At 33.6% G+C, this 71372-nt stretch overlaps 8 protein-coding genes across 14 annotated transcripts in view; 6 read left to right on the forward strand and 2 right to left on the reverse strand.

Moving 5' to 3' along the window:
- Positions 1-12704: 12704 nt before the first annotated feature.
- On the forward strand, positions 12705-15420 carry LOC7492233 (IAA-amino acid hydrolase ILR1). The gene is made up of 5 exons (XM_002308416.3): positions 12705-13135; positions 13514-13639; positions 13735-14049; positions 14596-14724; positions 14805-15420. Exons 1-5 carry the CDS (start codon positions 12788-12790, stop codon positions 15207-15209), a joined length of 1323 nt encoding a protein of 440 aa, XP_002308452.1. The 5' UTR covers positions 12705-12787; the 3' UTR covers positions 15210-15420.
- Positions 15421-17012: 1592 nt separating this feature from the next.
- On the forward strand, positions 17013-19598 carry LOC7466014 (IAA-amino acid hydrolase ILR1). Its single transcript, XM_002308417.4, has 5 exons — positions 17013-17540; positions 17798-17923; positions 18022-18336; positions 18797-18925; positions 19018-19598. The coding sequence occupies exons 1-5, from the start codon at positions 17190-17192 to the stop codon at positions 19420-19422; spliced, it is 1326 nt and encodes a 441-aa protein (XP_002308453.3). The 5' UTR covers positions 17013-17189; the 3' UTR covers positions 19423-19598.
- Positions 19599-21370: 1772 nt separating this feature from the next.
- Positions 21371-23549, reverse strand: LOC7466015 (putative pentatricopeptide repeat-containing protein At5g37570). Its single transcript, XM_002309372.4, has one exon. The coding sequence runs from the start codon at positions 23533-23535 to the stop codon at positions 21844-21846; it is 1692 nt and encodes a 563-aa protein (XP_002309408.4). The 5' UTR covers positions 23536-23549; the 3' UTR covers positions 21371-21843.
- A 470-nt stretch (positions 23550-24019) lies between these two features.
- LOC7492234 (uncharacterized) lies at positions 24020-24549 on the forward strand. Its single transcript, XM_002308418.4, has one exon. The coding sequence runs from the start codon at positions 24132-24134 to the stop codon at positions 24315-24317; it is 186 nt and encodes a 61-aa protein (XP_002308454.1). The 5' UTR covers positions 24020-24131; the 3' UTR covers positions 24318-24549.
- A 3179-nt stretch (positions 24550-27728) lies between these two features.
- On the forward strand, positions 27729-30516 carry LOC7466016 (bifunctional nitrilase/nitrile hydratase NIT4B). 2 transcript variants are annotated; one of them, XM_024603493.2, is made up of 5 exons: positions 27729-28386; positions 28500-28673; positions 29048-29341; positions 29550-29819; positions 30044-30516. In XM_024603493.2, exons 1-5 carry the CDS (start codon positions 27948-27950, stop codon positions 30103-30105), a joined length of 1239 nt encoding a protein of 412 aa, XP_024459261.1. In that variant the 5' UTR covers positions 27729-27947; the 3' UTR covers positions 30106-30516. The 2 variants fall into 2 exon arrangements, with proteins under 2 accessions (XP_024459261.1, XP_024459262.1); XM_024603494.2 differs by having other exon boundaries at positions 27734-28386; positions 28503-28673.
- Positions 30517-35365: 4849 nt separating this feature from the next.
- Positions 35366-39208, reverse strand: LOC7466017 (uncharacterized protein At5g41620). The gene is made up of 3 exons (XM_002309373.4): positions 38264-39208; positions 37457-37579; positions 35366-37098 (listed from the first exon to the last, which is right to left on the reverse strand). The coding sequence occupies exons 1-3, from the start codon at positions 38717-38719 to the stop codon at positions 35674-35676; spliced, it is 2004 nt and encodes a 667-aa protein (XP_002309409.2). The 5' UTR covers positions 38720-39208; the 3' UTR covers positions 35366-35673.
- An 11335-nt stretch (positions 39209-50543) lies between these two features.
- LOC7492235 (uncharacterized) lies at positions 50544-55076 on the forward strand. The gene is made up of 10 exons (XM_002308420.4): positions 50544-51088; positions 51356-51545; positions 51748-51881; positions 52190-52302; positions 52403-52526; positions 53146-53301; positions 53738-53893; positions 54034-54113; positions 54211-54260; positions 54673-55076. The coding sequence occupies exons 1-10, from the start codon at positions 50711-50713 to the stop codon at positions 54804-54806; spliced, it is 1515 nt and encodes a 504-aa protein (XP_002308456.3). The 5' UTR covers positions 50544-50710; the 3' UTR covers positions 54807-55076.
- A 12547-nt stretch (positions 55077-67623) lies between these two features.
- Positions 67624-71372, forward strand: part of LOC18100621 (B3 domain-containing protein At2g36080) — a 4762-nt gene continuing 1013 nt past the window's right edge. For 3 of the 6 annotated variants that reach the window (XM_052453632.1, XM_024602951.2, XM_052453633.1), the window contains exons 1-2: positions 67680-68700; positions 69300-69499. In XM_052453632.1, coding sequence (XP_052309592.1) covers positions 67860-68700; positions 69300-69499 — 1041 coding nt within the window. In that variant the 5' untranslated portion in view covers positions 67680-67859. Of the gene's footprint in view, positions 68701-68798; positions 69280-69299; positions 69500-70687; positions 70920-71372 lie in introns of those variants that run through there. The other 3 variants (XR_008059408.1, XM_006381903.3, XM_006381901.3) reach the window with 3 other exon arrangements.

Raw genomic sequence — 71372 nt, forward strand, 5'->3', positions numbered from 1 at the left:
ATTTGATGTGATTTAGAAGAATGTTAATTCATGTGAGTCTCGTTGGATCCCAGTGGGAATTTTGTTTCATGAAATATCTGCAAAACAAATATGCAATGCATGTGAAGTTAAATGATATGCAATGCATCTTACCTTTTGAAATATAGGTCCCCCCTCTTTGATGCTTCATCGTCATAGGGTGGCTTTTTTTGCATTGCAAAGCCTTCTTTGTTTTTCGATGCATTGGCTCATTCATGTGCTAGTCATCCGCTCAGTTATAAATGCAGTGCCCATCTTGGGCTGTCCGCGATGATTACTGCTCTCGCTGTTTATCAAGCTTGACAATGCCCCCAAGTGTAGTGTTGCTTGATTCATCATTAAGAAGCTTAACAAATCGTTCATCTCCTGGATTCTTTCAAGAATTGTTCTCTGATTTATTGTGCGCATCGTGCCAACACCCATCAAGATTGTCAATCAGTTATGAACTCGACTCCAATTGAAACATACCCTTCAAGTATATGCGGTCATCCACTTTCATGGAACTGTCATGTCATTCAGACCTGCATCTCATACTTTGCAGTAAAAAGCTCATCGTTGTATGCTCAGTTTCTTTCTCAATAAGTTCTTCTTAGCTCATCTAACCAGATTGTGAAAAGAAATGCCTCGACCTCATCAATGATGTCGCTTTTATCACCCATATTCATGTGGTGAAGTGCGCATTTGAGCTTCAAATCAGATGGTCCCACGGTCAGTCTAGGTGGGTGTGGTGCATCCTTCCAACATTCATTCAAAAGCAATCATGTGATAACATCTTTCAATAGTCATAGCCATATTGGAGATGATAAACCAAGATGAAGATATGAAGATGTCCTTCAAGTACATCTTTGCTCGTAATTGTTGTCGGGGTTTACTGGATCATAAACTATTCTTGAACATCATTGCCCTTAATTGATCTGAATGTGCTCATTCACTGATTATCTTTCTTTGAACCATATTGTCCTCAGTTCATTGATTCATCATTTGATCATCTCTACCCCCCCCAACTGATTTAAATACTGTTTGTTTTCATTCTCGGAGGTCCATTGTATTGCCCCCAGGAGTGTCGAGAAGAATTGATGTCATTTCTGTCAGGAACTTGCAAACTCCGTCGATGTTCTTCTTATTTGAAAATCTTTCTTATTTTGGAATCAAATCTCACATTTCAAAGGTCATGTCTATTCAAGTCTGATTGTTGAAATGAAATCAGAGAGATGTCAATTTTTGAAAGTATTTTCGAAAATCAAACTTTGTTGGTCAAAGATCCAACACACGCTATTCAATGTAGTCCTTTGATTGTATTGTATTTTTTAGAGAAAAGAAATTGACTCGTTGTAAGATTAAAATGGCTTTTTCCATGGTTCTTTGTATCCTTTTTAAACTCTAATTTTGGGTATATCTTTTGATTGTCTGTAATGAGGTGACCTTTTATGAATTTCAAGAAAAACAAGGTACCCGAGTCAAAACGTTAGGCTTTATCAAGAAAGATTGTTTCTTTTTCTTAGCACCAATTTTATCAGTATGCATAATAATCAGTAGCTTGATTCATGAAGTCACGACCCTTATGAAATAACTCTTCAAGTTTTGAGATCGCCATTTATCTTTTCAGATTGCTTACTTGATTAAAAAGGACTTTCTAAAGCACGTAATGTAGGCTATGGTTCATGGTTATGAAAGAAAGGAATTTCACAAGCTCAAAAGGTGTTTGAGGGTTTCAAGAACCTAGGATCACCATTAATTACTCATCAATCTCTTTTCCTCTCGTTGTCTTTGTAGAGACAGTGACATATAACATTGTTAATCTCAAAGATCAAAATTCGTTTAACATAAGTCATAATACAAATCCAACTTTTCTTTGATGAATAAACAATCTAATCTTTTAAAGATCATAGAGGCTTTATCATAGACACACCAAAAGATATAACGCTCAATTTTTCGTGTTAACTTTTGGCATTTGTTGTGTCTTTATCAATCTTTGGCTTTCTTCTTCTAGCCTTTTCTCAATCATTGGACTTTTGTTTTAAGCCTCCCCTTTATCCATCAACTCTAACATTGTCTTCGTCTTTTCTAGGAAAAGACTCTCATTGCCCCCAGTGTGGGGTGTGAACCTAGTCAGGGTTTTTTTATGAAAGAAATATTCTATCAGCTCAAAATGGGACTGCAAGGGATATAGATTTCAAGAATTGTGAAAGGATGAAAAAAATGGCCTTTTCTCATTTCAAGCAAGGTCGGTTAGAACCGATAAATTTTGACCTCATCTAATGTAATGATTTAGACTTGTAAGAATCATAATTCACAAGTCCATAACTACTGAATCCACTACGTGTCATTATGCATATTGCTAAAACTTAGCTATATGGTGTGTGGTTCAATTTCATGTGTGAGCTCAAAAGTTTCTTGGTCACCTCATGTCATTTCAACAAGCATCGAGTCATTCAAGAAAAATAATTTTAATCTTCAAGATTGACTAATCTTAAACGCATGTTGGAGCTTGATCAAAATATTTTGTCCAAATAACCTTTGAAAGAAACATCTCATGCTTTCAAAACAACAAAGGGACAAAGAAAAGACATGTTTCGTTAAAAGATGAGATGTGATCCCAAAATAAAATGCAGAATGACAAAACTCATAACAAAAAGGATCGACAGTTTAACACTCTTCTTGGATAAGCTTTTTTTTTTGGCGATATCTGTGTTTTGCCAAGTATTTCAATCACTTGTCATTCTAAGGATGTTGCGGTGACAATATAGCCGATGATGTCATTTTCACAAACTCAACTCGATTCTTGAAATTCTTGCAACTTTCAACTGAATGGCACAAAATCCCCCAATGATATTCAAATCTCTTTTCTGGATTATACCACCTAGAAAACGATGGTTGTATGGGATTTGGCGGAGTCAGGGCAATAAATCAGGAGTCTAATAGATGCTGGTAGACAAACTCGAGTGGTTGAGGTATGTCAATCTTGGCAAAGACATTTGAGCAGTTGATGCTACAGTGAGACCTGGTTGGACCACATAATTAAGGCTTCCCATCATCAGAGTCATCTTTTGATTCATCTCTCATTATGGTTCTAAGATCCGTAGTAGAATCTTCAATTATTCCCCTCTTCGTAGCTTGTTCAATTCTTTCGACAATCCTCACAACATCATGTAAATCTTCCAATGTTGTTGTGGTTATTTGTGGATTGGTAGAAACTTTTCAACAGCTAGATAATCTTGGTAGCGCACAGAAACATGCAGCACCACCACTGCCGACGTGTGGAATCACGCGTTGTCTCAACTGGAAGAGAAACTGATGAATCTGAAACCCTTTTGTCTCTTCTTCGATTCCTTACTGGCAGTGCAGCAAACAAACACCTATAGGGGGATTCTGCTGTTAAAGTTCAATGTCTGCTCTTGTTTTTTTTAGACCAGTTATGTCTCTTCTCCCTACTTCTGCTTTTTCATGCTGACATTAGCGGGAGAAAATTATAGCTGATCTGAAACTACTACACCCCTTCTTAGATTCCCCACTGACAGATTCACAAACAGATCTCTATAGAGAGAGCTCTGTTACATTAAAGTTCAATGTTTGCTTTTGTTTTTTAGATCAGCATCCGATGTTGCTGGACCGGAATGATGTTCACAAATAGAGATGTCTGGAAAGAAAGCCAATGCACCAGGAACAGAAAGCTAGCAGCTATTATGTGCTCCTGGAATATGTGAAGGCTTTGAACGACTATCAGTGCAGTTGAACGAGAATAAGGGTTGACATTAGTTGATGACTGAAGGCATTGCTGTCGTTGTTCATGAATAAAAAGGAGAGGTGCAACTTCAATGGAATGTGGACAAGTAGTGTTCCCAGCAAGAGACTGTGCAAACGTTCCCTTTTCATTTTTGAAGCTCAACATTTATTCAAACAGATTTATGAGTCGAGCTACTTCACCTTTACTGCTCTCAACTTCCTTTTGATAATGAGCCTCTAGCTAAACCCTATCTTGATTTTCCATCTTCATCAGTCCATTAGACCTCAGGTAGGGGGAACGTATGTTTCAACTGTGTGCATGCTTGATAAATGAATGAAATGCACAAATGGATGCAAAATGCCATATGTTTTATGCATGCTTGTTATTTGTTTCAAGTTTTCCTTTAGCTTATGACGAGGAACAGACCAGATCAGATTCTCTTAAGAAAGTTCTCACTGAGGACTCCAAACCTACAGGAACTTGAACCGATTTAGGGGAGAAATTTGATGCCATAAATCAGAATCAAAATAAACATTTCTCATAACGAAAAGATGATGAAATTGCCTTTTATTAATTTATAATATTAAAAGTACAACAAGTCAATCTTTCCAAAGCCTTGGACCGTCATATGCTGAGATCTCATTAATTCCATCTCTGATCAACCCAAAAAACTGATGGAATTCATTTCTAGTCATTGGCTCACCATCTGCTATTTGTTGGGCTAGGCCTCTTAATCCTAAAGCATAATTCTTGGCATCATCTGCTTGTACATGATAGCGCATAGCTTCAGAAGCCCAACATTCTGCTTCTCTTTCTGCATTTTCTTTTTCTGATGATAAGGTTTGCTCAATAGAAAGCAAATGGTCCACATGCTCATCTAAATTGGCAATTATTACATCTTGATTTTGATGCTGCTCCTAAAGTGATTCATTTTTCTCTTCCAATTTTAATACCATTTCCTCAACTTTTGATGCTCTTCTAACCCATCTCTTTATCTTGACATCTTGCTTCCTCTTATCTTCTGACAAAAGTACATATTTTTCTTGTAATTGCTGGAACTCAAGTTGTTGATGTTGTAGCTAAGCTGACAAATCATCCTTTTCCTGTTTTATGATAGCCAAAGCTTTTTCTCGAGTGGCTAGATTAGATTCTAACTTTCTTTTTTAGCCCCTAACTCTTCCACTTCAGCATTCAAACTTAGGTTATAAGATTCTTGTTGGACGCGGACTTCTTCATGTATGTCTTCAGCAGACTGAATCAAAGACCTGGGTGGCCCTTCAAAAGGAGGAACTTTATACCCTTTCCCTCTTTTCTTTTGCCATATTGGATATCCTTCAGTTGTTTTTCCTTCTACTCTCTTAGCGGAAGTAACCCTACCAGGATGTTTCCATGTCTTCTTCACTGACTCCAATAATTTCTTCGAGGTCTTGAAATCTTCATAAATGTTGTCAGTTCGGTAGTCCTTGGAATAAACTGCTCATATAAGATCCCACATCGGAAGCGAGCGTCCAGAGCTAGGGCCTTATAAGTGCATACTCATCTTGACTAGTAAGACGCGTTTAAAACCCTGAGGGGGACCTGGGTGGAAGCCCTGGGAATGGGTGGACCGGGGAGCCCAGAAGGGACAGTATCTGACAGGGTGAGTGTGCTGCGCTACTCTGAAAAACGCGTTTTGAGGCCATGCGTGGCTGCCAAAAACAAACCCGTCAAGGGGACCTGAGTGGAAGCCCTGGACATAGGTGGACTGGGAGGCCCAAAGCGGACAATATTTTGCTAGTAAGGTGGGGTGTTATAGCTCAAATCCAAATTGTCATAAAACCATGTTAGGACAATAACTAATACAGTAGCAGGCTACTATCAACGGGACCCATGGATACTCACCACAATATGCCAGATAAGATTTGAAGTAAGAGTATCGACTCCTCCAATGAAATTGAGATTTATTTAGACTTAGAAACATTGATTCCTATGTGGTTCTTGCTACTTCGTGCAAGTGTTTTTCAGCAAAATTCTCTAGCTTAAAGATGTCATGGGGTACCAACCAAACCTGAAATCTTCCCCTCGATCATATGACTCACAGTCCAGACAAACAACAACTGCAAGCAACATCTTAAACGACCCCTTCCAGCTTTTCTACAATAATTCAAGGATGAGAAAGTTTCTGCTGATATTGTTGTAGCATGGTTAATTTTAAGGGTCACCACATTTTTGAATGCATTAACAGCCTCAAAATCGATCATTCCCTCGGCAGATGGGAAAAGAACCAAACCATATATCCCTAAGGCCAAAATTCTCAATCGAATTTCATTGCTTTCATCATGTAATCTCCTCTTGAATATGGCTTCTAGTTCATTCCAAAACCAACCCTGGCTATTTCCTCGTTTAGTTGCATGTGATTTTGCTAGTTGACAGTCTATCTGGGTAATCCAAGCAAAGTTAGAAAGTGCATGCTCTATAGGTGTGTAAAAGTACACCTTTTCTGACTTGGGACAATTTAGCAGGGATTCATACTCCTCGATAGTAGGAGTCATATCCACAGTATCAAAAGTGAAGCACCGATATTCTGGATCCCAAAACCCTATCATGGCCTAAAAACAAGCATGTTGGACCCTAATTTTCAGTAAATGTGATAGATCCCTATATTGTTTCTGAAAAGTGATTTGATCATGAAAGGATAACCTTTCCCAACAGTCTAGCAATTGTCCTGTACCAAGTGGTCTGTCGTCTAATTTAACATGCTTTGGCAATTGAGACTCAAATTCTGATGGCAAACAATCCCCTTCATCATGTTGGTTCAATTCTGATCTGGTCAAAAATTCCTCAATAGTAATGGGTTTTTCCATCTCACACTTCCTGTAAGGATCGATGGAGAGATTTAATGAGAATATGAAATGTATATGAACATTTATGTTAATGCATTGACATTTGTTTGTGTCCTAAAAGGTATATCCTAATTGATAGGATCTAGCTCATAAGATTTGGCTCAGTTTAGTCTAATCTTAAAGATATTCTTTGGTTCTTAGATTGCCCGAATTACCCATGGAGTAATCGGCCTCTTAACCTTATACAACATGAGTATGGGAAAAAATTCCACAATACCCGTTGCATAGGGTGAGTTACAATCTAAGCGAAAGTCCAAATGAGCGTCAGTGGACATAAGTCACACTTGCCACTTGAATCTTTCTTTTCTAATCTTAAAAAGGATGAGCTCGGGTCCAGAGCTTTTATGGGTTCACCGTGAAGTGTGTGAATACACAAATAAATAACATACATGCATGTGGCAATATGGAAAATTGAAAAGAATCACAGTAGATATTGCATAAAATAAATAATGCAAATAAAATAAATGCCCAAAAATAAATAGCAATAAGAAAGAGCAAATGAAAAGCAAACACAAGCAGTTGGCTCAACCCTAATTCCCCAGTGGAATCGCCATTATGTCGATACACGACGTCGGGCGACGGCTCCCACTTTTTGTTTATTTAACAAAAAGGGTTTTTTCTCGATTGAGGGAAATAAAGATTTTATTGGAGTCGCCATCTAGTAATTTGAGGGAACTAGAAATCCCAAATTAGACACTGGTCCCAGAGATTCGGGTACGGGGTTAGTTATGATTAAGGGAAGGTAGACACCACCCTTAAAACATCATTTCAAAAGAAAGGTTACCCTTACTTGTGTGTTTTTTATTTGATTCAAATGCTATTATATTTTGGGCTTATTTGCAATTTTTTTTTTTAATGGTTAACGTCGGTCCCTAATAATAGGAGACACGTTAAAAATGACATCAGTCCCTAAAAATTAGGAGACTTGTCTAAAAAATGACGTTTTAACCCTAAAAAGGAGAGTTACGTCTAAGTTACCAAAAAAAATAATGGATATAATCCATTATATTTTGGGTTTATTGGCAATTTGTTTTTTTAAAAAAATGGTTAACGTCGGTCCCTAAAAATAGGAGACGCGTTAAAAATATTATCAGTCCCTAAAAATTAGGAGACTTGTCTAAAATATGACGTTTTAACCCTAAAAAGGAGAGTTACGTCTAGGTTACCAAAAGAAATAATGTACATGATTCATATTTGGTATTTACATTTTTGACATTGGTCCTTTTAAAAAAAGAGACGTGTCGACTTTGGTTTTTTGTATTTTTTACGACATGCAAGAAAATTTACAAGCATTTATATATATAAAAATATCAAAAATACCAGTAGAAAACCCCAAAAAAAATTACCTGAGTGCCACTGTATAGGTAAAAGACTGAAATACCCTCGGGTTTCTCGAAAAATTACGAAAATGCCACTGGCGGCGCGTGTGGCACACGCGCGGTTACTGTTGGCGGCAGCGAGATTTCTGTCCAACCGATGGTCGATCCTGGTAGATCTGATGTCGAGGATTCTGATGGTGGTGGTATTGACGGTCGTTGATGGCTGATGAGTGAGAATCGACGACTTGAAGCTTCGGTGGCCGACGAAAATCGCGCCCATTTTCCGGCCAGATGGGGAGGTAAAAACGCTGACAACGGCCGGGGTTTTGCTTTGTAGGAGGTTGGCGACCTTTCTGTGGTGGTTCGGAGGCTTCACACGGCCAGAGATGGGAGATCGGAGGAGAGAGAGAGAGTCGCCGGCGAGAGGAGAGAGAGGCTCTGGGTTATACTACGGTGTGAACGCTAGCACGGTACACCGATGCCGCGGAATCCTGTGAGCCGTTGGATCTCTGATGAAAAGATCATGCGGCTGTGATTGGCTCGATCTGCAGGTTGATCGGACGGTCCGGATGAGCAGATTTTTTATCTGGTGTGACGCGGTGTACCGAGAGCTTGGTACACCGGGTGACGTGGCGCCACCGGATCTAAAGGCAAATTGTTTTAAGGGCTGAGATTGATTTGGGTTTTAATTGGGTGTGGTAAGCCCTATTGTATCTTATTAAATCAACAGTTCAGATCTAAACACTATTAGATCTAACGGTTAGGATATTTTTGGTATTTTTCGGATTGTTTTTAATCGACATCAATATTTTACTTGCATGAAGAAATAGTAAAAAAACATGAATAGTGATATAGTCTCTCTATTCTTCTCTCCCCCTTTTCTCTTCCGACTATTTATATCCTTCTCTCCCCCGTTTTCTCTTGCGACTATTTATAGCCAATGAATGGGTACAAGAAGCATCTGCTTTAAATAAAAATTGTATTCATCCAACTACTCCGCATATAATAAATGTAACTGCCCCGCCTTATATGATAATTCTGTATTATTAATTTTGTTATATTATATATAATAATATATATTTATATAGGTAAAATTAAAACTCAAATCAGCATTAAAAAAAGCCCGATGAAACTTATTTTTTATCCTGATCGACATGGTTTGACCCGTATTGACCCGGTGAAATCGGTTTTGATCAAAAATAACGGTTTTGACCCGAAACGGCCCGAAACTCATTTTTTATCCTGGTCGACATGGTTTGACCCGTATTGACCTAGTGAACTTGGTTTTGGTCAAAAATGACGGTTTTGACCCGAAACGGCCCGAAACTCATTTTTTACCCTGATCGACATGGTTTGACCCGTATTGACCTGGTGAACTCGGTTTTGACCAAAAATGACGGTTTTGACCCGAAACGACCCGAAACTCATTTTTTACCCTGGTCGACATGGTTTGACCCGTATTGACCTGGTGAACTCGGTTTTGATGGAAAGATGCGGTTGACTCGAGAAAAATATATTTTTAAACTTTTTTTTCTTAATTGTTTTGGATTTTTATAAATAATAACAGAAATAAAATAACATTCGAGAAAATCTTGGTGGATCCAAAATTGGGTTACAACACGGTAAATAAATAAATAAAAAGTGTACTCTAATTAAAGACCATAGAAAGAAGTTGATTAAATATCTACAATTGCAAATATTTTACTTCATATATTTTTTTTCATATGTTTTCTTTTATTAATTCATTTTAGAGGTTAATTTTGGTGTCTATTACAAATTATTTTATCTTTTTGTAAATGTATCATGTATATACAACTTATCTATCTAATAAATTTCAATAATCTATTTGAAATATTATAAAATTATAGAAACAATTCAAAAAATTAATTAGTACTTTTAAGAAAAATTAAACTAAACAATTTAAAAATTTAGAGAGAAGGTGTTAATTAAATTCTTTTGAAAAAATAATGAAAAGTAAATGTAAGAAGTATAAGATAGATGTGAATGCAAATATTTACTTTGATAATTCTTTTTATTTAATATTTTTTCTTTTATTTATATTAGAGGTTAGTTCTGGTAGTGATTTTTATTTTTATAAATATATCATGCAAATACAACTTATTTATCTAGAATTCAAAAGAAAAAATCTAATGATAAATTATAATAATCTCTTTTAAGTATTATGAAATTATAGAAACAATTCAGAAGATTAATTACTATATAAAAAATAAATTTATACTAAACAATTTAAAAGATGAAAGATACTAAGATAGGGTATTAATTAAGATTTAAATTAATGAAAGTACGAAAGAAAAAGGTCAAGCATTGCAAGGCCAGACAGGTCAAGTCCACACGTCTGACTTAGTTTTTTAATATATAAAAAAATAGATAATGAGTTGTCCACTCTAGTTTTTTTAATGAACGACACGTTGTCTGTTAGAGTATTTTTCAGTTTTTGATGACCAAAAAATATAGGTCTAAGTTTTCATATCCTGAAACCTCATTTTTCAACTTGCTTTCATCTAATCACCTCATAAACATCCTAAAAATCTCAATAAAAAAATTTTCAATACTAAAAAACCATTTAATTGGTCTAAATACATAGAATCAAACAAAATTAAAATAAAATTTATAGAATTCGATCTACCTTTTTTTTTTTTTGCATGTTTAAAGAAAAAAAACAACCACCATTGAACTTCTTTATTTAATACAAACCCTTTGACACCAAGTTTGGCTTTATCTGGTTCGATGAACACTTTATCTCTCTTCCTAACCATCCAAGGATTAAAGCATGATAAAAAATAAAGTTTTGGATCAAAACTTAAAATAACAAGGATCAAAGATGAATACTTTAAAACTTCAAGGAGCAATTTGAATTTTTCACAAATTTTGGATTGTGAAAATTAGAAGGGTATGTTTTTTTTTCTTATGTTAATTTTGGTCCTTATTTTTTTAATATTTCTAGTCATAACCTAAACTTTTATTTCGTAATATTGATAATTTAACATCTGAATGTTTATTAACATGTTGGATATACGAGAGTATGCAAATAGAAATACATTCCAACACATAAAACAATGCCAGCAAAGTTTAAAATAATGAAATTAAAAAGAATAAAATTTAATACTAACATATCAAATACACAATAGCATGCAAATAAAAACAAATCTCAACACATAAAACCATGCCAACATAATTTGAAATGATAAAATTGAAAAAAAATTTATCAAAATGCGAATGATGAAAAAATTCAAAGATCTAAAAGAAAGAAACTGATAGTGAACAAGCATGTAAACAGTAAAATTTGAGTATTAAAATAGCATTTATAAAAGTGTTAAGGATATGTGATGGAGTTACTCAAACATAAAAGAATATTCATAATGGATAACAATTTTTAAATGACATATAAAATCAAGGACGAGTTCCTTTGAACTTAAAGAAACTGAAGCAATAACATTTTTAGAAAAATAAATATTTTTTTAGTTAATTTGATATTTGTCAATTTTTATCTTCCTATTCTATATTATTTTGCTTTAATAGTTTTTTATTTGAAAAAAATAGTTTTTCTAGTTTATCTTTATATTCAGTATTATGAATATTTTCTAGTTAATTTGTTCTATATGAAAAAGTTATAATGGATTTTTTATAAGTAAAAACTATAACAAATAAAAATGAAATATTTTAAAATTCTCTTCATAATTCATAATTATAATGTTTTTAATTTTAAAAACTATAACAAACCTGCTTTTGTGTGTGCATCCCATGGGTTAATTCACTATAATCTTAGGCGCTGTTTATTTGCTGGAAAGTAGTTTTCTTTTGGAAAGTGAATTCCGAGAAAGTGAATTCCGGAAAAGTAAATTATTTTCTGATGTTTGGTAGTGTAATGGAAAATAAGTTGGAAAACACTTTTCCAGTGTTTGGTAATTATGTCATGGAAAATGAGCTGGAAAATAATTTATTAATATTTTATTTTTCTCAAGTTTATTAAAATAATGAGAAACAAATCTTATAAATTAAAAAGTTGAATTAGAATGAAATTAAAAAAATATATAATTTCATAAATTATCTCAAATAAAATAAATAATAATCAAAATATTAGAGATCAAATCTAAAAAATAAAATAAAAATGAAAGATGAAGAAATTAAAATAATAATAATAATTAACATTTCATAAATTATTTCAAATAAAATAAGTAACAATTAAAAGAATGAGAACCAAATTTGATACATAAAAAATTTCAATAAAAAAATGATAAGGGAAAAGTAAATAACAATTATAAAAATGAGGACCAAAGTTAATATAAAAATTAAATTTTAAGAGATGAAATTGAAAAATAAATATTCAAAATAATATATATATATATATATATCAATTAAAAGTTTGAGAACCAAATTTGATATAATCAGCAAATAATATGACATTTCTAAATTTTTCACAACTTCCGGAAAGTGTTTTCCGCCCAAATTTTACAGGAAAACACTTTCCTGGAAACAAAGTCAAAATTTTCTTTGGCTGAAAAATGTGTTTTATTGACCAACTTTTTTAATAGCAAATAAATACAAGAAAGTTTGAAAAATAATTTCTTAAAAAATAAATTTCAAAAATTAAACATAACCTTAATAAGAAAACTACATAGAAAAACTGGTAATTTGTCTCCTAGTGGTTTATGTTAATAAAAGTAAAACCCCCTTATAGTTTTATAAAACCAATGCCACACTGGGCCCCATACGAAATATACAAATTAGATAAATTGCATGCCTTCTTAAAATAATCAACCTAAAAGAAAGACTCCAAAATCCTTCCATCAAGCCACAAAATCAACAACCGGCCTGCATTTCCAATGGGGTTAAGCACCTGGTTAGTCCTCTCAATCTTCCTATGCCAACAATCTTTGGCTTTCCAAACTGGTCAGGAACTGGGTCTTCAGTTTCTGACTCGTGAGCTGTTAGCAGCAGCAAGAGAAGCAGACTTCTTTGAATGGGTGAGAGGAATCCGAAGGAGAATTCACGAGTATCCAGAGCTAGGGTTTGAAGAGTACAGAACAAGTGAGATCATCAGGTCTGAGCTTGAATTGCTTGGAATCGACTACAAATGGCCTGTTGCCAAGACTGGAGTGGTAGCTACCATTGGTTCTGGTCAAAAGCCAGTTTTTGGTCTCAGAGCTGACATGGATGCCCTTCCTATACAGGTCCTCGCTCCCTCTTTTCTCTCATAGGTCTATGATTCCCTCATCCTCAACACACACAAAACGCACATAAATATATGGAACTAGTCCCTTCACAATTGATTACTGTTGGTCTATGCAGCAACTTGTACCAAGGATATCTTTTTTTATCACTATTTTGAGTTGTTAAAAAAATTTCATACCTTGAGATTGACATCATCTACCAATAGCTATCGCCCTTAAGACACCCAAAAGACACAAAAATATGGACCAAATCTGGAATATGCTGTAAGTTAACAACTGCAGCAACTTATACCAAGTAAATTGGGTTTTTCTTTTCACTCACTGTCTTGAGCTGTTAATAAATTCGCATACCTTGAAATTGACATCTTCGGTTCGAAGGAAGAGGTAGAGTGGGAGCACAAGAGCAAGATTGATGGGAAGATGCATGCCTGCGGTCATGATTCTCATGTAGCAATGCTGCTTGGAGCAGCCAAGTTACTTCAAGCCAAGAGAGACACACTGAAGGTAGATTGAAACTAATCATAAGAGACAACAATGAAAATTCGAAGTTCAAATTTTGTTATCCTTCTATTGGTTCTAAATTATTTTCTTTTATGAAGGGAACTGTAAAGCTTGTTTTCCAGCCTGGAGAAGAAGGTTACTGTGGTGCTTACCATATGTTACAAGATGGCTGTCTTGATGATATTGATGCCATCTTAAGCATACATGTTATCCCATCAGTACCAACTGGCGCCATTGCTTCAAGACCCGGTCCATTGCTTGCTGGTACGGGGCTTTTTGAAGCTAAAATCCATGGAAGAGGCGCACACGCTTCATCCCCACATTTGGCTAGGGACCCGATTCTTGTGGCTTCATCCACTATCGTTGCCCTCCAACAGATTGTGTCTCGAGAGACAGATCCTCTTGAAGCTGCGGTATTTCTTTCCCACTTCCCTTGAAATCATTCTTGAATGGGTCCATGTAGTTCCTCAAGGCACATGCAATTGCCAGTGAATTGCATTCACGTCTAATCTGGCTATATAGACAATCTGCCTGATAATATGGACGGTTTAATTCACCGAGTCAAATCAATACTGGCTCTTATCAATCCACTGTTAGGTTTGAAGATTGAATGGAGCCAGATGTAAAAAGGTAACTTGCGCTAATTCACTGGTGGCAATAGCCCTTGAAGCAATATCATCTTATCTGTTGTTGGTATCGTTTAATTTTTGTAATTAATTTAATTTTGACATTTGTGATAAAACTGATTGTTACCAAGAACAAAAATACAAAACAAACGCGTTTCTCTTTCCTTTGTTTTCTTCTTCTTATTTTTTATAGGTTTAAAACACTTAGTTGTATCCTTGAGTTTTATTCCCAATAACTAGTCTGTGATACATGCATTGAATTGCAATGAAACTCCACCTTCCAACAGCAACTGAATATTAACGAAATTCTTTCATTCATTTGAAATCATATAGGTGGTGACAGTTGGGTACATAGAGGGAGGCAAAGCTGGAAACGTAATTCCAGAATTTGTGAAATTTAGTGGAACCTTCAGGAGTTTGAGCAACGAAGGTGTCTCCTACCTGCAAAAAAGAATTAAAGAGGTGAAAGCATGCACTCATTCTGTGGTCCGTTCAAAGACAGAAATGCACCAGTGAAATAACTGAATTTGTTCATCTTATAGATTATAGAGACCCTCGCAGCAGCGCATCAATGCAATGCTACAGTGAACTTTATGGAGGACAGACATCTGCCACAGCCCGTGATGATTAATGATGAAGCACTGTATAAGCATGCAAAGAATGTTGGAGAGGCCTTACTCGGAGAACCCAATGTTCAGCTATTCCCAGTAACCATGGGTGGGGAGGATTTCAGCTTCTTCTCCCAAAGGATGCCTGCTGCAATCTTTGTAATTGGGACAATGAACGAGACTCTAAAATCATACAAGCCACTGCACTCACCTTACTTTTTTATTGATGAGGAGGCTCTTCCAATCGGCACAGCTCTTAATGCTGCTGTTGCAATCTCATACTTGGATACACATGTTATGAAGACATGTGAGGAACCTCCTTCAGCTTTCCCTATCTGAAAAGCAAGAATAGCATGCAAGCTTTCAGAAAATAAAATCAGCCGAAGTACAGTTGACATGATGCAAAAATGAAGATGCTGATGCAGTGTTTTAGTAATTGCATAATGAATATACTGTAGCAATTCTATACAATTGATGATATGCAATGCAACTACACTTCAAGAATCTTTAATGTTGAAGAATATTATTTTCATTACCCATTTTTATTGTATTTTCAGTCCAATTTAAATTTTTTATATTTAGTTTATTTTATTATGACGATAGTGTAGATAATATAAAAAGAAGAAGAAAAGAAAAGGAAAGCGATTAGGGGTGAAATACAAAGAAAGATAGAACAAGGGACTAAGATGATTAGGGACTAAAAAATGATGTGAAAGATAATGCATAAGAGAAAAATAAAAATAAATTGATCAAGGAGCAAGCAAAATTTAAAAATTATTAAAAACAATTTTACACATTAAAAAGAGAAAATTTAATTATTTAGGACTCTATAGTTAAGAAAGAAATAATATAATTATCTAATATTATTTTTTCAGATTAATTTTTTTTATTTTACGGGGATTCTAGACAATATAAATAGGACACTTTCAGACAAAGAGACAGAGGAGAAGGACAAGATACAGAGAGATTAAAATGGAGACTCTGGCAAAATAAATTAGCAAAAATCCTAGCACAGAAAGAAATTTATCTGGCAGCAGCCGCTTCTGGGCTTCGGGTCTTAGCACAGTGGGAGGTGGTCGGCACCTCCGGCACTAACAGAAAGGAAAGATAGTCTCAAACTAATTTGTTAGGTTCAAGATTTATAAATTTTAGAGTTATTAAAGGTTTATATAATTATTAATTTTATGATTTATAATTAATTGAAATATATATAAACTAGTCAAATCACTTACATTAAAAAAAAATTATTGTATGGCACGAAGTGGTCCAATTGCCCCACATGGAATGACGCTCCGAAAGGAAACTTGTAAGTATACACGTGCAGACCATTCGTTGGGGTTGTTTCTTTTTTTCAGCAATTATCTTCTCGTTACAGCTGACTCTAACGACTAGTAATAATGGTCAATCTTGATCCCATATACAATTTATTTGTTGTTCGAATAATTTTCTGGCTTTGTAATTTTGTTAATTCTCAAATCGCAAATATATTTTTGATGTTGACGTTGTTTTGAATAAATCCATGATGTATTCATGATTTTATTTTCACTTTTGTATATGCTTTATTATATTAATTGATTGAGATATTTTTATTATTATTATTAATGTGGGTATTCAGGTCAACTTGCGTGTACCTCGACTAATTTCACAGCTCTTGAAATTAATGATCATGTATGCTTCCAGTGACCTGAGATTTATTAGACTGGAACTAGTGAATTTTTAGAAAATAAACTCAGGGTCCGATCAGTTGAAGTACATCCATTAAAGTTTAATTAGTTGAGATATTTGTTGTTATTTATTATGGTTATGTTCGGTAAAATAATTAATTTATAGTAAGTTAATATAAATGAGGTAATTAAATAAAATAATTCAAAACTCGAGTCCCGTTAATTATTATTAGAACTCGGTATTGTATGCATTATAGATAATTTTTATTATAAAATTAAACAACAAGCTAGTTTGACTTTGACGATATGTTTTAGGTGATTTTCATTTTGTTTTAAGCATAACCCGATCTGAGATTACGTGCTAACTCTTCTTCAGAGGCGTAAGCAGGAGCAATGAGTGAGATGAATTAATGGCTTTCCAAGCTAGCTAGTATCCATTATAAATAAATAAAGCAAAAAGAAATCGATGAAACAACCACTATCAACCAGATAAGAATATTGTTCTTGTTATATATGTTAATTCGCTCAAATCTTAATGATTAAACTACGTAGACAAGATGGTAATTTGCCTTCAAATCAGTTTATAAAACCCTCCTGACCGATTACAGAAGGAAGACTCCAAAGCTTTCCACCAAACATTTTGCTTGTACTTTCAATGAGGTTAATCACCTGGTTCTTGCTCTCAGTACTCTTCCTTTACCAACAATCTTTGGCTTTCCAGGCTGGTCAGGAACTGGGCCTTCAGTTTCTGACTCGTGAGCTGTTGGCAGCAGCAAGAGAACCAGACTTCTTTGAATGGGTGAGAGGAATCAGAAGGAGAATTCACGAGTATCCAGAGCTAGGATTTGAAGAGTACAGAACAAGTGAGATCATCAGGTCTGAGCTTGACTTGCTTGGAATCGACTACAAATGGCCCGTTGCCAAGACTGGGGTGGTAGCTACCGTCGGTTCCGGCCAAGAGCCAGTATTTGCTCTCAGAGCTGACATGGATGCCCTGCCTCTACAGGTCCTCACTCTTGCCCTCTTTTATCTCAAAGGTCTATGGTCCCATCACCCTTTACACATACACAAGGACACGAATAAAACTGTGGAACAAGTCCCTCTCTATGATGGGCCACCATTGACCAGTGATGGTTTTTACTTTGAGCTAATAATTACAGCAACTTATAATAGGTATATCTGTTGTTTCTTCCTTCTTCTTTTTTAACTATCTTGAGCTATTAATAAATTTGAATACCTGGAAATTGACATCATCGATCGAAGGAAGAAGTAGAGTGGGAGCACAAGAGCAAGATTGATGGCAAGATGCATGCCTGCGGTCATGATTCTCATGTAGCAATGCTGCTTGGAGCAGCCAAGTTACTTCAAGCCAAAAGAGAAACACTGAAGGTATACAAACTGGTTTTAAGAGAGAAAATAAAGACTGGAACTTGAAAATTCGAGCATCTTAATTTCTCTTGGTACTAAACTATGTTTCCTTAATGTAGGGAACCGTGAAGCTTGTTTTCCAGCCAGGAGAAGAAGGCTATGCCGGTGCGTACCATATGTTACAAGATGGTTGTCTTGATGACGTTGAAGCCATCTTAAGCATACATGTTATCCCATCAGTACCAACTGGTGCCATTGCTTCAAGACCCGGCCCATTGCTTGCTGGTGTGGGGCTTTTTGAAGCTAAAATCCAAGGAATAGGTGCCCACGCTTCATCTCCACATTTGGCTAGGGACCCAATTCTTATGGCATCATCTGCAGTCGTTGCTCTCCAACAGATCGTATCTCGTGAGACAGATCCTCTTGAAGCTGCGGTAATTCTCTTTTACTTCACCTGAAATCATTCTTGAATTGAGATTGTAACACGATCCAATTAACTCATAAAAACAGTCCATGACATCATCTGTGATATAGTGTCTATGGTCGCTAGATTCGTGTCTAAAAGCCTCAACTGCCAGTGAATTGCATCTACGTCTAATCTGGTTTTATAGTTTGACTCATCGAGTTCAAACACAAGGTGGACATCTGCCTGCAAAATAGACAATTTGATTGTCTTGACATGATCAATGATAGGTTCTTCCAACCTGCTATTAGGTTTGGTGGAAACCGATCTAAAAAAGGTTCACAAGCTGTGCCAGTTGACAGGTGACAGTAGCACTTGAAGAAACAACCTGTCTGGCAATACAAGTTTTGAATAACGATGAACTCAGCCTTCCAAATTCCAACAGCAATTCAATATTAACAAAATTCATTCATTCATTTTGAATCATTTAGGTGGTGACAGTTGGGTACATAGAGGGGGGGAAAGCTGGAAACGTTATTCCGGAAACGGCGAAATTTGGAGGAACTTTTAGGAGTTTGAGCAACGAAGGTGTGTCCTACCTACAAAAAAGAATTCAAGAGGTAAAACATACACTCATTCTGTGATACTTTGGTTGTGTTTCCAATCAGTGAAAGAACGAGATGCAGAAGCAAAATAACTGTCCATTTTGTAGATCATAGAGGCCCATGCAGCAGTGCATCGATGCAATGCTACAGTGAACTTTATGGAGGACAGACATCTGCCACATCCTGTGATGATTAATGATGAACAACTGTATAAGCATGCAAAGAGGGTTGGAGAGGCCTTACTCGGAGAACCAAATGTGCAGCTATTCCCAGTAACAATGGGAGCAGAGGATTTCAGCTTCTTCTCCCAAAGGATGCCTGCTGCAATATTTGTTATTGGGACAATGAATGAGACGCTGAAATCACATCAGCCGCTTCACTCACCTTACTTCTTTATTGATGAGGAGGCTCTTCCGATAGGCACAGCTCTTAATGCTGCCGTTGCAATCTCCTACTTGGATACGCAAATTGTGAAGAATTGTGAGGAACCTCCCTCAGCTTTTGCTTTTTGAAAGCAAGAATAACATGCAAGTTAACAAAATCTGCAGAAGTGCAGTTGACATGGTGCAAAATAAATGTGCTGTTGCAGTTTTTAACTAATTGCAAAATGAATATGCTGTAGCACGTCTTTGCTAGAGATGATATGCGACTACATTTCTGAGAATCTAATGATTGGGATATTTAGTAAGCTTTCAAGATCTTAATAAATCAAGTTGAGCATCCAAATCCCCCAGGTTAGTAGCAATATCTGAGATGCTTCCTGCCCTATGGGAAAAGGAAGGAAACGGAAACAATGAAGCTTTGTCAAGAAATTAGCGATGCTACAAAAATTGAGATTGTTCAAGTTAGTGGCATACCTGACTTTACTTTCCCAACCTTATGCTCGCTTCTTATGTGTGCAACATAGGATATAAAAAAACACCCAAGGGAAGCTTGTTGGGAAGGTGATTAAAATCTCACGAGCATGGTATTGTTAGCGAACTGCAGATGGTAGCAGTTATATTTTATCAAATGTAAGGCATCATCTTCATTCAATCAATGGACAGCGAAGATGGTTGCTTCACTGATATCTTTTACAAGCACCATCTTTCCGTTGCTTTGACAACAATTAAGCTGCTGAAGTTTTCAGGTCGATGCAGGTTGAAACGGTGATGGAAAATCAAATCAGTTCCTTTCATTAGACCTACACATGAACTTAACTCTAATACTGTTTGGAGAAAATCAAGCCCACTCCTCCCAGCTACTGAATACTGTGTATCCATGGTGCTTAGTGGTTAGTGCTGAGACAGCAGTGAAGTAACCTGTAAAGCTATTTACACGCACCTGAAGAAACTTGTATCACATATTCATATTCTTATATATTTTAATGATAATAATTAAATAAAAAATATATTAATATTATATTTAAATAAGTTTTATTTAAAAAATATATTTACAACTAAAATAGAAATAAATCCAAAAACAAAGCAAGTGAACTTATAATTCAGTATTTTAGAGTTACTCTAAAACTCGCATATTTTGTTCTGCATGCATAAAAAGAAAGAACATATATCATATACAAGCTTTTCTAAGTACAAAAACATTACATAAATATTAGTCCTTGATTATACTCATATTTGTGCAATCAAATCTTCATAATCTTTATAAGAATATACTTTTTTATTTTCAGTACACTTAAAAACTTTGTAATCTTATAAATGTTATCTTGTGAAATATAAAGAGACTAGAACTTTTAATTGTATTATCCATTCTATTGATAGAATATCTTGATCCAAATAAAAATCATCAATTGTAAATCTTTGAAAGTTTAAATGAAAAACTCTTAGTTATTGGTGAGAGACATCACCAAAATAAAATTTTAAAAAGAAATTTTTTTTAAAATGGAGAAAAAAGATTTAGTATGGATTCATCAAATGACATTATATCTTTGAACTTGAATTAGTGAAGAATACAATGCTCAAGTACAATTTGATATTTAAGGTGTGGATGTAGACTTGCCAAACTATATTAAAAATCGAGTTTATAATTTCTATTTTTTAACTCCTTTCTTTAAGTGATTTAATTATATTATTTGTTAATTATATTTAATTAAATGAATTAATTATTATTAGTGAAACACCTAATTTATTTTCTAAATATATTTTGCTTTAATACTAGAAAAACAATATAAACCATGGCAGCAAAACATGTGCACAGATGATTAATCTACCTCCCCGCTTCCTAGTGAATATATGAAGCTTGAGATAGCTTGTTTCTTGACTTTACTTTTTTTGTTCAATGTCGTCTCTAATAACAGTCATGATTGAACAGATCACCATTCTCAAGTCAAAAACATATTATGAAAGCCTTGAACAAGCTTCATTCAAAGTTGTGAAGGAATGAGCACCTTGACATAATATTCAAGATCAAATAAACTTCTCCAACAGAAAACATGAGTACAGCAGCACATAGAAGTGGTGATTAGGTTAAAACTACTGTAACATTTTCATGAGGAAACTCAGGCAGCAAATAATTTGCTCCTTCACCAGTTAGAACAGTCAATTGAATGGGTAAGTCTTAAATATGTACAGGACTCAAGCTTCTTACATTCTTGGACATGATATCAAAGAGCAAATTTGCCAAGAATATCAACTGAAAAGGGATTTCATCAAATATCTCAATGCCCATGAAATACTCATCATCTCCACACGCTAGCTTAATGTTTGAATGTTTGCAATCAAAACGCAATTTTCCAAGTTCAATTGCCTAATGCTGCAACCAGGGACAGGGGACAGAAGGTCTAAAGCTCTAAAATTAATGGAGCAATGGATTGGAATCCACATATAGGTTCCTCAAACCAACCCCCTTCCAGAAAGTCAATCTAAAATACTTCTTTTATACACCAACTAATTCTACACGGAAATATGGGATCGTTGAGGATGATGCCATTAATTTCAGGCCTCTGTAAATATATAACTGCAACCAGGTATTTTTCTAATCCCTCTCTCCTTCATTTCATCCCTAACAATAGAAACATCTAACCATTGATTTGCTGAGGCATAGATGTTAGATAAGAGCACATAACTACCAGCCTTTTCAGGTTCAAGTTCTAACAGCCGATTAGCAACCTCCTCTCTCAACTCAACATCACCATGCAATTTACAAGCCCCAAGCAGTGCACCCCAAGCACAAGCATGAGGCTTCAAAGGCATTGACTTCAGAAGATCGTAAGCTGCCCTTAGCTGTCCTGCTCGGCTAAGTAGATCAACCATACAGGCATAATGATTAGGAGAGGGAACTACAGAGTACTTGTTTTTCATGGTATCAAAAAAGTGCCAGCCATCCTCAATAAGCCCTCCACGGCTACAAGCTGTCAAAATTACAGTAAATGCCACTGTATCTGGAATTAACCCCTCATCTAACATCCTGTTAAACAACTCAACAGCCTCAACTCCTCGTCCATGAATAGACAATCCTTGTATCAAAGAACAACATGGAATTAGGTCACGACTAGGCATATCTTCAAACAATTTTACCGCCTTTTCCATGTTCCCACACTTCGCATGCATGTCAATAAGGGCAGCAAGAACATGAGCCTGACGAGTATCAATTGATGTCTGGCTCAAATAACTATCAACCCATTTAGCCAAGTCTGAATTACCCAGTTGGGAACAAGCAGACATCAAACTCACCATTATAAATTCATCGGGCTTAACATTCATAGACACCATTTCAAAAAATATCTTGACGGCCTCATTAGGCTGTTCATTCCGAGAATACCCAGAAATCAATGCGGACCATGCAACAACATCTTTTTCTGGAGCTTCATCAAACAATGCCCTTGCAGACGCCATATCCCCTACTTTCGCATATCCATCAATCATAACTGTAAATGAGACAACATTTCTCTCGACCATTTCATCAAACACCTTCTTCGCTCCACTCAAATCCCCTGCTTTCCCCAGGCCACTGATCATTGCATTCCACGACGGTAAATTCCTCTCCGGCATTCTCTCAAACACCCTCTTAGCGTTTTCCAAATCCCCAACACTTGCATATCCAGCAACCATTGCTGTCCAAGAAACCACATTTCTCTCAGGAATTTCATCAAACACCTTACGTGCACTCAATATCTCCTTGCATTTACCATAAAAACTAATCAAACTAGACCCAACATAAACATCATCACTAACTCCACACCGTATTGCCGACCCATGAACAATTTCACCTTCTTTCAGTCTCAATTCATTAGAACAAACCTTAATTAGCAGCGGATAAGTGTATTTATCAGACAATGCATACTCGCTTTGTTTCATTCGATAAAAGAGCGAAAACGTGTCAATGAATTGGGAATTTTTAGAGAAGATTTTGAGGAGGATGTTATAGAGGAAAGTGGAGGGGTTAAGGAGGCGATTAAAGATAGAAGTGGAGTAGGAAACTGAAGTAGAGATGGAGAGAAAGTGGGAGATTATAAAGTGGTCTTGTTCAAGACCTTTGTGGATTATGTGGGCGTGGAATTGATGAAGGTGAGGGATTGTTTTGCAGGATTTAATGAGAAGTGAGATTGAAGGGTTAGAGGAGGAAAGATTTAAAGGCATGGATGGGCTTGTAAGAGAGAGGGGGTTTCCTTGCATGAATTGGTGCATGAGAAACAGAGGAGTTAGATGTCTGTGTTTTATTTTTTTAAATATTTTTTATTTAAAAATATATTAAAATAATATTATTTTTTATATTAATGCATTAAAATGATTTAAAAATATTAAAATAAATATTAATTTAAAATAAATAAATAAAATTTAATTTAAAAAAAAACAGTTTTGAACCGTAAAAAAAACAACAGGATTTAGTGGGCCAGATAATTGAATGGGTTTCGGCCCATTTATAAGATATTTAACTTTTTCTGTTCAGTATATGAAAGAAATATATTCTTATGAATTTTTCGGGTAGATATATAAAAATTGTGCCTTTTACGTTATTTTAAAAAAATAATAATAAATTTGATTAATTTGCAAACCATCGTGAAGTAAGAACAAGGTCGAGGAGAGTCGATCATTAGCTTGTTGATAGCTTTATCTATTGATGGCCCAACTCGTCTCATGGGCTAAGCCCATCAAACTCGAATAAATCCCCTTTGCAATGCGATCAGGAATATCTCCGATTCTCCACCAAGAAAGAGGAGGCCAAACCAAGCCGATTCTGTGAAATTAACAAACAAATACGATAAATCAAACCCAGATAGATAATGATCTGGGCATACCCACCAACTCGGAAGCAACTAGCTGCCACTGTTGGGTTGTTTCTCACCGGTGCTTCACTTTCAGTCTATGGAGCCTACATGTCCCTCGCCAACATTGCCCCTCAACAAGCCCGAACCAAGGCTCGTAGCGATTATATTAAAGACCGCCTTCGGAAGATGCTAGACGATTAGACCTCTTCCATAGCCTCCTTAACGGCGGCGCGTGATGGTTTGGAGGACTGCGGCAGGTGGCCTATGGTTTTCGTCTCTCAGTTTTGTATCTTTCGGTTCTACTTGGGTTGGGCTTTCTAGTTGTATTGGGCTGGGCTCCTTGTTTTAAAATTGTTGTGGTATTTTATGCGCTCCATCTATTTACAATTATTAGCATTATTAGTTTTTTTTAATGATATGAGGTTTTCTCGAATTAACTTCTTTTTTTTTTTTTGGCAGTCAGCCCAGAATACGAATGAGATATATTTAATTTTTCATATGCTCAGAAGCAAAAATAAAAAATATATATAAAAAAAAACTAATGTTAATATAAATGCATCCTTCCTATTCCTCTTAGGTGCAACGAAACAATTATGTAGGCACTAAGTGGTATAATTCATTTCTCAATAATATAGAAGAATTTGGTTTGATTGTATGTGAATACTAACGAATTAGAGGATTAAAATTGAAAATAAGGTGAAATGAAAACTTTTTATTTAAAAAAATATATTTTTTGGTTCTTTATTATTTTTAGTTCAGCCATCAAGTTTTTTTTTTAATTTTATCATTTAATATTGTATTGATTGGTAATTTAGTTTGATGATTTGTCTCGTATTGTTTTCTTTGCTTATTTTTAAAGGCCTTAATGCATTAGGCTACTCAGCCCTACATGGCTAATCTTTAAAAAAAGAATTCTTAAAAAATAGATAATTGAAAATATAATATATGTAATTTCCTTTAAATTCTTAGATTAGTTAATATTTTTTAAAAAATATATATTATTTAATGAAAATCCATTTAATTCTTATTTATTCTTGAATGATTGTTATTTTTGTGTAACTCATCATAATCATTTTGTTTTATTTTGTTCAGTTGTTTTACTATGATCGCTAATTCTTATTATTATATAATTAAATAAAAGTTGTTTAAAAAAAATAAACTTATTGTCCAATTGGATTCGTGACTCGGGTTTCATGTTTGACAAGTTGACCCGAATCGAACTGATATGTCATCATCTTAATATCAAAAAATTAGATGTTATCTTGATTTTTTTTTAATTCAAACCAAGTTTTTAACAATGTTTCAAGTTGTTTTTAGACTTGTCAAATTGACCAAGTCACATTAAATCAACTCTTATTTGGTTTAATTTAATACTCGGGCTAGGCAGGAATTCAGGTCAGAAGGTTTCAAGGATGAGAAATCTCTTAAACTCTTTTAGGAGAGAGAGATTGCTTACATATTGTACTCTATTCACTCTTAGAAAATAAAAGTCATAACTTTCTTTTGTGTTACCTCAAGTGTTAACTCTTTTCTTTTATGTTTTAGGTGTTTACGTATTGTACTCTATTCACTCTTAGAAGAAAAAAAAAAAAAGCATAACTTTCTATTTATGGGAAAACCTAAAAATTCTATAAATAGAAAAATATTAATTTGTCCCTTAAATAATGTCACATATATTATTTTAAGTTAATTTTAGAAATTTATTCAATCAAGTCCTTACTTTATTGTTTTTAGATCTAGAACTGTAATCTCTTGAATTAATTGCATTTTATTTCTTAATTTCTAAAATTTATTTACAATCAAGTTACGCATGATTAATCATTCCTTTTTAATTGACAATAAGATATATACACTAATAACAACATCATTAGCAAATAGCAATTCAAACATGAACATAAAAAAAACATCTTTAAAAATTTATTGTTCGTTGCGTGGGTTTGAGAGACCTTTTGTCATTATTTGGAAATAAAAAAAAAACATGCTAACCATCTTTTTTTCTTATTTCCTTCTTCTTGTTTGCCTATTTGGAGTAATTTCCTTATAAGGCTAATACTTGATGCGTGTATTTTTGCATTTGCTTGCTTCGTATTTTTTTTAAAAAAAAGCTCTAAATCCAATCCATATACAATTTTATAGCATGGTTGATAAGAACTAAGAAGTCAGATATGATGGCTTAAAAAAAAGTCCATTAATCATTTTTTTTCTTTTTCTTTTTTTACATTAGCACTATAAAAAAGATTGGTAAAATATCATATTTCAGAAAATATTTAGATAAATAGTATAATTTTGTGAGTCACAAATTGTGCAGGTATCACTATGACACAAATTACAATAAAAAGAAAAGAGAAAAGAAACAAAAAAAGAGATTTTAAAGTTGTCTCAAAACTCTGATGACAACATCATTGATATCATCATAAAGATCTCAATAATATGAATCCAATAAAATTAAGAAATGTCATCAGCAGTGACCGGAGTAAGCCTCACAAGTTTTTCAAAGGCAAGTAAGCCACCCATGTCGTTTTTGGACGGTTTGTGTGACCTACTCTGGTCATCATTGGTGATCTTCTTTGGTATGTTGGATTCTTTTTGTTGAAGTCTTTCTGATGATACTAATAGTGTTGTCATTGGAGCTTCGTTATGCTTCCAGGATCTCTCTCTCCCCCCCCTCTTTCTTCACAAATTACAATAAGAAGGGATGAGAGATGAGAAAGAAAAAAACAAAGAAAAAAAAAAGAGATTTTGAAAGCACACTAAAACTTTAATGACAACATTATTGGTACTGTAAAAAAAGATCATAAGAAAACGAATCCAACAATATCTAAGGAGATCACCAATGGTAATCGGAGTGGACCACATGAATTGCTTAAAGGTAAATGAGTCATCCGCCATCTTTAGACGACTTTTGTGACTCACTCTAATTACCGTTAATGACTTTTGTTGATGTTATTGGATTTGTCTCATTGAGATCTTTTCTACTAATAATAGTGAAGTCGTCATTTAAGTTTTAGTGTGCATCTGGGTTTCTTTTTTTTTTTTAATCAGTATATTATATACAGTATTATTTTTTTCAATTTTATTTTTGATGTCCTACAAAAAAACCCTCCATTTTTTTCCTGAACTAGAGCCAAATCTGAGCACAATACTTGATATTGATGTGGAGAATCTGTTACACGTCAGATATACATGATATCAGCAGGATTCCAATTACAGTGCCTGAGCACAAGTAGTCGTAATAGATTACCAACTGAAAAACCAATACTTACGATCTTTCTGGGTTAACCCTCGCAATTGTTGTCGCAAACTAAAGATCATGTTGGCTCTCTGATTCCAGTGGCTACATACCCCTTTGACTGCCATTAAAACCATAAACAACAAGTGTAATCTCACAATTAATCTTACTATAAACATGCATCTTTCTCAACATAGAATGCACATCATATTCTTAAGTACAAATGATAATGTCCAGTCACCTTTAGATTATTTAATTTATTCAATCCATAATCTATAATCAAACTACTTATACCAAAAAAAAGAGTTGTTACTGGATGTTTTAGCATCCGTTATTTATAAAACTTTCGTTTGAGCATCGGCTATTGATGGTATCGATGTTCTAACATGGTCAAAATATCAATGTTTTATTACTAGCACAACGCTGATGCTGAAACACAATGGTATGGACAAGCATGAAACCAGATTTCCAACAGACAGACAGCATTTGTACGAGCGTCCTATTCCTACATAGTTCATAACGCCGAGTGCTGCCAACAACCTCACTCACTCAAGAGGCAATAGTGAAAAGTGTACTGCTCAAGTAAAACTTGTCTGTCTTTAATGGAGGAATCAACAAAAAATGCGGAGGCTAAGAAAGAAAAGAAGAGAGGACATCGTCCTCTCATCGTAGCACAATCACCGGCCGAAAAGGCCCACATCATGGTCCCTGCCATGTGTAGCACTGCCATTTACCGCCTCAGAGGTGAACTGGGTCTCGGCTCCTGCGGTGCAGCCATTCACTGGCTCGTCCACCATGCCCGGCCTGATCTCATTCCCGCCCCCGAACCACCCACTAAGACTAAATCGGCTAAGACTTGCCCCAGTCGCAAAACGGACTCCGTTGATCATGACCCAATTCCAAAACCCGCTTGCATGGCGAGGGCAGATGGTGATACGCCTGTTTCTGATTTTCCGGCTACCGCCCGGGCAGCGAGGTCTCCGGTGAGAGCCACTGTGGTGCAGGCTTCGACGGTGGTTTTTGACACTCCGGCAACATTGGGTACTTGGAGTTGTGTCTTTTTTCTTTTTCCTTTCGTTTTCTAATCTGATAAAGAATGGGTTTTCTTCTATATTTTTTTTTTCTGTTACAGTCTCTCTTTTTTTCTTGTTAAGCAGATAAAGCAGAGAGATTGATTGCTGGTGCAGCAGCATATGGGTCACAATTAGTTGTGTTTCCAGAAGCTTTTGTTGGTGGTTATCCTAGGAGTGTGAGGTTTGATGCTACAAATCCAACTGAAGGAGATGATGGTTTGCAGAGGTACTATGCCTCAGCTATTGATGTGCCTGGTGAGAGCCCCTTTTGATCGCTTATGTGGCATTTCGCTTTCTGTAACTTGTGCCAATCTATGCCTTACTCCTTCATCTGCCAGCTAAGAACTTTTTGTAGCAGAAAAGGAACTTAGTTGTAAGAAACAAGTGCTCCAGAAATTGACATGGCTTAACATCAGCAGAAATGGAAATAAAAACGGGTCCATTGAATCTGTAGATTGTTGATCATTTCATTGCGATTTGAATTTTTAGAATGCTGAATAGAGGCAGCTGCTGGAGCTGAAAACAAGCTGACCTAATAAATAGCCATGCTTCTGAGTTTTGATCTTATAATTCTATTATTTCGTTTTGTGTATCGTAGCTCATTTTGGTTTGGACACGTGAATTTGCAGGTCCTGAAGTTGAGAGACTTGCGAAAATTGCTGGTAAATATAAAGTACACTTAGTAATGGGAGTGGTGGAGAGAGCTGGATTTTATCTCTACAGTACAATGCTGTTCTTTGATTCCCAGGGACAGCATCTCGGACAGCATCGCAAGATAACACTAGTGGCATCAGAGAGTGCAGTGTGGAATTCTGGAGGGAAATCAACATTGCCAATATATGAGACCTCGATTGGGAAAATTGGTGGCCTTACCTGTTGGGACAATAAATGGCCACTTCTAAGAACTGAGTTATATGATAAAGGTACAACTCTTCTCCTTGTTACTTTAAAAGTTCTTCTGTTTTTCAACATTTAAGTTCCCATGTCTTTCAGCATTACAAAGTTGGCAAATCGCATTCTACAATCTGCAATTTCAATTACCCTTTTATGCCTTTTCCCCATCAGAGATGTTCTCCTGCAAAATGGAGCTCTCCAATCTTTCATTAAGTCTGTTTTGTACCATAAATATAGGTGTAGAAATATATTGTGCGCCTACGGCTGATGCAGGGGAAATATGGAAAGCATCCATGATCCATATTGCCCTCGAAGGTGGTTGCTTTGTTCTTTCTGCAAATCAATTTTGCAGGAGGAGAGATTATCCATTTCCACCTGGAGATTCAAATGGTGATGCATCATTAGATGCCATCACATGCGCTGGAGGTAGTGTTATCATTTCACCATCAGGGACCATCTTGGCTGGTCCTAGTTACCATGGAGAATGTCTTATCTCAGCTGATCTAGGTATCAATTCATTTCTTTTATTGATTAATCTGCTGATCCGTTCATTTCATTTAGTATTCATCTACATAATTGGTCCCAAAATGTATACGAAGTTAGCACCTCTATTCCTGTAACATGTGTTAGACCTGATTTTATTTTTGAACAGATTAGCCAAAACATCATCTTCTCTTTCTTGCCATATTTTATGAAACTCTCTAATCATTATTTTCAATCCACTATCTCAGACCTTGGAGATATCATTCTAGCAAAGACAAAATATGGCGGAATTAGAACCATGTCAGGGTGACTGCAAATGGATCCAATCCCTTTTTGTCTGCGACAGAAATGAAAACTAAAGCTCCTGGAGAGCTTTCAGAGCAACTTAGCTGTGTAGAACATGTTAGTTCTAGAATAACCTTTTCTAGTCTACTAATGGGAATGCCTAGAATTTGTTTATCATCAGTTTTCTCCAGTTTCCATGGGTACAAAGTGCAGGGCAAGACTTGTCTGCTGGCCTAAATAACTAGGTTCAGAGAAACTGAGTGTGCTTGTATAATAGCCATTCTGGGCAATTTTGATGTGGACAGTAGGTCCGAGGTTAAATTAGATTGTAAGATTTGGCCAAACCCGGTGTAACGTAGAGTTGCTGAAACTAATTCGAATGCTTTTGATACTGTTACAAAATCTAGATTATCAATGAATTCTCTTGCTTGAGGAATGCAAGTAACAGTCGATGCATTTTGATTTAAGACACGAGATCCATCCATTGTTCTTGTGCTACATTCATGGATATGATGGGATGCGAGAGATGTGGCATGCACAAATGTCACTAGCGTTTCTCTTTTTTGCTCAAAGACACATGTTGTTGACTGTCACAGCAATGTTGAACCTAAGAGTGTATGTAATGGAAAATTACCAAACAGCTGGATCTAGGAAGAGTTGAAACATGATGAATTCCTTGGGGACACAAAGAAAGGTGTCTGGGAGAGGCGTGCCTGAAGTGTGATTTCCTGGACTGCACCCATCCTGTTGCTGGCTTGGTGCTTTTTTAGTCTCATAACCGAATTCCATGATTACTTGGCCACTTGTCTGCCTCCAAATTTAACTAAACTCGCCACTCTTGGGCTGATTTGACGCAAAATAACAGCGTTAAAAAGAGATAAAAGAGTGAATTCACGCTATCCTAGTGCAAAGTTTAGTGTTATTAATCATGGTTTGAAGGTTGATACGGTTAAATGGACGGATTAGATCATAAATTGACTTGGATTAATTTAGAAAAAAAAAAAAAAAAGATGTTTGAGATTTTAATATTTTACAAGAAAAAGTTTTGAAATAATGAATGTTGATGTGGATGTGAAGTATATATATAAAAAAAATAAGGTATGAAGTATAATATAGTTATTCCACATTGAAAAGTTAAAAAATAATTCATGTAGATGTAGGTTATAAAAAAAAAAAATGTGAGACATAAGTGTAGTATAGTTATCTCACATTAAAAAATTGAAAAACAAATGTAAACTACATATAATTATTCTACATTGAAAAGTTAAATGATTCATTTGGATGTGAGTTATAATTATTTCATGTTGAAAAGTTAAAAAACAATATGAATATAAGCTATATATAGTTATTTCACATTAAAAAATTAAAAAACAAAACATGTGAATGTGACCTGTAAAAAAATTTGATGCATGGAATATAATATAGTTACATCACATTAAAAAGTTAAGATTCAATCCATGTAGATGTAGACTATAAAAAAATAGGAGGCTAAATACTTATAAATTAATTTTATATTTTTAAGATTTATAAAAAAATATTAAAAATTTAGATCTCAACTGGGTTACATTAGGTCACCTAGATTTTAGATTGACCCAACAAGTTATTTGGATTTATCTAGATCAATTATATTTTTGGATTTATTTGGTTTGAAACCTGGCTAAGATCTCATGTCGTCTGGGTCTAGACCCGTCAAGCTAGGTTTCATAAATATAATACAAAATGATCACAACAACATGGAACATAATTCAAGTTGATGTCATCCAAATTCCATGTCGATCTCTTCCAAAGGCAAGTTCTCATATTGGCTAATATAGTTTTAGATACAGGTATCATTAAAAAAAGATAATTACTTATTGCTTTTAGTTTACCTGCATTCTTTTAAAAATCAAACTTTACTTTATTGAAAAAACGAGTAAGCTTAATGCATGAAGATTTTTAGGGAAAATTATTTTTCAAAGTTATTACTATTTATTATTTGGTTTAGAAAAATATTTCCTTTTATGGTGATTTTATTTTTTTCTATTTATTTTACGAAAATAAATATTGAGATTGATAGTTTTATTTTTTTCTAATTTGTTTCAAAGGCATGAGCAAACGATTCAACTTCTTGATTGGGATGAGTATCACAGAGATTTTGGTAATCCCATTTATGGTTAGATAGATGGGATTGGTATTCTCCATCAATTTATGATATTTATTTTTATGATGATAATGTTGATAGTAATATAATAAATAACGATACTAATGGTACTGATGATATCATTGATGAAGTTCTTGTTAATAAGATAGAAGTTGAGTGCAAAGAAAACATGAACTATTATCATAAAGGTAGATGTATTCAAGGGTTAAATGAACACAATAAACATTCATGAAGCAAATTTGAGATTTACAATTTGTTAGTCAAGATGCCAATGGAAGAGAAATAATTTGTCAATTATTGTTTCTTATTCAAGCTTTAAGATAAGGGGACTAAAGTTGATGTCTAAAAATATTATACACTTAAAGCGAATAAATAAAAAGGGCTAGAGAGTCTTAATTGGACCTCCACGAGATCGAGGTCAAAGCAATTTGAATATATGAGTTCTTTTTGGCTTGGAGAGACTAATGCAGAAGATCTTTTTTTAATGCATAATTTTATGTTATTGAGAATAATTTTGTATATGACTATTGGATCAGATTAAGAATTTTCTAAGAGATTCTAGAGTTCTTATTCTTATAGAATTACAATTTCACATCAATTGGAGATCGAGAAAGTCTTTCTATAATGCTTAAAATTTACTATTCAAGATTTGTTATATTTTTCTAATTGGTTTAGGATTATTTTTTCAATTTGGATTAAAAATCCTTTATTATTTTTCCAACTTTATTTATGATATTTTTCCTAGTTTTTTTTTTTTAGGATTTTTATTACATTTCTTTTATTTTTTGGGTTTTCTTGTTGGTTTAGGTGAGTTTTTACATTTATTTAAGGAGTTGTAAACCTTTTAGAGAGGTAGACTACCAGAACATAAAATATCCAGTAATAAAATTTTGAATTAGGATTTCTGTATGATCCCTTTTCAGCATAGTTTTATGTTCTTTCGCTTGTTTTCTTTCTTGTATTGCTTTCGTCTAAGTTAATTGGTATCAGAGGTAGATTGTGAAGCTTACTTGGTGGTTGGCTCTAACAGGAGGAAGAAGAGACTGACCAAAGGTCTCCAGCTAGTGTACAGAAAACCTATTTTAAAGGCAAATATAGAGGAGGCAACCTCTCGATAGGGAAAAGCATCATGGAGATTTTAAATTTCTAATTAGGCTTCCTGATTTTGTAGGAACTTTACAAGCAGATGAGTTTATCGATTGGTTGAATGAAGTTAAATGAATTTTAAAGTATAATGAGGTTTTAAGACATATGATGGTAAAACTAATTGCATCAAATTGAAAGGGTGGGGCTTTTACCTGGTGGATCAGTTAAAGAGGTCATGAGAAAGGTGAGAAAAGTCAAGAATTAATGACTATGATAAGATATATATATATATATATATATAAAAGATGAAGGATCACTTCTTTCCTTTTGGTTATATGTAAACCATGCACTAAAAACTTGAGACAATAAGGTAAATATGTTAGTGATTAAACTGACAAGTTCTATCAATTAATGGCTAGGAATAACTTGGTAGAAATGGAAGAGCATTTTAAAGCAAGATTTGGCGATTTATCCAAGATATGTTATGCATGCAGGTTTCGTAGACAATTTCAGAAGCTTATCAGAGAGCTTTGACAATTGAATAACAACAAGTTGCTCGGGCAATTTGTAGAAGTTTCTATGCAAATTAGTACAATAAAGAAGGGCACAACAATAACAATGGCCAACCACCCTTCAAGCCAGACCTACTTAGCAAACTTCACAGATAACGAGTTAGAGTACAGGTCAGGGTTCTAGTTAAACTTTCCCAATTTGTTGTTATAAATATGGCAAATTAGGGCATCGAGTTAATGAGTATGGCAAATCAAAAAGTTATCTGGGTAAAAATTTATTGATGGAGGAACTTGTGGATGATCTTATTTATGACAACTCATATAATAGAGAGTTGAATTTGTATGGAGATGGTGGTGCTAACCTAGTTATCCAAAGGAGCTTGTTGACTCCCCAGTGTGATTCAAATGAAGATTAGCAATGCACTAACATCTTCCACTCGACATTCACCATAAAAGATAAGGTCTACTACTTAATAATGGATTGTGATAATTGTGAGAATATGGTATTCTCGGAGGTAGTAAAGAAGCTCCAACTAAAAACTAAGAGTCACCCTAAGCCCTGCAAGCTAATTTGGTTGCATAAAGATATTGAGATAATTGTGGATAGGCGTTGTTTCATTTTGTTTTCTATGGGCAAGAGATGTTTTGATAATGTTTGGTGTGATATGATGTATATGAATACATGTCATCTACTATTATGCAGGTTATGACAATATAAAAGGAATGTTGTACATGACGGGTAACATGATACGTATACCCTCAGTATAAAAAATAAGCATATCGTATTGGTATATAGGAGAGAGGAGGTGGTTGTTGAAAGTAAGGATAAATATATAAGAAATGATGTTACGACATCGAGCCTGTTGCTGGAGAAGAAAATCAATATATTACTTATGGAACTTACCCCTATTGTTTTTATCCAAAATTATAGAGAAGGAAAATAAAGAGAAGGAAGAAAAAAAGAAAAAAGAAAGGTGGGGGGGGGGTCCAAATATGTGAGTAAAGATATAACGTGAAACACGTTATTAACAATTAGTAATAATTTTGTCAAGATTAAAGGTGTTTTGGGAATGGATTATTAGCCTAATTTATGACTTTGAGTAGAACAAGTCAAGGAAGCACAAAGACACCAATATTGTTTTAAATGATAGACAACAATAGCAGCATGATGATCAAAACTCGAAGATAAATTCTTTCTAATCCAAGAAGAACGATACATGAAGACTTTTATTGGGAAAATTATCATTTTCTAGGTTATTACTATTTCCTATTTAGTTTATGAAAATATTTTCTTTTATGATGATTTTATTTTATTTTTTTTAGTTTAGGAAACTAAATATTAAGATTGATGAAAAAAAAACATTTCCTAATTTAGATGTCAACCTTTTAAAAAGGAAGACCATAATACTACCCTATTTCGATAATTAATATGTTTTCTCTTGCCATTGTCCTGTTATTTGTGCTTACACCCTCGTCTAAACTACACGAGGCTTTTTTGGTAATTAACCCTTAAAATAAAAAAGGGAAGATGCTGCTGGAGAGGAAAAGAAAAAACAAAGGTTACATATCAGAAATTATATTTGATGCTTCTGGCATGTCGAGGGAAGTAATGCCAGAAGTTTTTGTACACGAGTCATTTGGCCGAATGACAACCTTTTTTTTTTTTTTTCTACAAGAACTCTATGGGCACGAGCATTCTTACAAATTGACAAAAGTTCGGTGAATGTTGAACAACGATTGCAGCAACTTCAGTAATTCTAGAATGGCGACCAGGGGATAACTTCTCAGTTCTCACTGCCTAGTTCTTCTAGCATTAGGCATCTAACCAGCCTTGCCTAAGAACTACCTGGATTTCTCACCATTTTGATTTTCTTAAATTCATTCCTTCAGCTTTGGCCTCTGACAGCCTTGACTTAGAAACATTCCCTGGTATCACAGGTGGTCTCTCTTGCGCTAGATTGCTTGGGTCTAGTGAGGACCGCAGCTGCCCCGCTTGTCGCATAGGACTAGCATACCCTCTTGGAGAATCTAACCTAGAACCAGACAATAAGTAGTCCCTAAGACCCTTCACTGATTGATGCCCATGCATTTCATCTCCATAAACTTTTCCTTGCCCTTGCCTCTCCAGTCCGGAAAATCTCCCCCAATCTATCCCGTCTCCTGCAAATGGGACCCTCTCATTTCGGGTGTCCCATTCCACTCCATCCGATATGCTTCTTTGCAGAGAAGTGCTTCTCCGGGGTAATTTGCTTGAGGTAGATTTCCTCCCTTTGATGTCTTCTTCATCAATTGCTGCCTTTCTCACATCGCGGGGAGTTCCAGAAGGATATGTTGTCCACTTGTAGCTTTTGTTATTGTTATCCATATTCAATTCTATGGAATGAAGATCACTTTCAGCAGAGCCTTCCTCGCATATTACCCCATCATCTACTTCTCCATCCTCCTCGTTTATTTCACTTTGATGAGAAACAAAACGATTTTTACTTAGGTAAGCAGCTATCTCTTCATCATTCATATAATTAGAAGAACTACGCCCTTTTTCTTTAGTTCTTTTGGTTCCTAGAAAAGCTTCAAGCTGGTTCTGAAGTTTATCAACAGCTGCATTTTTCTCCTCAAGCTGATATTTAGCTTCTGAAAGTTTCATGTGGACTCTCTCCTCACGTAACACGTCAGCTAACTGCATCATCTCCCTTTCCTTCTCAACCTCTTCACAAAGTTTTGCAGATTCCCTCTTCAGTTCTTCAACTTCAGCTTTATCATCACCAATATCCCTGGCTAGTTCGTCACATACCTTCTGCATTACAACTCTTGCTCTCTTCTCACTCTCAAGTTCTTTCACTGCCTTCAATAGAGATGCCTTTGTCTCGGCCAGTTCCTTCCCCAGCTTCTTGTTCAAGCTTTCAAATCGTCTTCTCAGCTTCTTCTCTACATCCAGTTCTCCTGCAATGGACTCAATAGCAGCCTCAACCACTTTCTGCTCTTTGTTTTTCCATGCTGCCTTTTCTTCAGCAAAGCACTTCAATAGATAGTTTATCTCATTCTGGTCTGAGCACTGTTCTTGAATAAAGTGATTGACCTGCAAACGTGCCCTCTCAAGCTCAGCATGCAAGGCTGAGATGAGAGACAGGCTTGATGAAGGCCTGTCTTCATTACCCCATACACGGTTGATAATTTTAAGTAGTTCCTTTGATGTAGTCAAAGCATTACTAACATCCTTCAGACGAGGTTTAACTCCAACAGTAGATCCACTAGGAGTTTGAGCTTGGGAACGAGTCTCAATCTGCATCATAAGAGAAACAAAAATTACTGTTGTGTTTTAATACAAGTACCTTTTAAAACTGTACGGTGCATGGGAAGATTAATGATAAATTGATAATCTCAAGTTTGGTTTAAAAAGGAAATCTACAATAATTCTCATCAATTTTTTGAAGAGTATATGATACAACTCGTCATCAGATTCATAAAAGATGGCATGGATAAATTATTTGTCCAACATAGAAAATTACAAATCTCAAGATTCCAATTCAAACTATTGGTGTGTCCAATTCCTGACCCCAAGAGGCAGTAAATGTATAAGCTCTTGCTCTCCAGGACACACTATAACATCTCACAAGACTGACATTATTAATTGAGCGTACCTCCATTAAACTGGCATTACTAACTGAATCAAATGCTCCAATACTCTGGTCCATAAGCCTAAGCTTCTGAGAAATCGATGATGTTCTTCTATGGCAACTGCCAGTTCCAGATCGATCAATTCTCTACAAAAAGATGATTTCAAACAACAGCACCACAGTTAAGCAAACTAACATGGCAATATTAACTTTGATTTAGAGGAAGCAACCTTAGGGCCCTCAAATCCCAGTATCAATTCCGGTTGTTTCCTCAACATGTAGATGGTATAGAAAAACATTTGAAATTATAAATTCACAATAAAAAAAGTCATGCAATATTTAAATTTGACAAAAGCAAGATTGAAAAATCAAGTCATCTACTGAAAAACACTATCCCCATTCTAAAATCCATATAATCATCCACAACCCAACTAACTTTTTCCAAACTAAGAAGTTTCAATCATTGCTATATTAAGAAAATGTTCAATCAGCTAAGACCAAACATAAGGCTTTACATTAATTAGAGAGACCCACAATACTCACCTAATATAAACACCACTCACCTTATAAAAACCAAACTAACACATGGTTGCAGATTCCAAAGTTCAAACTTTTTCAAATTCCCCCAATTCCCTTACCAACAATCAAATTCCACTTGAACAGAACCTTAAAAAAAACTCAACCAATCCAATTTTCAATTTTCCCTTCTTTCACATCGTTTAAAACCAACATATGACAAGAAACCAAGATTAAAAGTTTACACTAACATCCTATCAACAAAACATGAAAAAAAAAAACTAAACAGGAACGTAAAATCAAACAAAAACCCACCTCAGAAACAGGACTGTGAGAAGGATCAGACAAATGAGGAGGCAAAGAACCTGAATGCACCGGTCTCCTCTCTCTACCTCTACCCTCTTTCCTCAACCTCCTCTCCTCCACTATTTCCTCCTTCATTTGTGGCGATGGCATCTCATTCATCTCCCAAAGGGTAGCAGCCAGCTTCCTCGCTGACACTGGCGCCTGTTGCTGCTTTGCCTTTCCATTTAGTGACTTCGGTGAGGACTCCAAGGCCCTCAGTGTAGACGATGGGGTCCTCTTCCCCATCAGCTTCCATGTGGGCACTGGTGTACTGGATCCACCCCTCTTACCCACCAAAATTGCTCTCTTGAATCTGTAGTTTTGAATTATAGATGAGGACGATGATGCCGATGAAGAACACACTCTTTTCCTTATCTTACCAGGTAGCAATTCCTCCATGGTGGCACTTCCTTTTTGCCTTGGCATTATCAAGTTATCTCACTTATAGATCCCACTCACAAAATCACAGTAAACAGGAAGAAAAATATTTGAAGAATCAATAAAAGTTAAGAGCTTTACTCTTCATTTGGTGATTGGTAGCTAAAAAAGTTCAAGTTTTTGAACTTGCAGAGCTAAAAAAGGTAGAATAAGCAATGACTTGCTGTTTTGGCTCATGGGTCTTTGGATTTGGCTAATAATAATGAGAAAGATTTGAAATTGAGTGAATTGAAAGTTTTTTAAAGGGTGAAAAAATAAAAGATGATGATTGAGTATAATGGAGTTTTGAGAGAGATTTGAATTGGGAAATGTGAGAGAGTGAGGGAATGTGAGAGAAAAAACTAAAGAGAGAACCCTAAAAGGGAGATTTGAGGGAGCTTTCTTTTTTTGTTTTGATGACTTGCACTATTTACTACTCCTTGGCCCTTGCTCGTGTGCTTTTGGAATTTCGATCAATACAGACAGTGTGCTTGCTACCTTGTGATGGTGTCAACTGTAAAGTGTAAGAGAAGGAGAAATTATATTTATAAACTCAGTCCTTGTATTGTTAGGAAATTAATAAGTTAGTCTCCCTAGTTCAGAATTCTTTGTATTTGGTCCCATATTTTCATATTTATTTTCATTTTGGGTATTCATGGAAAAGGTGATGGCTCTTTACAAAAAAAAAAATTGATATTCATTTTTTTCATAAAAACTTATTGCATCAATTAGACGACTCTTAGAAAACTTGTATTAGAAGCAAAAGAAGGGCTTGTAGATTTTTTTGTATTTGTATTTTAAAAAGTTTTTTTTATAAAATTAATTTTTTTATATATTTTTATATCGTTTTGATGTATTAATATCAAAAATAAATTTTAAAAAATAAAAAAACTATTTCAAAACAAAAAATACTTTAAAAAAATCGCTAACACAAAATCAAATAAACTTAATGGATTCTCCTCAACTAATAACCATGGATGCTTGTTTATTTAGTATATCTAGAGACTATAGAATGTTGAAAAGTAAAAATTAGCCGCAATCTGTAATGATTTTATAAGAGTTCATAAAATAATAATAAAAAAAACATTAACTATAACTAAAAGAATTCAACCTTTTACTATGCGAATCCACAATGAAAGGCTGATTTTGTTCCTGGTGGGCAATGTTGGCTTTAGAGGTATATAGATTTTTTCCACGAGCCTTATTGGTAATTATGTTAAAGAAGGATGTTGATTAGTAATTTCATGTTTTTTTATACAATATAATTATCAAATAACCCTTAAAAAATTTCCTTTTGGTTTAAGGGCTTTTCGGTTTTTTATATTTTTTGTGCATGTCAATTATTTCAATATTCCTAAAAAATAAACTCTTTGTATTATGGATACAAGGTCATTTTAGGTTTTTTTTTTTTTTTGCCATGGCTTTTTTTGTGATTCTAATGTGGGGTTAGGGGTGATTTGGTATTTTAATTATAAATAATTTTAAAATTCAAAAAGTTGTTGGCGTCTGCTATGCACCCGCCAGCGGGTGGGCGCCGCCTGCACGTTTCAAGTGGCACTTGCGGTGCCCACACAACGCTGAATGCCACTGTTCAAGGCGGCATTCGATGCGCCTCCCCACCCCCGTCACGGTGGTGAGGCGCGTGTTCACCGGTGGTGTGCAAAGAGGTGCTGGCAAGGACTTTTTACTTTCCTCCTTATTTTCCTTCTCTCCACCTAGAAAAACATGTTGACTATTGCTAAAGGAAAAAAAAAAAAAAAAGTCTAGCTATTTATTTGTTAAATTAAATTTGGTCTTTATTATTTTGATTGTAATGTATTTGGTCTTGAATTGAGTTAATTTGTTTTTTCAATTTCATCCCTTGATATTTTATTTTTATATCAGGTTTGGTCCTTATTTTTTTAATTGCTATGTATTTAGTCTTGGATCATTTATTAAGTTAATTATTTTTTCAATTGCATCCCTTTACACTTTGTTTTTATATTAGATTTGGTCCTCATTCTTTTAATTATGTTGTTTTTTTTCTTGAATCCTTTATTGAATTAATTTGTCTATGGATTTTATCCCTTGACATTTTATTTTTATATCAAATATAGTGTTCATTATTTTGATTGCTATTTTTAATTGTTCTTATCCTTTTCTTAATTAAAATTGTTTTTCAATTTCATCCCTTATGATTTGATTTTTCTTTTTTTTTTGTTAGATTTGGTTCTCTTTCTTTTCAAATCTATATTTTTTAAAATTATATTTTTAATTTGTTTTTTCATGTTTATCCCTAGTTATTTTGGTTGGTTTAGAATTTTACATTGTTATTTTTTTTGTTTACCTTGTACATTGTGATTCGGCCTTATGATCTATGTGGACTGGATTCGCTTCAATCATTTCTAATTATTTTTAAAAATTTCATTCATCATCATTGAGTTTGTTGAAAATTAATTTTCTTTGTTTTTTTTTTATGTTTAGGATTTTTTTTATAAATTTGATTTTTCTTTTTGATTTTGCACTTCATTTCAATATTTTTTATTATTTAAGATTTGGCATGATACTACTCGCGGGTTTTTACGACCTCGTTTGGTTTTCCTAGTGCTTTATTTTTTAATATTTGTTTTCCTGATTTCATCATTTTACAGTTTGATTCATAGAGTTTGACGATCATTATTTTTTTTAGTTCTCTTTCTATTATGTCGAGTCGTTGATTTTTTTCCTCGTTAAAATACAATAATAACGCTTTGACATTGTTTTGTTTAACTACAAAGAAATTGGCCCGACTCGTGATGAAATGCGGGCCATCAATGTAGTTCCTGTCATTTATCATCAGGGTGGGTCATTGTCTTAATTCTTTAAAATAAACAATTATTTTTCAATTCAATTATTTAGATTAGGTGATGAAAAGAATATATTTAATAATTAAGTTTAGGTATTTCTATCATGTAATAAATTATATTCATTTAATTTGAAGTTATATATTAGTTATTAATGATTTAAATTGTTTATCATTCGTTATAGGATGCTTTAGAGTGTGGCAATAGTTGTTTTTTAAAGTGTTGTTTCTCGAAAATACATTAAAATATTTTTTTCTATTTATTAAAAATTATTTTTCTCAAAATGATTCAAAAACATAAAATAAAATTATTTTAAACAAAAGAATTATTTTTTTAGAAACGTTGTTTGGAATGCAATTTCAAATATGCCCCGATGTAATCTGTATTCGAGAGGTCTAATTTGATAACCCAATAAAGTAGGGCTGTTGGGCTTTTTCGGCTTAGGCTGGCTGGGACAGGAAGAAGTGAGTTCGAAATGGATTTTTTTTGTAAATACAATAAATTTGTGGAGTTCTGAATTGGGCTGGGCTGAATCTTTTGGGCCCCTTTGATATAACATGGGACAAAATGCTAAATAAGAAATTGTTGAATTGAATTTAGTTATCTAATTCTCATAGCCATTGTTGAAGAGTGGAAGCAAAGGCCCTTTTGATGCAATAACTTCAAGCGGTTGAGTTTAGCTATCTAGTTATTTTAGCTATTTATTGAATTGAATTGAATTGGAATTGAATTTTCACCTGTGCATGGGGAGAGGTTAGGTCGTGAAGGAAAATTAATACTGTAATTGTTGTTAGGTTAGAACATGTTCAAGAATTGTTAGTAGTTACTAGTTTACATCAATGCTATGTTGGGGTCGGATTTTTTTTAATATAATAATAATAATAAATTATTTAATATTTTTATTAATTCAACACAGCGGGCCAATATAAGAGGTACACCGTTTTTTTTATTGATATTCACCTGTTTATAATGTTCAACAGTTAACACTAGTAAGTGGGACTGTGCATTGCTATGAGTCTGTTCACAAAAAAAAAATATATATTTTAATTAAAAAATATTATGAAATCTACAGCTGGGCGAGTTTTTTATTTTCAATTTGTCACGTATATTTTAGGAGAGCTGAAATAATGAATTTTTTTAACCCATAGTATATTTCAAGATCTATTTACTCATAATATTCCTTAATCCAAAAATATTAATTGTAAAATATTAATAATTAATAATAAGTTTAATTTTGCCAGTAATCCATGATATATTTATATATTTATTATTGAGACATTTGTCAAAATACCATACGTATTTTTTTTAAATTAAATATTTTTAAATCACATCCCTTAAATCTATTAGACACATGCTACATTGCGGCCTTGTGGGAACTTGGAAGGCTATTTTAACTAACAGAACACATCAAAAGCACCCCCTTCGTCACTTTTATTATTATTATTATTATTATTAATATGGGTGTCCAGATCAGCTTGCGTGTAATTCGATTAATTCCACGGACCCTAAAGTTAACAACCATATAAGTCTCCAGTGGCCCTGAAATTTGTGAGACCCGAACTGGTGATGTTAATGAAACAAACACAGGATCTGACCCGTTGAACTACACCTCTCATTATTATTTTTCCTTCATTCTTTATTTCTTATCATTCAATGAGCTAAGAAAATTTCTTAATTATGGACATTAGATTTATAAATTATTAGCTATTGAATGTTAAAAATGCATTGTACAAAATACTAAAAGCGTGTTTCATTAGCTAATGTTTTCTTAGAATAAGGAAAATTGTAAATATTTGTTGAAAATCGATAGATAAATTTAAAACGTCAAAATTAAAATCTACATTGCCATGCACATAAATCATTTAAATTTTCCATGAAAAAAACTTGTCATTTCCCTCGTCGATTTATTTATTATTCGGTTACTATTTTTTCACACTGAAACTGTATTAAATGGATTTAGAGTTCATAATATAAGATGAAAAACAATAAATAAAAAATCATGAATGGACTATATTGAATAAGTTGGAAATTAATGAAATGAAATGAAAATCATAGCAAAAATATGTGACTATATTGGTGAAAACATCATTTCATATGCCAGAACCAAATCATATAAATTTGAATTTTAAGGACCAAAATGAATAGGATCACAAACAAAAATCACTTAATATTTCATGTAAACGAAGCATTTGGGCCTTAGTTTCTCAACTACGGCAAAACACCATTTTGTTTTAGTTTATTCCTATATTAATTTCTCTTACGAATTATTAAATCTTAAAAATACATTTTAAAATATTGAAAACGTGTTTTATTTAACAAATGAAAAAATAAATCATGTCTAATTATATAAAATTATTTTAAAATAAGATACAAATAGTAAATATTTATTGAAAATCATTAATGAATATAAAGATTCATGATTTATATAAACATAACCACATAAATCATTTCAATATGTGTGGGCAAATCCTGTCATTTTACTCATCAATTTGTTTACTATTTGGCCACTATTTTACAAACAAGGACTATATTGAATGGATTTAGATTTTATGATCTGAAATGAAAAGAAAATACAAAAATCAATAATATACTAGGACTATATTGAATAATTTAAAACTTAATGGACTGTAATAAAATCACATATAAACTACCTGACGTGCTAGTGGGAAAGTCATTTCATATCTAGGGACAAATCACATAAATCTGGATTTTAGGGACCAAAATAAATATAATTATAAGAATAGCTAAACCTATTAAATTAAAATTAAAAAAAAATAAAGGCCATGTAGAATTCACTATTTCATCTATTGTAGATCCACACCCATTGGCACTATGGATTCACATAGTGCCGATTGTTTTGTTTTTTTTAATTTATATATTTTATTTTAATCCAATCCTCTCTATATTTGTTTGATTCGTAATTGAGCTTAATAGTTTATCTCTGTAAACTAGATTTTGGGTTCTTAAGTATCCAAAACACATTCCAATATTATCTTAATGTTAGATTTTACAAGAAATAGTTCAATTTTTTTGTTATCAAAAAATTGAAATAAAATGGAATAAAATTGATATTGATTAGAGAATTGAGGGTTCTTTCTTTGACGGCATTATTGTGTTAGTGTTTTCTTTTAAGATTTTGTGATTTAGGTGTTTGGCAAAATTATCTTTTGATATTTTGAGTTTGAAAATTATAAATTTTGGGATGCATGTTCATTTAATTTATGTTTTAGTCCTTTGGTTTATATAGAATAAAGAAAGTTACCGGAAAATAGTAAAAGAAAAAGAAAGTCGTTCATTGTCCACATTCCAATAATTAAAAGACCGTTTTAGGAGAGAATAAATTCCATTCGACGAGAGAAGTTTATTTGAGGTGTTTTTTTATCCTTCATCTTGTTGGAAAATGTACATGAGGTCTGAGTAAGAAGATTTTTGGGGTTTATTTTGTGTTTTTGAACTAAATTATAAGTTTTTTTAGTTGCTAAATAGGTTTTGATAGAGTCTAAGGGTGTTGTTTAAGGTGTTTTCAGGCTAAAATAAGTTGAAAATAATTTTTTTGGTTAAAAAAACACAACTTGATTTTTCAACCATCACTCTCATAGTTAAATCATGGAAGAAATAAATGACGCATAATCTATTTTTATTTTATTTTTTAAATAAAGGTGGAAGACATTGTCCACCCTTTGATTCAAGAAAAAAAATATAAATAGCCCAAGCATTGTCCTGTGAGACTTGTGCGCATGGCACCTTTTTTTATGGGTTAGGCGTCCTTGGCTACTTCACCCAGGTGCGTGCTTTTTTTTTTTAATAACTTTGATTTTTTTTTTCATTGATTTAAATTGAAAATAATAATTAAATATATGTGTTTAATACCCATTTGACCTAACAAGTGTTCTATTTTAATTGAATTAATTAAAATAAATAAATATTAAAACCATTTTGTGATATTTTTTAATAAAGTAATGTTTGACTTTTACTTGGTTTTTCAACAAGTTTTCTAGTATTTTTTTTTTCTAATATTAGTTGGTGTTTTTTGATGTATCCTTGTTTTTTTTTTGTTTGATTTTATTTAAGAACTTTTAGGTGTATTTATTTTTATTATCATTTTGTTAAATATAAATTTGATTTTAAAAAATAAAGTTATTAAACACAATCAGGTTTATAACCCGTATCGTGAGATTAAATATTTTAATTTACATTTATTTCTAAACTTTTTAATTTAATTTTTAATTAGTATTAAAAACTTTTATTTATTTATTTATTTATTTGTATATATGATTCTCAATTTTTTTAATTAAAAATAATATATATATATATATATATATATCTGTTTTTTTTATTATGATAATTTTTTATGTTTAAAAATACACTAGAAATACCTACACATTTATTTTTTTCTGTTAAATGTTTTTTTTCTTTGCACGTTCCAATCGACTGCTTGTTAACAGTGAAATAACTGTCGACAACTATCGTTTTCCACTAGGTTGAAAGCTGACAATAAGTTAATTTAAGAATGATTTCTTCAACTTTAGAAGTTGTATTTAGACTCCAAAACTGTTACCAGTTATAATTGAAATTGAACAAAAAAAAAAAACTTATAATAATTAAAATCAATCATGTACATTTAATAGAAATTAAACAACAAAATTAAAAAATATATATATAACTAAAATTCAAAAAAATTGTTCTCATATGAAAAAAAATTCCTACAACAACATTCATAAAATTATTAAGAAGAGAAAAATTAAAAAAATAATAAGAAAACAAATATAATGAAAAAAACACAAAAAAAAAATCTTACCTTAAATTTGTAGCAAGTGAAGCTGAAAAGAGAATAAATTCATAAAATATGTTAATTAACAAAACAAAATTGAGAAAATAAAAGAAGAAGAGAGGAAAAGGCATACATTAAATTAATTGTGGAGAGAATATAAAGAAAGAGAGGGACGTTGGTGTTTTTTTACAGAAGAAGAAGAAGAAGAGGTGTGTCTGATATGAAATTAGTGATTCTGGTATTTTAATTGAGCTTTTTTACTGACGAATAATTAAATATTAATATTTTTAATCATTCCGTCGGTGATTTCGCTTGTAATATTTAATTTTAATTTAATAAAAAAATTTCAGAAACCCCTCGAATATCATCGATGACTTTTCGGTCCGCCTGTAATATTAATTTAGATTTTTAATTTAATCTAAAATTTTCAAAAACCCCTCAAATATCACTGATGACTTTTCAGTTTGTCGATGATTTTGTAATTTAGATTTTTAATTTAATCTAAAATTTTCAAAAACCCCTCAAATATCACCGATGACTTTTCAGTTTGTCGATGATTCTGTCTTTAAAAAGCAATAATTAACAGTGCAATTGAGAAGTGAATAGCTCCAAAGCTCTCGAAAAAATACCGACGAACTTAATCCGTTTGTGATCCTATATGTAATCGACAACATGAACAATGCAATTGAGAAGTGAACAGTCCCAGGGCTCTTTGGAATATACTAATAGACTTAATCTGTCGATGATATCCTATGTATTTAACACAATGAACAGTGTTAAGGAGAAGAGAATAATTTCAATGCTCTCTGAAATATACTGATGAACTTATTTCGTTGGTGTATTTGTTAGTATTTTACAATTTCAATGCTCTTTTAAATATTACAGACAGATTTATGGATGGATTTTACTGACGGATTAATACCGCCGGTAATGTTGTCTATATAAATGACACGTCATTGTATTTTTTAGCTTTTTTATTTCTTCTTTTTCTACTGTAATCCTCTCAGTATATACCGATGAAATATTTTTATCGGTGTTTACCGGTGGATATAGCGAGATAATATTTTGTTCGTAAATTTCATTGCAATTCACTGACAGAAATATTCTGTCGGTATTTTCATTTGTATAATGATGATGATAACTTACGGATCCTGATAAACTCTCGATGAAAGTGCAATCAATTCTTAAACAATTTATTCATACAATAAGTGACCGTTTGAGAACGAAGTTGAAACCACGTTTCCCAAAAAAATTGAATTTTTTGTTTATGGAATTTTTTTTAATGTTTTTAGATTGTTTTGATGTGTTGATATAAAAAATGATTTTAAAAAAATAAATAAAAAATATTATTTTGATGTATTTCCTAACAAAAAACACGGAAAAACAATTGCCACCACACTTTTAAACACCTTCACATGGGCAACGAGTAAATTTGGGCATTTTTTAGGATAATGCCTTACATTCAATAAAGATGCATTAATACGATTTTACTTTCCTACATAGACCCAATTAATGTGAGATGAGGATATCGTTGTTATCACGTGGAGAAATCCTATGGTGTTTAAATTATAATTACCAAGAAAGAGGAATTCTTTATCACTTGTTTTTATTAAATATAATGTGATTTTTCTCTCCTCTTTCTCTTTATCTCCCTCTCTTAATTTAAGTATATCATGAGTTGATAGCTAATTCTGTTACTCAAAATATGAAAAGCATTATCCATTAAGTGCTATAAAAAGCTCTTTTTTTTTTTTTTTTTTTCCAATCTTGACTATAAGAAGCATCTTTGAAAAGTCCAAATGAGGGAAACTTAGCTCGAAATCTCATCCCTTTAAAATTAATTATCGAGTCAATTCCACATTGCTATTTTCTTTATAATTCATTATGTCTTCTTCTTTTTTTCCACCCACAAACTGAGCACTCAAGCTCACCCTACGGTTCAATTAACATTATATATATATATATATATATATATATATATATATATATATCCTTCGGATGTCAACTTCAAATGACGCGTTAACCGTTTTTCCCCTTTCCCCTTCCCATCTTATCCGTGGAGCATATTGGAACAAGCTTCATTTTATGGCTATAATCTTAAAAGATAGATAGAATTCTTGCAGTCTACTATTATTAATTAATAAACATTAACAAAAGCTAATTTATTATTCATTGAAATAATATAATTACCCTTTTAACCTTCAAAAAAATCATTGAGGGTAATACAATCTCTCTGCAAAGTCCATTAGTTATTATCAGACCGACCAAGATAAATTGGTCTTTTCATATTTTAAAAACATGATAAAATAATAAAATTACTTTTAAAATTATATTTTTATTTAACTGACATCCAGAGACTTTTTTATATTTTCATTCTAATTTTTTTAATCAATATAAAATATAATTAAAAAGACAAAATTGGTTGGCACGTGCTAGAGAGTGGGGATGACTAGGCACGCTGATGGCATGTGCGGTGTTACATGGCGGCCAAAGAACTCCTTTCATCGTGTAACTGGAATCGTTACGACGTCTTCATCTTGTTGGGGCAGTGCATGGCTTCAGTTGTGGGGGTGGTTTTTTTCCAATTGCATTTTCTTTCTTTGTCGCCCTTTTCTCACTATTTCCCTATAAATTTGCATTGTTCATTCAAAATTTTAGAGTTTTCTTTCTATTTATGGAGATTTCAACTTTAATCTTTATTTTCTTGGTTTCTAAGTTTTGTTCTAGGTTTTTTTATAAAAAATTAATTTGTTCTCAATTTCATTCTTCATTTTCAATTTGTGATATGTTATTTTTTTAATTATTATGTTAAAAAAATTACAGTATTAATTTTCTATGATTAATTATGAATAATTATGAATTGACATAATATGAGGAATTTCTATGATTATTTGCTGGAGAATAAAATATCTATATTCATTCAAATTCTATTCATTTTTTTTTATAAAATTAAGAACCCCTGACAATGACAAGAAAGATATAATCTTTTGGTTGAAAAAATATGTTAATAAGAAAAGGAGGAATTATATTAGATTTTCTTTCAATGAAATTTAAATTATTTCTCTTGTAAAAAATAATAATTTTATTACTATATAATTAAATAAATAATTTTTGAAGATCTTATCACGATATAAAATTAGATATCTTAGTATACATATTTATTTCAGCATAAATCGAAGCAACAATGCATGCCATGCTGGCGTGGCGTGTCTAAAAGAAAGGAGATAATGTGAGCGTAACTGATTGGAAGATGAGGTGATGAATCATTGCTTACGGATAATATTGCTGAATATATTTGGCGATATATAGGAGGAGACAGACGAAGAAATCAAAGATATGATGATGTGTCTTGGCGAGTAGAGTACAGCTGCTGCCCGAATAGGTAGTGGATCCTGTCTCCTTGCCAAAGTTACGATAACATATCCAGTGACTCCTACTCCTAGGAGTATCGATCTGGTGTCAGTGCAGCGGCAATCTCTATCTCAATACATGTAGATGCCAAAAATGAAATTATCAATACATATACTTCATGTATTGATTTCATCAACATACACTTCCTGCATGTTGTACAAAAGCTGGATCTTTTCCGGTGTTTGTTGGTGGTCAAAACATTATTTATTTTAAATTTAATTTTTTATTTAAAATTTAATTTTTTTAGTATTTTTGGATTGTTTTAATATACTTAAAAAAATTAAAAAAATATTATTTTAATACATTTTCAGTACTTTAAAATATAATCTTAGAGCCCGTTTGTTTTTACGTTTCGAAAGTATTTTTGAAAAAAATTGATTTTTTTTAAAATTTTTTCTTTACTTCAAATTACTATTTTCGGTATTTTCAGATCATTATAATGTGCTGATATAAAAAATAATTTTTAAAAAATAAAAAAATAATTTTAATAAATTTTCAAATAAAACATACTCACAAGAAAATTCATTATCACAGTTACAAATACCGACTAGCACACTCATAAACATACCTCTCATTATTTAATAATCGACACCATGACCCTTCATGTACTAATTTCATAAAAATGATTTATTTTACACGGAAATGTCAGCACGCACGTGATTGTTTTTTTCTTGGTTATAGAAAATTATCGAGGACTCCAGCCGTCTATCCCAATTATCATTTTTTCCAACACAAGCCCCCCCCCCCCTCTACAAATAGTCAATATAACATAAAAATAAATTAATAATTAAAAAAAATTCAAAACATAACGCCAATAGTCCGGCAAGAAAGTTGTCAACATTGTAGCCCACAAAGGCACTATCAGCTTTATGGCTGTTCTTTACAAGCTGTGGATTTTTAAGATTCCTCTGTGTCTCTCTCATTTATCAAATTTGAAGGCCAAGTTTAATTTCTCCTCACTCTAGCAGAAGCTAATAGAAGCAAACCATCAGGATAATGGCTACTGGGTTCATATCCCTGTTGTTTTCTCTCCTCTCTTTACTGTTCTTTGGTATCTCATCATTTGCTAAGCCCATACCAAGCTTCCCTTCTTCAATCATTCAAGCAGAGAAGATCTCTCTTTCTACCCCAAATGAGCTCTACCATGAAAAGTTCTTCACTCAAGTGCTCGATCACTACACTTTCAGACCCCAGAGCTACAAAACATTTCAACAAAGATACTTGATCAACGACAAATATTGGGGCGGGGCGGAGAAGAACGCTCCAATCTTCTTGTACACAGGAAATGAAGGAGACATCGAATGGTTTGCACAGAACACTGGATTTATTTTTGACATTGCACCCCATTTCAAACCCCTTCTTGTTTTCATCGAGGTAATTATTTAATTAATCTCTCTCAAATGAAGAATTCATATATATACCATGGCATCTTTTGAAGTTTTTTCTTTTTAGTTTGGTTGCTGGGAAGTGGATGTGAGAGTGTAAGAAAAGTTTGAAATCAACCAAGAAAAAAGATTGCTTAGTTGTTCTCCATGTTTATTGGCTACCAAACAAGACGAATTAAGTAGGCTTTTATGTATATATATATATTTCCTTTTTATTGTTTTCCTTATTTAAATAAGTTAATGTGATTAATTGCAGCATAGGTTCTATGGAAAATCCATGCCTTTTGGGGGATATAAAGAGGTTGCTTATAGCAATTCAAGTACACTTGGTTACCTGACCTCAACTCAGGCATTAGCCGATTATGCCACTCTTATAATTGATCTAAAGAAGAACTTGTCCGCCACCGACTCTCCTGTGGTGGTTTTTGGAGGTTCCTACGGAGGAAGTATGGCTTTCTATCCTTAATTAACACCTTTCCTTCCTTCTTCCTTTCCAATTAGCTCTTTACGCAGTGTCACCATCAGCATACCATCATGGTTCGTATGTATGTATGTATGTATGCATGCATGATTGAAATGTTGATTTTGGGAATGGAGGAATTTCCTAGGAAGTAAGAAATAAACCTCTTTTTTGGGGTACTGTTGCAGTGCTGGCAGCATGGTTCAGATTGAAATATCCTCATGTCGCCATTGGAGCCCTGGCGTCTTCTTCACCAATCCTCAACTTCGAGAACATAACATCACCATACAGCTTCAACAACATCATCACTCAAGACTTCAGGGTCCCCCCTCTCCTTTTCAATCTCAATTATTCATTAAATTTAAACTCCCTTCTTGTCTTCCTGCCACAATTAGAGATCATGATTAGATTTGTGATAAGGTCATAGCATAATCAGCCAAGCAGTCAAATCTCAAATTAAAATCTTACTATATGGTCCAATCTTAACAAGCCTTAACCATATAATCTATAATATATAGTAGCTAGCTAGACGATATTAATTAATATTGTGATCATGATTATATAGAGATTATTAATTAAAAAGGGTAGAGTGCTGAATATTTTAGTGGTTGCACTTGGAAATTAACTCAGGGAGAGAGTGAGAACTGTTACAAAGTAATCAAAAGATCATGGCAAGAAATTGAAGACACTGCAAGCCAACCTGGAGGCCTCGAAATACTTCGAAGTTCATTTAGAATATGCAGGTGAGGAGCATAAACTTAACCAGCAAGCTATGAAAATTGCAACCTATCAAGAATTTAATTCCTTTAATAATGTTGTTGGTGTCTTCTCTGTTACCCGCAGGAACTCCATGAGTGCAAGTTCTCTCCAGAGTTGGCTTTACACTGCTCTGGTCTATACAGCCATGACAGACTATCCCACCCCTTCAAATTTCTTAAATCCCATGCCTGCGTATCCTGTTAAAGAGGTACTTATCATTGCTTCTCTTCAATTGAGATTATATTAATGCTCTATGCCTCTATCTGATTATTTGGCATAGTTTAGTCTTAAAGAAACAGCAACTATTTCCTTATCAAATTATTTATTGAAACTACTTTGAAATAAAAAAAATTTGTTACATATGGTTGATTGATATGGAATTCACTCTCAACAATATTTCAAGGAACGTGTTCTTAAAATTAAGTAATAAAAATAATTTTTAAATTAACATATAAATTGATAAATAGTTTATTATATGTTGTTGAGAAAATAAATCAGAAGCTACCAAAGTACTTAAATGGGGCCTGATTCTTAAATAAATTACAGGGGTACAAAGGTACTTATAAATGGGGCCTGATTCTTAAATAAATTTCAGCTTATAAATTTAGCCTGTAATTTCGATTATTTTTAAAATATTTTTTATTTAAAAATCTAATATTTTTTATTTTTAAAAAATTATATTATTATAGCGCATCAAAATATCTAAAATAATGATAAAAAAATATTAATTTAAAATAAATAAAAATATAAAAAAAATTAAATTTCTTGAAGAATATTTTTAAAACATAAAAAGAAATACCATGACAAACAACGTTTGACCTCTGCAGATGTGTAAGGCGATTGATGATCCAAAGACGGGAAATAAGACGTTTGCCAAGTTGTACGGTGCGGCTTCTGTTTACTATAACTACAGTGGAAATGCCACGTGTTTCAATCACGACGACGATTCTGATCCTCACGGTCTTGGCGGATGGTCGTGGCAGGTATGCAGAACATCACTTCATGAAGTTTACAATATAGTACCACTACTTTTTAAAATCTCGCAGATTTTTGGAAACAAGAAGATTGATTATTAACAATGAGAAATTCGAACATCTAGGGACTGAATTGATGTTGGTTTTATAGATGCTACAAATGATTACATTTTAACATCCACATGGTATTATTGGATTCCATTTTGCCATGATTTTCTAAAGAATTTATCTAGATACTGTTTGTGTAAAAATGTTTTTGAAAGAAATTAATTTTTTATTTTGATATGCTGATATAAAAAAATAATTTTTCTGGTGGAAGAAAAATTATTGCTGATATAAAAGAACTAAGAACAGAACAGAACAGAGAAGCATGACAAATCAGGTGGAAGAAAAAATTAAACAAGTCTGATAAAATTGCCCTTGTTTTTCTGGGATTGATTTGCAGGCATGTACAGAGATGATACTGCCAACGAGTGGTAACAACAAGGACAGCATATTTCCAGCTTCTGAGTGGAACTACGATGATAGAGCTTCTTTCTGCAAAGCCTACTTTGGTGTTGAGCCGAGACCCAATTGGATCACTGCCGAGTTTGGAGGCCATGTGAGTGCATCATTTACCATGGCATTGAGGGCAGGCATGCTATAACATTAGTGGTCTTCATAATACTATTGCACTGCAGACTAACTCAGCAATACCACTAATAAGAATAATCAAATGATCTGACTGTCTGTTTCGAACAGGATATTAAAAGGGTCTTGAAAAGATTCGGCAGCAACATCATCTTCTTTAATGGCTTGAGAGACCCTTGGAGCGGTGGGGGGTATGATCTCTTTCTTATATTTTAATCGAACGTGTGATTGTGCTGCGAAGGAGTTTATCCTTTTTTTAGTAACGTGCTTTCTTCATGGTTATGACAGGGTGCTAGAGAATATATCCAGCAGCATAGTTGCTATCATAGCAAAGCAAGGTTAGTATGAGTAATATAAATTATATTTTAAAATTTTATGTAATAATTTAATAGTTTAAGTTATTGGATTGAAATGATTCTTTAACATAATATCAAAGCCTTAATAACCAAGCAGTCACGAGTTCGAATCTCACTATTCCTATTTATTTGATAAAAATCAAGTACAATGTAATATGAATCTGTGCAAGTTTTAAGTCTAAAAAGCTTTCACTTGAGAGGGTGTGTTAGAGAATAATATAAATTACATGTTGAAATATCACTAATAATTTAAACTATTAGTTTAAGATGTTATTTAGAATTCAATATAAAATCATCAAGGTAATCTGTTCCTGGGCTATTGAAATCTACAAGTTCCATGCCCCATTTGCTTTCCTTTCTAACACATATTTTATTTTTGTTTTTTGTCGCACAGGGGCTCACCATGTGGACCTGAGATTTGCAACCAGTGAAGATCCAAAATGGCTTCAAGATGTGCGCAAAAGAGAGGTCAGCATCATCGCAAAATGGCTTTCTGAATACTACGACGACTTGGACCCTGCATATTGAGTCATTGACCCCCAGCTCCAAGAGTTTATACCACGGGAATTTCCGTGTTTTAAAAGGATTTTTCAACAAATGAAGCTATTCAATCATGCTGCAATCCTCAAGCAGACAGTCAACACTTTAAACTTTGTTGTTTCATAAAGAATTTCAGTTGTGGGACGAGGTTTTCGAATGAACTCAAAAAGGGTACCTCAATTGTTTTCCTCAAATGAAAAAAAAGAAAGAAAGAAAAAACTTATCAAGCAAGGCCCAATGGGTTGGTTAAGGAGACTATTGCAAGCATTGAAACATATAATTTTGTCATAGTCTGGTCCAATTGCTTAACATGCCTCATATTTTCGCACATGAAATGTTTCTATCACAAAAAAAAATGAAAAACAAAAAAAAGGTTTGTTTTTTTCTGCAATTAGGGCGTGGCACTGTTCTTATTGATATTTCCCTCATTCCAAGGGCTTTTTGACCCTCTCTATGTTTTGCAGTACAGAACTACTGCTTCTGATGGATTTTATCGACATGTCATTGCAAATTTACCTCTCGGGGGTGCTGCCATTTGTAACAAGTGACTACTGCTGCTTGTGAAGGCAAATATGCTACCTAGTCTGACTTTGAATGTAGCCTATATTATACTCCTACACGTTTAATGTAAGGCGTAGATTCCCAAATGGCGTTTTTGAAAGGACTAGCCTTCCTCTGCCTAACAAAGAAACGATAGCATATTTCTGGTATATTAGGAGGAAGTGTGTCTGATCGATAATGGATAAAAGTACTTTTCATATTACTTTTCGAAGTTAGGCCATGAATGAGACATTAAGGTCAGTCCACCATCCATGATTTGGAAATGGGGGGTTAGTCACTCCAAGTCCCTTTCCAAAGTGCAGGTCGTGGGAAAATGCAATGCAATTGACTTGAGAAACACCGTTATTGTGATGATTGTTTTTGTATTTTAAAAGAATTTTAAAAAAAATTTATAAGGTTTTTTTTAAATTATTTTTTTATATTGTTTTGATATGCTAATGTCAAAAATAAATTTTAAAAAATAAAAAAATATATATTATTTCAATATATCTTCAAGTAAAAAGTAATTTAAAAAACAATTATTATCACAATTTCAAATATACTCTAATTAAATTAAGATATTTATGTGGATTATATCTAAAGCCAAAGTATTTTGAAATAATATGACCATGCCAATGTACTACTCCAAAAAAAAGTGAGGGGAGAAATCATTATTGTGAAGATAAATACACACACAATATATGTATATTCAAGATAAATTTACTTATTATACCAAAAATTTCAAAAGTAAATTAATCCTGGGAGAATTTATAGACTCTAAAATTTCTATAAGTCCAATCCATAACTTAAGTTTTTTTATGATCAAAATAAAATTTAGATATGACTGTTAATCAGAGATTCATGTAAGTAAAAAGCATTTCAAAAAAGTTTTTACTTATTCTTGTAATCAAATTAATTTTCATGATTTTGACATTATTTTTAGTGGATTTTTAATATTTTTATGTGTACAATCATATATATATATATATTAATTCAATTTGATGGAATCCATATTACAGGGTGTTTGTTTGATGAATTAATTATAGTTAACCTGACCTGTTTTTTTTCTTTGATTTTTTTTATTTGAACTTGTCTAGATAATAAGTTCACGTCGAAACAACTCCAATATAAACGAGTTAGGAGTTTTGATGTCTAAATTGTTATATAAAATTTAAAGACAATATTGAAAAGTTTTCGGACATCTATTTCCTTTTATGTTTCAATTATTTTTTATTCAATCTGCGGCGTTAGCTTGAGAAATAAACTAGTGATTAAATTCTAGCCAATGTCCACAGATTTCAACTCCAATCATGCCGAATAATCAATAGAACCCATCAATTTATTTATTTATTTATTTTGCTTATTATCACCTCCAAAGAGCAGTGATGCAGGGACCTGTCATCCTCTCCCCGCACAAAGAAGAAAATGATACGCTCATGTAACACGAACGACCGTGGGACGCTTGAGAATGTTGACGAATTTAAAGGTTCGGAACTGCAGCACATGCCTTTCTACCTTCCCATAACTCTATTGAAGCGGCGAGTCAAATGTTTCTCTTGCCTGAACAACTTGTTCATTGCCACTGTAGCAATTAGAAGTCACGGGCTCAGGGGACTTTGCTAAAAAGCCTCCTATCCAGCGGAACCCTACTCGCTGGCTACTTGGTCCCGCCGCCACCACCACCACTAGCAGTACCATGCCACAACCACTTCCCGACACCACACATGCCACGTGGCGATAACCCAGTTGCATCATCTCATGTTCATTGTGTCCCTTTTGTTGTACTTTGTACACAAAAGATAAGGTAAGCGTGCCATGAATGTAGTTGCAGCAGGGCTGGTGGCAGAGGAGGAGCCGAGAAACCGAGAAAGAAAAACTTTGAATTGTTTCATCTGGCGGGCCCACTTTCTAAAAGACAACATTGATCCAGTGGGCCCTTTAGCCGATAGAGCCCATGCAACGCATGCCTCATGCCGCCGTGCTTCCTGATAGATGGAAAAACTGATTCCACGACCATTTACTGCCAGGCCGCACAGCCAGAAAAAAGAGGAGACGTGGCTTCTTGCATATAGTCTTGGATTTACTAGTGTTTTTTAATTGTTTTTTCCAGCCACGACATGAAATCCAAGCTTGTGGTTGTGAACATGATGGGAATTGTTATCTTGAATTTATTATTTAATTGATTAGTTTATTTCTGTTGCATTGGCAGGTAGCCAGTTTCAGGCCATAGTTTGCATACAGAGTGACAAACATGGAGGCAGATATTTGCGAGTTTAAATGCTAGCTAGGCATGTAGGGTGGAGACAGTGAGATGAGAAGGTTGGCTTTCGGTTCCTAAAATATTGAACCCCACGTGTCTAGTCAAGTGTTGGCTATTTAAAATCTGTCTATGGTAGATCATTTGTTAATATCACTTTGACCTGCAGAAGTAATACTCCCGCAAAATCAGAGGAAAATAATATATTTAGTTTGGACTCGAATTTTACCACACGTCAAATGGTTATCTCTTGCGCCTGGACTATATATATATATATATATATATTTTTTTAATGTGATAAAATAATATCTACATAGAATTCTTTTTTTACATTCTAATTAAACTCGGTATAATAAAAAAATTTTCTTTTTTATTATATATTTTTAAGAGCCAATTTTTTTTAAAATAAAAATTTGTTGTTTTTTATTTGTGTTTTTAAAAATGTAGAAACCAACAATTGATTGTCAATTTTTTTTAAAGTCAAACAAAATGGTTTTCAAAATTTGTGGTAGTTGTTGTTAGTTTTTCTTCCTTTTTTTTCTTAAAAAAAATAAAAATAAAAAAGTTTTTAATTTCTATTTCCAAAAACTTGAAAACATACAACGAAAAAAAAGAAGAAAAGCACAAATGATCGAAACCATTTAATTAAATAATTAGTTGTTAAAATCTCATTAAACGCAAAAGCAGAAAAGTTGCTGCAAGTCGATTAGACCCACCAAAATTTGGTCTAAGATACCGGCTTTCCTTGATTTTATGCACAGCTGTGTCTTAATGTATGGTCCATGTGCGTAATCCTCAGGTTACAAGGTCTACGGTCCCCATTCCAATGCGTTGACAATATTCTATAGAAATTAAAAGTTGGATATAGACGACTGGAATTATTTTTTATATCAATAAATTATTCTGGTTTATCGATTAATAATTTCTATTAAAACCACTTAATAAAAATATTAAATATCTACAAATGAAATATTCAAAAAAATAGTTCAATTTTGATAAAAATATAGATGAAAAGCCTTAAGACTTGATGGAAGTACTCAATTAAAAATATTAAAAAATCCAGGATAAAATTAATTAATAAGAAAAATTATTTGATGGTAAAATTGAGATTATGATGGTATTGTTTTTAGGTTTTCTCAATTAAGTTTGAACAAATTTTACTAATAAAAATGAAAAAAGAGATAACCCTCTTTTTCTGTAAATAAATGAAAAAAAAAGAAAGAGGAAGGTTAATTCACGTTTTCTGACAAGGAACATTGCATCTATACGTAGATCATACCACCTTTTTAATTATTTGAAGGATACCCACCACATCTATATCACCACGTGTTTTTTTTTTGTTTTTAATGTAAAGTAGTTGCAATCTTGTGTGAAGACATAAATATGCCATCAACTAAAAAGGCTGCAAAAAGATAAGCTTTGAATTATCAACTAAATAAATAATAAATGCTTCACGAGAAGCTCAATTACTAATATACCAATTCCATAGTTGGCAAATAACCCATATTTTAACCAATTTTCTCCATATATATATATATAATATTATATGTTTAATAACTAAATGATTATGAGTTTTAATTCTATTTCCACTTAAAAAAAATTAACAACTTATAGCATAATATAATGTATATCTATATAAATTACAAGTTTTTTTTGAAGAATATATATTAGAAAATAATATAAATTATATTATATGCTTCACCGGAGAGTTTAAATTTTAAAATTAAAATGTTTCTTTAATAATTACCATGTTTTCGTTCATAATTTTAAATATTGTTATTGTGATTAGTCATATAGGTAAAAGACACGTATCAAACTATAGATTACGGTACATTGCTCTTGTCCTTCTTGGCGAATTGAGTATGGAAGCACATGAGCTCGCACGACAATTACAAATGTGTAGCATCTCTTTTAATTTATTAGTCGGCATTTCCAAAAAAAAAAAAAAAACATGGATTATTGATCAAATTAATTGTCTAATGTGATTTCAAATAATTTAGAAATGAATTATTTGTTCATATCTATACAAAAGATGAGATCAAGAAAAGGACGCTATTCGTGCTGTCTAGAACTAGATGTATATAGAATTACAGACATCAACAATCACTAGACCTCGATGATCAAATCATAATTTGTCACGAAATTAATTTTCGCACGTCACAATCTCTCTCGTTGTCGTTCAACAAAGCTACCATCATGTTTGATTTCTGAAAAAACATGTTTGCATTAATGGATATTTATTGCAGAAAGAGATCCATCGCAAGGTCTCACGGATGGTCTTACACATTATGGGACTCCCAGATACGATAATTGTTTTTTTTATCACAATAGCAACCACTTTCCTTAAATATCTAATGAGGTCTGTCTTATTCCCAGTCTGGTATGAAATAAACTATAAAGATTTCATGATACAGAAACCCTCCACGGATTACAAGGCAGATTGGTCTGGTCACCCCAACCACACCTGTGCTTTCTTCATGGTCAAGGATTCCTCTACGTGGCCCAGACAATATCTTCGAGACAGATGTAGCAGATTTCTGTTTAGGGCATTAATCCGATAGAAATATTCTACGTATTAATTACTGAAAGTTTTAGTTAGATGGTGAACAAATAAAGGAATAAAGTGTGTGTGTTTTTTTTTTTAATTTCTGATTAAGGATATTTGTTATAATCGGATGCTTTACATATATACAAGCATAATTATTAATGTTAATAGAAAAGGTGCTGATCAAGCTCCTGTAATCTTGGCATATCAAAATCTATCTTAATCATATCTATACTTACAATGATCATATCAATTATTTGCATGACAGCAACAGTAAAAATGCAGGAGAAGGAAGAATAGGCAACGTTGTAAAAGCAACAACAATAATATAAAAGACAATGTAGGGATTAATGTAGCTTTCTTCAATACTCCCCCTCAAGCTAGATCAAAGGGATTAATCGATCCAAGCTTGGACAGCAGACGATGAAAATACACAGAAGTCAGGACTTCGGTGAACACATCAGCCAATTGATCATGATTGTGGGTGTAATATGTTTTTATAATCAACGACTGAACTTGTTGACGAATAAAATGACAATAAACTTCAATGTGTTTAGTTCTTTCATGAAACACATGATTAGCTACAATATGCATGGCAGCTTGACCATCGCAAAACAAAGTCATTGGAATACTACTTGGAATTTCCAGTTCAGATAGAAGACCTTTAAGCTAAATTAATTAACAAGTAGCTTATGTCATTACATGATATTCAGTTTCAACCCTAGAACACGCGACAACATGCTATTTCTTGCAACGCCAGGAGACCAAATTACCACTAACAAACATACAATAACCAGTGGTTAACTTGTGATCAATATCATTGCTAGCCCAACCTGAATAATTAAATCTAGCGATTTGAGTATGACCATTATTAGTCATAACAATTCCATATCCAATAGAATTCATTTGACAAGACTCAAATGAAAGATTGTGGGAGTATGCATAAACTAACTAACAAGATTAGTTATGTAAGTGATATCAGGTCGTGTAATTGTAAAATAAATGAGCTTACTAACAAGATGTTGATAGTAATTGATAGATCAAAGACGTTCACTAGTTGTTTCAAGCTTCAACTTACTATCCAATGGAGTAGAGGCAAGTTTGACATTCATTATCTCAGCACCTCTAAGCAAGTCAAGAACATACTTGCGTTGGTTAAGGAATAACCTCTTATGAGAAACAACCATTTCGATCCTATGGAAATACTTCAAACTACCGAGATTTGTAATGGGAAAATGATGTTGCAGAGTAATCTTAAGATGAGATATCACTTCACCATTATTTCCCTTAATAATAAGGTCATCAACATAGATATGAACCACTAATTTCTCCTTTGGTCCAAGATGAACAAAAAAAAAGAAGTCGATGTTACTTCTTTTGAAACCAATTTCTTTAAGAACATTAATCAATTGAGCACCCCAAACACATAGAAATTGCTTCAACCCGTAAATGGATTTGTGAAGCCAACACACTAAGGTAGGATTTGAACTTTGAGGGTGACCAGAGGACAACTTCATGTAGACTTCTTTTTCAAGATTCTCATGCAATAAAGCATTCTTGACATCCATCTGACACATTAACCACCTATTATTCAAGGCAACTGATAGTAGAACATGGACAATATTCATCTTTACAACAGGAGGAAAAGTTTCCTTGTAATCTATGCCAAAGGTTTGAGTATATCTCTTAGCTATAAGACGTGCCTTGTGTTTGTCAACAAATCTATTAGAGTTAAACTTGGTCTTATATACCCATCAGATGCCAACAATATATTTTTCTTTGGGAAGTTTGAAAATGCTCCAGGTTTTATTTTGATCAAAAGCTTGCAGTTTATCATGCATAACTTGTCTCCATTCAACTAGAGAATTGGCTTCATGAAAATTATGTGGCTCATGAACATTAGAGATAACAATGAGAAAGGCAATATAAGCAGATAAAAGATGTTGATATATAAGGAAATTAGAGATAGGATATCTTGTTGTATAAATAACAAAGTCTTACAACTTTGTTTGGGTAGCACGATTACAGGTTGGATTTGTACAAGGCTGTAAAAGAAGACTTATTAGAATCTCCCTTAAAATTATTGATTATAGGATTGATAGCCCTGGAGTTGGAAGATACATTTGCAGTTGATTTAGACAAGTTTCCACCGTGATTGTAGTTGTCATCAGTTCCAGAATCTCTATGATTATTTCCATAATTTGAAATAACAAGACTAACATTCCTTTCATCTGTAAACATATCATCAGAAAATGAAGAGGGGTTACTAGCAAGAGAAAGTATCTTTGAAGATGCAGCAAAGTTTGTAGAGGTTGGATAAGGTAAAGGAAATAACTATGTTAAGGTTGCCTACTGGTTCATGTCATCAAAGTATAAAATTCCTTCCTTAAATCACACATCTCTTGATATAAATAACCTCCTAGAGGGACAATGATAACATTTATACCCCTTCTTTGTTGATGAATATCCTAATAAAACACACTTAGAAGCCCTTGGATCAAGCTTATCCCGATGTGAAGCTTGTATATACACAAAACAAGTACAACCAAATACCTTTAATTGTGATAAGTCAAGTGGATGTTTCTGCAAGATTTCAAGTGGTGATTCAAAATGTAACACTCAATTAGGTAGCCAATTAATTATTTATGCAACAGATAACACTTCGTGAGACCTAGGTTTTTCTAATAGGTCTCTATTTTTACATTCAACTACTCCATTTTATTGGGGTGTACCAACACTATTGGACTGATGTAAGAAGTCATGAGAAGCTAGATATCATATTATTTTTTGAGACATGTATTCAGTGCCACTATTAGATTAAATAATTTTTATTTTCGTAGAAAATTGAGTTGTGACCATCATATGAAAATTTTAAAACCATCCACAACTTCACTTTTAAATTTCAAAAGATATATCCAGGTAACGCGAGAGAAATCATCAACAAAAATAACAAAATATTTTTAACCATTAAATGATTCAATAGTTGGTCCTCAAATATCAAAATGAACAATATCAAACATCCTATTAGCTCTTGACAATGAAGGTATAAACATAGGTCTAGTAGCTTTAGATAAATGACATGTATCACAAGAGATATTTTTGGTATCCAAATTAGGCATTAATTTGGTATGAATAATTTTTTAGGGATGAGCTAGGAATTGGTGCCATAAAAGTTGATCTTGACAAAGAGAAGAAAGGGTAAAAACTTGATGATACTTGTTGTTCTCAAAATTGCTTGAAAAATAATAAAGTTCTTGGAAAATAAAACCTTCACTAATCGTCTTTTTAGTGGCGAGGTCTTGAAATAAAACTTGGTAAGAATTGAATATAACACGATAATTTAGAGTCTGAGAGATTTTACCAATAAAAAGCAATTGGAATGGAAAAGAAAAAATGTACAAAACTAGAGATTCTATTTTGCTAGATATTAATTTAATCTTCCCTTTACTTTTGACAGAAACATGTTTTCCATTTGCAATAGACACACGTGTTGGAGTAGAAAGTTTTTCAAAATTATATAGACTAGTCATATTATTAGTTATATGATCAGTAACACTAGAATCAATGACCCAAAAATTATACACAGTACTAGCTATTAAGGCAATTTTAAAAGCACTAAAAATAACTTTTTTTTTTCTTTTGTGATAAGTGAGTAGAGTTTGCCAGGAAACCAACAAACTTACCGAAAATAGTCATGGAATCAGAACCATAAGCTGTCAAGACAGTATCACCTTTCTCTTAAAGATAGACAATAAAATCATTAAGAAGAGTTGATGGATTGGGAGAAAAGTTCTCAACATTACTGGGAAGGGAATTAATGGAGTGAGTAGCAACATGAGCCTTATGTTTGTAGCCTTATCGTCTCCTTTTCAAAATTTGGCTTTAGCTTTGGATGAAGGATCCAACACCGCTTAATAGAATGGTAAAGATTATGATAATGATAGCAATTTAAATCTGGTCGTTTCCCTTTTTTAGGTCTGTTATTTTTCATCAATTTATTACCCATAGGCATAGGTTTCTAACAAAGAGATTTAAACTCTAAATTCATGACTTTCCCGTGAACTTCTTCTCCTTGAATTGTAGCACACACACTAGTAAGAGATAAAAGATCAAGATTCATAAGAATCCGATTGTAAAGATCTTTATAATCTGGATTAAGATTAACTAATAGTTGAAAATAGTTGAAAAATCTTGTCTCTCTTATTGTTTCTTCAATATTGCAACATCAACAGTACGAGGATGATACAATGTAAGTTCACTCCGCATATCCTTCAGAGCCCTAAGCAACTAAACATAAGTCTTGCTGTAGATTAGCAAGATCCCTTTTGATTTGGAAAACTCGAGCCATATTGTTCTAATTTTCATACATTTCTTTTAAGTTCTCGTATATTTACATTGAAAATTCTGAGTAACTAAATATTTTAGCAATATGATTCTCCATAGAGTTGAGTAGCCAGGACATGACAAGTTGATCCTTGCAGTGCCAAGCTTCATAGGCTGGTGAAGAAGGATTAGGAGGTTTAATATGGCAATTGACATAGCCAAGTTTCGATCTTCCACCAAGAGCAATTGTTATAGCTTTTGACGAAGGAGATAGTTAAATTAATTTAACAATGCTGAATCTAGATGTTGATTAGGATTTAGTTCTCCTTCCAAAATATTAGATGATCTATTGGTGCTATCGGCACCACTAGACTTAAAGAGTCTTTCATAAGGAATTTTAAACAACCAATAAAGCAACAACAACCAACTTTGATACCATGAAGAAACAAAGGAATATATATATATATATATATATATATATATATATATATATATATATATATATATATATATATATATATATATATATATGTTACAATCGGATTCCTTACATATACAAAGCAGAACTATTAACAATAAAAAAGATGTTAATCAATCTCGTATAATCTTGGCATATCAAATAAGTCTATCTTAATCATATCTATACTCATATGAGCATCAGCAGTAAGAATACATAAGAAGGAAGAATCAGCAACATTGTAGGAGCAATAACAATATAATATAGAAGACAATACAGTTTTTTCAATGTACCTTTCGTTCAGTAGATGGGTATAATTATTTAAAGAACTAGTTAATAGTACTTCATTATCATTGCATTTACTTTGTAATAATCCATCGATCAATATTGTTTATACTGATCTGGACCACTCAATTAAGGCCCGTGATTGAGAAATTACCCCATGATTGAGACGAATGCCATGGTATAAATTAATAATAAATATCCATAGAAAAAGTTAATCATAATATATCAGCGCACTTGGTATGTGTATAGACAATTAGTAAGATGACACGAGCATCTTGTTGGGATTAGATAATTTATAACACAAACCAACAACCTCTATTATGTGTCCCCAACATGTACTTAAATTAATAACTAGCCTGCCCTTTTGCTGGACAGAAAAGGGTGTCTGAATCTACCTGGAAATTGAGGTGGGGTTTGTCTGAAACTCATGGAAAAGACGCATCTAACTTGGAGAGAAATAAACTACTACTACCGCTAGAAAATAAAATAAATATGAGCAATAGACACCTAGAGTGAGAGTGAGGGAGTGACCAAGAAGAGAGAGATGTGAGTGTGAGGAGAGGATGCAAACACGACTGATGACCAAAGAGGGTCTCCAATTGGACAAATCTTATCTCATCCCTCTGCTTGATGGAAAGGGAAGAGGATGGATTTCTGGATTTTTTTTTTTCTTCTCTTGCACTCTCCCAATCGTTTCTCTTAAAACTAGGAATGGCGAAACATCAATAATGATGTCATGCACTTTCCAAAAATACTATTCTCTTGATCTCTTACACAACATCTACACATTGGAGACCCATCATAAGATAAGTATGTACTCGTTTAGGACCACTACTCCTTATTACCGCCACTTGTGTTTGTCCCTTAACAAAAATCACATTACCAAACTATGTCTTATCTCAAAATTCATCCCTTTTTTAACCTAACTAACGGGAGGTAATATTAGCACTCCACCATCAGTTAAACTTCTAAACTCCCACTAGCCAATTATTTTTAGACTGGTCATAATATCCTTGAGACATTTACTGCTATCATGATATTTTCCTTAAGTTAATATCAGAATAAACCCATTGTTTTCACAGCTTCTCATCCTTCGGTCTGTGTTTACCATCATCGTATTTTGTAGCAATCATCCAAAAACTGAAATCTCACCCCCGAGACCCAGAATCCTCTCTTCAAAAGCTTTTCCTCCTTTTTGTATCGTACTCTTTCAATGGACTTACCAATTAATATTTGGATGTTGATGTAAGGGTATGGTTGTGCAGTGGTTGTGTGGGCGGCCTCCTTTTTGTATCGTACTCTTTCAATGGACTTACCAATTAATATTTGGATGTTGATGTGAGGGTATGGTTGTGCAGTGGTTGTGTGGGCGGCTGGGCGGTGGTGTTGTGACAGCGTGTTGGGTTTTGGGCCATTCTTGGTGTAGCTAGGTTGTAGCGTGAAGGTCATGGCGTTCAACTTGGATCGCGATCGATGACTCGTTTTCTATAGAGGAAAATCTTGAAGAAATATGAGAAAATATACCAAAAGCATGAAAAGTAAAGGATTTGGAGGTTTTAGATCGATGTTGGGTTTAAATTTCTGATTAAATCTGTCAGTTTCATCTAAGCTAATACAATCATACAAATGCATATTGTTTTTTCAATTCTTTTTTCATCCTCATAAATACCCTATGATTTGTGATTGAATGCATCTTTTTTTTGCCCCTCCATGCTTTTTTAGAGAGATGACAGCCATTTGTTAAGAAAAAGAGTTGGCATACGGAAGGAAGTGTGGCTAATTAACCACTAGTGGAGTGCAAATATCAGCTCCCCTAACAAGCATGCATGAACTTGATTCATCTCTTGCCATGCATTTAGCATTAGAGATCAGGGTATATAAAGTAAGTAACCTCAACCCACCTTGTCATGTAACAAGATCCAAAGACTTGAAAACAAGATACTTCCTAAAACTATGGCTAGCTAGATAGATATTCTTGTTGTAGAAGTTACAGGAAGGAGGGTAATTATCCCATGTGCCATCAGGGAAGATTTGCAGAAACTAAGTGCTAGACAGGCCGTTGGATGAGAGGACGAACACAGACTATATGCATACGTAATTTTGGTCCCACCAGGATTTGTTTGCCAATAGAGTAACATGGGTTGTTTCTAATGACACGCAAAAAGATTTATTTATTCACCCTCTGTGTGTGCAGCAGCAGCAGCTGCTGCTACAATCTCTTCTCAGTAGTTTTTATATCTATCAAGATGGATACATCTTCTTCTGCCTAATTTTTCAACAACACGCACAAAAGAAACAAAAACAATAACAGAGAGAAAAAAGAAAAGGCTGTAAAACAAAAGACATGCCTAGCCAGGGTAGCAGTATATGAAATTACACTGAAAATAATGATTGATTTTTTTATTTTTTTTGGCTCATCACGCAAAACCTTAAAGTATTAGTACTGTCGTACTTATAACAATGCCTACCCCCCTCTCCCTCTCCCTCTCTCAGTGATTGTCATATCTCTAAGCTACATCAAATAGCTCCCACATCAATCTCATAATCATCACGCCTCTACTTTCCTCAATAGTACTACCTCTCTCTCTCTCTCTCTCTCTCTGCGTTTTAAAACACTAAAATTCTCTTTCTCAAATGTCTATAAACCATTTCTCCACAGACCTTCAAGAAACACTCAGCTGGTGGGCACAGCAACATCAACAACAACAACCCATCATGGAACCAAACCCAAACGCGTCTTCCTCTACACCAAACGAACCCCCAAATATTTCAAACCCCAATTCTTCTTGGCCTCCCCATCACTCCTGGCTTAACCCTTACAATACAGCTCAACAACCCTCCTCCATGTTCCTTCCTCAAAACCCAACGCTCAATTTCAATCTCAACGAAGAAGACGATGAAGATCAAGACCATGAACAGCAGCAGCAAGATGAAACACAACAAGAACAAGAAGTACTAGTACTAGATAAAGAACCCATGTTTGAGAAACCCTTAACACCAAGTGATGTAGGAAAACTAAACCGTTTAGTAATACCAAAACAACATGCAGAGAAGTACTTTCCACTTAGTGGTGACTCAGTGGATAAAGGGTTGTTACTGAGTTTTGAAGACGAGTCCGGCAGGTATTGGAAGTTCAGGTACTCATATTGGAACAGTAGTCAAAGCTATGTATTGACTAAAGGGTGGAGTAGATATGTGAAAGAGAAACAACTTGATGCAGGTGATGTCGTTTTGTTTGAACGACACCGTACGGATGGTGACAGATTGTTCATAGGGTGGAGGAGGAGAGGTGAGAGTGGCAGTAACAGTGGGGTGATGGTGCAGGGTAGTGGTGGTGGGGTGTGGAGCAGAGGAATATTATATCCATCATCATCTTCTGGGCCTCATCATCTTTCTAGTAGTAATATACAACATGACCTTGGGGCTAATGTGACAGCTGCTAATGTGCCATACCAACCTTACTGTCTCCATGCAGGTATATATATTTTACTCTTCTTTACATTTTAATTTTGTTTCTTCTTTCATCATTTTATGAAGACAAGCATGCAGGTACTGAAATGGGTGATTTTCCAGGAACTTCTTGTATTTTCCTGTGTAAAGTGCGTGACAAACACCTTCCAATTAGTTTGGAGAAATGTGGATGGATTCCGATCGGTCATATATTTAGTGCTGATTTCTCTGGTGTCTGCATAAGTGTGATGCGCATACAACAATTTTTAAAAATCTGTTAGTATTTTGTTTTTGGAAGACAAAAGAAGATTCCAACTCCTCATGATGAAACTCATTTTACTGTCTTCTCTTAAGTTAGCTAGCTAGCACCAGAGGTCTTTTGCTACTCAGAGCATTGCTTCTGGGAAACAAGCATTTCAGACATTCAATAAAAGAAAGGAGGAGAATTTGTTTACGCATGGACATTGGCACCCAGAAAAAAGAAAATATTATTAATTTCACCGATCACCATCCCTTTTTTTTATTATTACTATTTTTCTTTCCTCTGTGGGTGTGTGGAAAGGAATATTACTGTTTTTTGCTGAACCAGATTGCTATATGGTCTTGCATCATTTATTGTTGCAGGGTCCATTGCACAGAACCAAACAACACCGCTTGGGAACTCAAAGAGACTCAGGTTATTTGGGGTGAACTTGGAGTGCCAGCTTGATGGGTCCGAGCCATCAACACCTGATGGTTCTTCTGTGTCCAGCCTGCAGGGTCCCGGCCACCCGCAATTCTACTCTCAATCTTCTTATTCTTCAAACAGTACTCATGGTCAAATGGTAAGCCATATGACCTTATAATTTGCTTGAAATGGAAGGTTAAGATGTGACTGGTGTTATTTTCTTACTAGTTAATTTCTTTTTTTGCGGTTTCTTATCACGAGACAGATTATTATTATTATTGTTATTATTATATAATAATAAAAAGGGATGCAGGATTAGTGATGCCAAGTAGATCGACCCTGACACGTGTCCAAATTGCATTAGCCTAGTTTTAATTGAATCATGATTGGTATGGTTGCTCAGGAGAATTTGTTTACGTATAGCCATTAATCAGCACTAAATAAATAGCATGAAAAAGAAAGTAATTATTATTATTATTATTATTATTATCTACAAATTAAATGTGATATGAAAGTCGTGATTGACAATGTTAAGTTTAATCATTCAAATATCATTAATCTTGAAAATTAATCCAGCTGCTATTGCTGCCCACAACATTAATTTTTCAATTTAAAATCAATGAATTAATTAATGTTGTATCTAGAAAAATTAATGGGTCCCTGAATATGCAACATCAAGGACATCGTGTATGTGTTTTTTTCTAGATAGAGTTGAATCAAGGAAAGAAAAAGCATGCCGACCAAGCCGAACTAACTAAATTAATGACAGTTCGTCTTGGAATTGGTCTCTTCTCTTGCTTGAAATGATGAAATCCATTATTTTCCTTCGACACCCACCAAGAAAAGATAGAGATCCCTTTTCAAGCATGAACCACTATTACTTTGAATGATCGATCTCATTTGTTGCTAAACCAAAGTCCATTCTAGATAGCATTATTATGGGATAGTATTGGAAAGTATTGTAGCGATTGTTTTTTAAAGTGTTTTTGCTCGAAAATATATGATATTTTTTTAATTATTTTTCAAATCAGAATATTAAAACGATTTAAAATCATAAAAAAAAATAATTTCAAACAAAAAAAAACACTTTCCACACCAAGCAAGCATTAATCATAGAAATAATAAAGACATTCAATTCAAACATCAATAATACTAATAATAATAATGTATAGTTTAGGGTGTCTCAATTATGAAGCAATGGTTTTAAATAATTGAACGTCAACTAGGTTAGTAAAGTTAGGCACCAAGGATTAAGAGAAATCGCTCCATTTTTGCGTTCTTAGTATATACATTGAAGTAGTTGTGTTTTTACATATTTTGCAAAAAATGGGTGGTGTTGTGACAGGATATCCCTTTCTCCGGAGATGTCCACCGGATGAGAAATCGCCGAGGATAAGTTCTGTGGACGTGACATCCCTGGATTTGACGTCATTGAAAACCCCCACCCCCACTTGGAAGTTGGAACTAGAAGGTCAAAAAATATTACTATGAAAAAGCATATAGTATATTGTTTTGTATTTTCTTTATTAAAGAAAAGAAGAAATATCCCTCTATTTCAGGTGAAAGCCAGGTAGGGGGGGGGGGGGGGGGGGGGGGGGGGGGTGTGCAAATTGGAGGATATTAGGGATTTCTGGATTCGGAGTGGAGTGGGGAGGGAAAAATATACTCTGAAGTCTGAACACAGACTACTACTAGGGATAGGAGGTAGGGGGTGGTTTCCGATTGATAAATCGGGGGGCGGGGGGGAATCTATTTGGGCACTGTTGAGATTCTGCCTGAAGATTTTTCATAGCTGCTCATTATCATAATAATGGGAGGGTATGGTGGTGGGTGGGTGGTTTTGAATAGATGGATGGCAGCCCAGTAGTACTATACTAGCCCACTCTTCTCTCTTTCTCCCTCTCTCTCTCTCTCTCTCTCTCATTTTTTTTTTTTTTTAATCTTCACATCAATCCAAGCTGTTTTTGATGCTCCACATAGTGAGAAGCTAAGAGAGACAGAAAGAGCATTAATTTTCTTTCTATCTTTAT

Source organism: Populus trichocarpa, chromosome 6, assembly GCF_000002775.5.
Source record: "Populus trichocarpa isolate Nisqually-1 chromosome 6, P.trichocarpa_v4.1, whole genome shotgun sequence".
Lineage (NCBI taxonomy): Eukaryota > Viridiplantae > Streptophyta > Magnoliopsida > Malpighiales > Salicaceae > Populus > Populus trichocarpa.

Excerpts from the sequence above, each read along its gene's own strand:
- LOC7492233 (XM_002308416.3), top strand. The coding sequence starts at position 12,788 with ATGGGGTTAAGCACCTGGTTAGTCCTCTCAATCTTCCTATGCCAACAA. Across the intron at positions 14,050-14,595 it reads CAGATCCTCTTGAAGCTGCG|GTGGTGACAGTTGGGTACAT; the intron begins GTATTTCTTTCC and ends GAAATCATATAG. Across the intron at positions 14,725-14,804 it reads TGCAAAAAAGAATTAAAGAG|ATTATAGAGACCCTCGCAGC; the intron begins GTGAAAGCATGC and ends TTCATCTTATAG.
- LOC7466014 (XM_002308417.4), top strand. The coding sequence starts at position 17,190 with ATGAGGTTAATCACCTGGTTCTTGCTCTCAGTACTCTTCCTTTACCAA. Across the intron at positions 17,924-18,021 it reads CCAAAAGAGAAACACTGAAG|GGAACCGTGAAGCTTGTTTT; the intron begins GTATACAAACTG and ends TCCTTAATGTAG. Across the intron at positions 18,926-19,017 it reads TACAAAAAAGAATTCAAGAG|ATCATAGAGGCCCATGCAGC; the intron begins GTAAAACATACA and ends TCCATTTTGTAG.
- LOC7466015 (XM_002309372.4), bottom strand. The coding sequence starts at position 23,535 with ATGCACCAATTCATGCAAGGAAACCCCCTCTCTCTTACAAGCCCATCC.
- LOC7492234 (XM_002308418.4), top strand. The coding sequence starts at position 24,132 with ATGATCTGGGCATACCCACCAACTCGGAAGCAACTAGCTGCCACTGTT.
- LOC7466016 (XM_024603493.2), top strand. The coding sequence starts at position 27,948 with ATGGAGGAATCAACAAAAAATGCGGAGGCTAAGAAAGAAAAGAAGAGA. Across the intron at positions 28,674-29,047 it reads CTCAGCTATTGATGTGCCTG|GTCCTGAAGTTGAGAGACTT; the intron begins GTGAGAGCCCCT and ends GTGAATTTGCAG. Across the intron at positions 29,820-30,043 it reads TCTTATCTCAGCTGATCTAG|ACCTTGGAGATATCATTCTA; the intron begins GTATCAATTCAT and ends CCACTATCTCAG.
- LOC7466017 (XM_002309373.4), bottom strand. The coding sequence starts at position 38,719 with ATGCCAAGGCAAAAAGGAAGTGCCACCATGGAGGAATTGCTACCTGGT. Across the intron at positions 37,580-38,263 it reads CTCACAGTCCTGTTTCTGAG|AGAATTGATCGATCTGGAAC; the intron begins GTGGGTTTTTGT and ends ATCTTTTTGTAG. Across the intron at positions 37,099-37,456 it reads GTAATGCCAGTTTAATGGAG|ATTGAGACTCGTTCCCAAGC; the intron begins GTACGCTCAATT and ends CTTATGATGCAG.
- LOC7492235 (XM_002308420.4), top strand. The coding sequence starts at position 50,711 with ATGGCTACTGGGTTCATATCCCTGTTGTTTTCTCTCCTCTCTTTACTG. Across the intron at positions 51,882-52,189 it reads TCATCACTCAAGACTTCAGG|GGAGAGAGTGAGAACTGTTA; the intron begins GTCCCCCCTCTC and ends AAATTAACTCAG. Across the intron at positions 52,303-52,402 it reads AGTTCATTTAGAATATGCAG|GAACTCCATGAGTGCAAGTT; the intron begins GTGAGGAGCATA and ends TGTTACCCGCAG.